Source organism: Dermacentor silvarum, chromosome 8 (assembly GCF_013339745.2).
Source record: "Dermacentor silvarum isolate Dsil-2018 chromosome 8, BIME_Dsil_1.4, whole genome shotgun sequence".
In the NCBI taxonomy this organism is placed as follows: Eukaryota; Metazoa; Arthropoda; class Arachnida; order Ixodida; family Ixodidae; genus Dermacentor; species Dermacentor silvarum.
Genome location: NC_051161.1, coordinates 158,392,440 through 158,464,032, shown reverse-complemented (window position 1 = coordinate 158,464,032; position 71,593 = coordinate 158,392,440). Strand labels below are relative to the sequence as shown.

General features: G+C 48.3%; 3 protein-coding genes across 4 annotated transcripts; 2 read left to right on the top strand and 1 right to left on the bottom strand.

The window, feature by feature from the left end:
* Positions 1-52,798: 52,798 nt before the first annotated feature.
* On the top strand, positions 52,799-54,632 carry LOC125947453 (uncharacterized). Its single transcript, XM_049672201.1, has 2 exons — positions 52,799-53,389; positions 54,023-54,632. The coding sequence occupies exons 1-2, from the start codon at positions 53,121-53,123 to the stop codon at positions 54,240-54,242; spliced, it is 489 nt and encodes a 162-aa protein (XP_049528158.1). The 5' UTR covers positions 52,799-53,120; the 3' UTR covers positions 54,243-54,632.
* Positions 54,633-54,752: 120 nt separating this feature from the next.
* On the top strand, positions 54,753-57,014 carry LOC125947452 (uncharacterized). 2 transcript variants are annotated; one of them, XM_049672200.1, is made up of 3 exons: positions 54,753-54,860; positions 55,305-55,527; positions 56,151-57,014. In XM_049672200.1, the coding sequence occupies exons 2-3, from the start codon at positions 55,393-55,395 to the stop codon at positions 56,991-56,993; spliced, it is 978 nt and encodes a 325-aa protein (XP_049528157.1). In that variant the 5' UTR covers positions 54,753-54,860; positions 55,305-55,392; the 3' UTR covers positions 56,994-57,014. The 2 variants fall into 2 exon arrangements, with proteins under 2 accessions (XP_049528157.1, XP_049528156.1); XM_049672199.1 differs by having other exon boundaries at positions 54,754-55,527.
* Positions 57,015-57,118: 104 nt separating this feature from the next.
* LOC125947451 (uncharacterized) lies at positions 57,119-64,880 on the bottom strand. The gene is made up of 10 exons (XM_049672197.1): positions 64,816-64,880; positions 64,349-64,484; positions 63,424-63,658; positions 62,709-63,075; positions 61,881-62,051; positions 60,663-60,849; positions 59,838-60,080; positions 58,377-58,548; positions 58,135-58,280; positions 57,119-57,474 (listed from the first exon to the last, which is right to left on the bottom strand). The coding sequence occupies exons 4-10, from the start codon at positions 63,060-63,062 to the stop codon at positions 57,296-57,298; spliced, it is 1,452 nt and encodes a 483-aa protein (XP_049528154.1). The 5' UTR covers positions 63,063-63,075; positions 63,424-63,658; positions 64,349-64,484; positions 64,816-64,880; the 3' UTR covers positions 57,119-57,295.
* Between the last annotated feature and the right edge of the window lie 6,713 nt (positions 64,881-71,593).

Below are 71,593 nucleotides of genomic sequence, written 5' to 3'. Positions count from 1 at the left end.
TTCGCATAACATCGATTCCCAGAGTGGGTGGTATCTGCCCGCTTTTTCTTTTTAAGTTTTTTTTTTTGTTTTAAACCAAAAACGCTGAACCCATCATGCTTCTTGCCATAAACCCATAATGCTTCTTTCCGAGCTCCGGCGAGCGTGATCCCTGAGTACGGCGCCACGTTCTCCACAAGAAGCGCATTTAGAAACTCCGAGAGAAATGCATTCTGCATTGAGAAACCCACAATTGCCCTGTTCTCCACAAATTGCACTGAGCCAGCTTTTTTGTCACTTCCAATAAATTTCGTCTCTAATCATGCTGTTTCTAATGCTCACGTCAAGTTACATCACCAAACCATCATACCGATATTAGGCACCTTAGCAGTCCTTTTTGCCCCTGTCACATCTGCAACGTACGACAGAGCGGACGGTGAAGGAGCAAGCTGTGCAAACTTATGCGAAGAAATCACGTTTAAGAAGAATGCAACTTTTAATGGTTTAAGTTTTTTCACCAGATTGTTATCTCCTCTACAGGCTATGTATGAGTTCTTCAAGACAAGAGACAAGTTCTTCTCGGTTATTTTACCGGCTGAGGAGGACCGTCGGAGCACCTACTTCTCGCCATACGCCTACGCACAGTGAGTATTTGAACTGCAGCTGTGTTTTTGCGGCATTAATACATTCTTATATTCACCGTTCAAGGCAAAGCCTTGTTGCCGCACAGCAACAAAAAAGCAATCGTTCGGTGGCTAATGTATATCTCCAGCTTGTAAATTATAGTGGTAAAATTAAACATAGCTTCGTTTCCAAAATGCTTAAGACACAGGTTCCTAAAGCGGGTTTCACGAGAGACGAAAACGAATGCAACCCTATTCCCTATTTGGATTATTTTTAAACGGTTTATATTATTCCATGATTCGGACACTTATTTTGTTCACATTTTAAGCCGTTTAATTTATTCATCGCAGCAATCATCGCGAGGTCGTGCACAGGCACTACGGTGAGGCAAAGAAGGACGGCGGGAGGGAGGGAGTTGCACCGCACTCTGAGAAACCAGATGCAGTTCTCCGAGATCAGAAAGTTTGGGAACTTTTGGCGTAAGATATCAGCCGCAACATACCTCGCACTCTTTCATCATCGTCATCATCAGCCGCAGCCGCACTCTATTTTTAACAGCGGAGCTGTTTAAGCTCTTGGTAAGGCCACGAAGTGCGGACAAAAAACTGCGCCTGGCGATGAGGTCACCGCACGTTGCCTAGAAACCACCTCGCGGAGCGGCGTGTGCTTCGCCTCCTCTCCGTGCCATGCACATGTTGCCTTGACATGGGACGTTAAGGAGAGGGAGGGAAAGCATGTGGGCGCAGCGCGCTATGCTTGGGAGAAAGAAAGATAAAATGAGAGAGAATGAAATTGTAGCAGCACCAACGAGGCAATGCACAGAGCTGCTGCCGACGCCGTCCGCGCTTCCTCGTGTTCACGTCGAACGCACGCGGTGCCCGCTACTGCTGCCGGCGCCCCTGGCGGCGGCTCGGCAGGTTTAGACCAGCCACGTCCCGGCAAGTGTGGAGGTGCAGCTTGGTCATGATGTCACCGGGGTCATAAAGCTAGGAGCCGCTGCGACGGCCACAGAACTCTCGTTGACTCTGTGGCGAGTACATGAGGCCTTGACATGGGACGACCAAAGAAGATCTGGCCACCCGAAGAAGAAGCCGCTCATCTTGAAGCACATCGCGCTGCCAAGCGAGAATCTGCGCTTCGGCGGCGCACAGATTCGGAATACCGTGCCTAGCAGCACTTAGCTTTTCCTAGCAAAACTTATCCAAGTCTAGTAAAACCTGGAAGAAGCTAGGTCCATCACCAGCTCCGCTGTTTACTCCAGCCTTGCACCACTAGTGCAAGCTGCCCACAGTTTTTTTTATGTCCACTGCAGGACGAAGGCCTCTCCCAGCAATCTTCAATTACCTCTGTATTGCGCTAGCTGATTCCCCAACTTGCGCCTGCAAATTTCCTAATTTCATCACCCCGCCTAATTTTCTGCCGTCCTCGACTGATCTTCTTTTCCCTTTGCACCCATCCTGTAACTCTACTGGTGTATCGGTTATTTGTGCTACGCATTACATGGCCGGCCCAGCTCCATTTTTTTCTTAACCTATTTCATTAAGTACTAAGAAAAATCTACCTATTATATTTTGCAGATTTTTTGTGTGAGATTATATTTTCACACTGTAAGCACATTGTGAAAGTTTCATGAGTACCGCTTTATTCCCTGAAACGCTACGATAGCGTACTTTATAAAGTACGCTGGGCCTTTGTGGCAGCAAAACCTGATGTAGGTCACCATATGTACGTGCTATATTTCGGAGCTTCAAAAAACAAAAGGCTTGCAGCGAAGAGTGAAACAAACTTTGCGTAAGCCCTCATAACCTTCTGGTAGCAAAATGAGCATTCAGTGGAAAATATTCTTTGCTGGGAGGTGCTTTTACTATTCAAATGTGCAGCATGATTCATGGGGAAGGACTTTGGTGTTACTTTCAGAGGCGCGCGCGATGAAAATATATTATTGATGCAGATCTACACGTGATATCCTACGCTGAATGCAGGTTGTCAAAACTAAAGCACCTAGCATTTGGTTAAGTGGTAGTTGAAACATTCAACAGACTGGCGGCATCTCCTCCAATAACAGTCTGCTCTTGCATGTCAGTCCTGTTGTGTGACTTGGTCGGTAACATTTTCGATAGAATTTACTGACCTTTCAACAGATGGGATCTACGTCTGGTTCATTTATGCGGGTTGCTCTACTTTCATTGCATAACTTAACTCAATTGGCAGATAAATATAAATCGTCTTTGTTGGTTTATATTTCCTCCCACCTATTTTCCGATTTGTACTAAAATCCTGCATAAATAATCTGTCGTTTTAAATAACCTTCATATTGTTACGGGGAGAAAATATATGTATTTACAATATATACAGAGGGTTGTAGCTCTGTGGCAGAGACACCGAGACACTTCAGAAGAGGCCGAGACACTTCAGCCTCTTCTTCCCCAACCAACGTCATTTTGTCCACAGCGGTACAAACTCGTACGTGACATGAGCCCCCGGCGGCAGAAGCATCGTCTCGATGCTTCTTAGGGTGTCGAATCAGCGTGCGAGTTATAGGGCTTTAGTCGCGAAACGTGCACGATATCAGTTCCTGGGGTGGTAGAAGACGTTGAATTCACAGGTGAGATCTCATATGTGAGGCTGGTGACTTGGCGAAGAACTCGGTATGGCCCGACGTATCGTGGCAGCAGTTTTTCGCAAAGGCCGACGCGACGGGAGGGTACCCAAAGCAGAACAAGGGACCCAGGGCTGAAATAAGCGTCCCGACGATGACTGTCGTAACGGTGCTTCTGGATAGTCTGAGATGCCAGAAGACGGTCACGGGCAATACGACGTGCTGCGGCCGCGCGAACAATGGCGTCGTGAGCATAGAACGTGGTAGTGGTGGCGTCAGAAGGGAGCAGTGAGTCAAGAGGCAGGAGAGGGTGACGGCCATATAGTAGATAGAACGGGGAATAACCAGTAATATCGTGACGAGACGAATTGTATGCAAACGTCACGAAAGGTAAGGTGCAGTCCCAATCCCGGTGATCATCACTCACGTACATACAGAGCATGTCCGTAAGTGTACGGTTGAGACGCTCGGTAAGTCCGTTGGTCTGTGGGTGGTAAGCCGTCGTGAACTTGTGGGGCGTTGAGCAAGAACGAACAAGGTCGTCGACATCCTTAGAAAGAAAACAGGGGCCTCTATCGGTGAGTAGCTGACGTGGGGCACCATGATGTAGGATGACTTCATGGAGGAGAAAATCAGCCACATCAGTTGCGCAGCTTGTACGGAGGGCCGCGTTATGGCATAACGCGTGGTATAGTCCGTCGCAACAGCCACCCACTTGTTGCTCGAGGATGAGGTAGGAAATGGGCCAAGGAGGTCCAGGCCGACGCGGAAAAATGGCTCACTGGGGATATCTATAGGCTGAAGGTGGCCAGCGGGAGACAATGGAGTTCGCAGCTAGCGACGTAGCTTCGAACAGAGCGATATAGCCCAGGCCAGAAAAATCGTCTGCGCACACGGTCGTATGTACGGGAGACACCCAAATGACCAGCGGTAGGCGCATCGTGTAACTGCGAGAGAATTGTTGAGCGCAGATGCTGGGAACGACGAGGAGCAGTTCAGCACCATGAGGATTCATATTGCGTCGATATAAGGTCCCGTCCTGGAGAACAAACATACGGAGAGAAGCGTCCTGTTGCTCCGAGGTAATGCGTTCGATGATGGATCGCGAATATGGGTCACGACGCTGCTCGTCGGCGATGCGTGAGAAGTCGGAGATCGACAAAACGCAGGTATCTGTATCGGTTTCGGTGCCATCCGGTGGGTCGACAGGGTAGCGGTAGAGGCAGTCGGCGTCCTTATGTAACCGCCCAGATTTGTAGGACACGGAAAACGTGTACTCTTGCAGGCGTAAAGCCCAGCGGCCAAGACGGCCTGTCGGGTCTCTGAGTGAGGATAGCCAACATAAGGCACGATGATCTGTCACGACGGTGAAATGTCGACTGAACAGGTAAGGTCGGAACTTAGCAATGGACCAAACAAGGGCCAAGCATTCACGTTCTGTTATCGAGTAGTTTCGCTCTGGTGCAGAAAGAAGACGGCTAGCATACGCGATCACGCGATTGGTGTCCCGCTGTCGTTGGGACAAGATAGCGCCAATGCCATGGCCGCTTGCATCAGTGCGAACTTCGGTCTAGGCATGCGGATCAAAATGACCCAACACGGGTGGATTGGTAAGGCGACTGATAAGCGTTGAAAATGCTTCAGCCTGGTCGGGTCCCCAACGAAAAGTGGTGTCCTTTTTCAGAAGGTCTGTGAGAGGGCGAGCGATTCCGGCAAAGTTCTGGATAAATCGCCGAAAATAGGAACACAGCCCTAGAAAACTGCGGACATCGGTAGGAGAACGCGGAAGGGGAAACTCCTTAACGGCACGAACTTTGTCAGGATCAGGCTGGACGCCAGAAGCGTCAACCAAGTGACCAAGTACTCGTATTTGGCGGCGGCCGAAATGGCATTTTGCAGAATTGAGTTGTAGGCCGGCACGTCTAAAAACATCAAGGATAGCTGAGAGTCGGTGAAGGTGGCTCTCAAACGTCGGTGAAAAAACTATGACGTCATCAAGGTAGCAGAGGCATGTGGTCCATTTGAATCCGCGCAGAAGAGAGTCCATCATGCGCTCGAAGGTAGCAGGGGCATTACACAGTCCAAAAGGCATCACTTTAGATTGGTAGAGACCATCTGGGGTGACGAAGGCGGTCTTTTCGCGATCTCGTTCATCCACTGCGATTTGCCAGTAGCCGGAGCGCAAATCAATCGATGAAAAATAACTGGCACCGTGTAAGCAGTCCAGCGCGTCATCAATACGCGGAAGCGGATACACGTCCTTTTTCGTAATCTTATTCAGGTGACGGTAATCGATACAAAATCTCCAGGTATTGTCCTTCTTTTTAACCAAAACGACAGGTGACGCCCACGGACTGCAGGAAGGCTCGATAATATCTTTGGAGAGCATTTTGTCCACCTCCGTTTGGATCACCTGGCGTTCAGCTGCTGACACACGGTAGGGCCTCCGGTGTATAGGAGGAGCGTCACCAGTGAGGATGGGATGGGTGACGACACGGGTGCGACCTAGCGGGCGATTTCCAAAATCAAAGATGTCTTCATAGGACATCAGAATACGGCGAAGGGCGTCGGCGTAAGCAGGCCGTAGGTCAGTAGCTATCATGGGCGTAAACTTGTCGTTGCTTGAAGTAGGACGGTCGGAAGCTGCAGCAGTGTCGAATCGTGGTTCGGGCGTAAGAACAGCTACTCCACACTCTTCCAAAGGGGACAGCAAAGCGATAGATACACCCTCAGGAAGCACTTGCAGACACGAACCAAAGTTCAGAAGGGGAAGCCACGCTCGATTGTTAACAAGAGTGACAATGGAGCTGGGTAGTGCGATTTGGCGTGCCAGGAGAACGTCGCAAAGTGGGGACACCACGTAAGGACCATCTCGAAGTGGAGGAGAAGGCGACATGAGGACGTAGGTCGCAGCATCAGGTTGCAGGCGAACAAATTCAGCAGAACGAAGTCGGGACTTGTGGTGTTCGGTCGGGTCGGCAAAGTAATGGGGCAGTTCAAGGCGAAGGGTGCCGGTTGCACAGTCAATAAGTGCTGAATGAGCAGTCAGGAAGTCTATTGCAAGAATCACTTCGTGGGGACACTCGGCCAGTACAGTGAACAGGACTAACACAGGACGACCGGCAATGGTAACACGGGCGGCGCACATTCCCATCACGGCTGTTGTACTGCCATTAGCCACTCGGACGGCAGGCGACTCGGCAGGTGTCAGGACTTTACGGAGACGGCTACGAAGATCTGATCGCATAGCCGACACCTGAGCGCCAGTATCGATGAGGGCTTGAACGGGCACATCATCAACAAAAATTTCAACAAGGTTCGGTCGAGCAGCAGGGGTCAGCAGAGGTTTTGCAGTCCGAGTCGTCAACGCAGCCTCACCTCCGGGGGCTGCATTGCTTAGTTTCCCGAGAAGCGGCCCGCGTAGGACGGGGACGAGGGGCGTCGAGGTGTAGGCGAGCGGGACTGACGGCGTTGCGGCGAGGGCGAGCGGCTAGTGGTGTTTCCCCGAGAGGGAAGGCCGGCATGGTATGGTTCAGAAAGGGGCGACAGAGACCGAGGGTCTCGGTTGAAGCGGCGATCAGCGTATGGTCGAGGCGAGGAGTACCAGCGGCTACTACGGCAGTGGCGGGAGATGTGACCGACCCGGGAGCAAGCAAAGCAAATCGGCCTGTCATCTGGTGTTCGCCACTCAGATGGGTTCCGATATCGACTCGGGAACGACTGGCGAGGTGCAGCAGAGGCAATGACAGGAGTGGTAGGGGTGGGACGTGGGCGGACGGCAGACTGGATGTCCATGTTGGCAATTTCTTGGCGGACAACAGCTTGAATGAGCGAGATGGTCATGTTGTCGTGCGTATGGGGACAGTGAGAACTTGGAGCCATAGCCTCAAGTTCGCGGCGGATGACCTGTGTCAAGCTTGGCGTGGCAGGCGGATGTGATGCCGGAGGGTCGTTGCAGGAGGAAGTGGCAGCCGTATTGGGAAGTCGGTCGAAGCGTTGTACGATGCGTTTGCTCTTCGCTTGCTCAAAATTCCGGCATTCCTTTATGATGGATTCAACCGTTGAGCAGTTCCTGCAAAGCAGGAGGTTGAACGCATCGTCTGCGATGCCCTTCAAGATGTGTCCAACCCTATCGGCCTCTAGCATGTCCGCGTCCGCTTTACTGCCGAGAGCCAGAACGTCTTGAATATACGCGACGTATGATTCGGTTGGTGTCTGGACACGAGACGCTAGCTCTTGCTTGGCCTCCATTTGACGTCCCACAGGCCTTCCGAAAAGATCGCGTAGCTTTTCCTTGCAGGAGTCCCAGCTTGTAATTTCGGTTTCATGCGTCTCGAACCATACCTTCGCGGTTCCTCCCAAGTAAAAGATCAGGTTGGCCAGCAAATGTGTGGCATTCCACTTGTTGTGCTTACCGACGCGCTCATACGACGTCAGCCAGTCTTCGACGTCGACCTTGCCAGTGCCAATGAAGATTCCCGGGTGACGTAGCTGGGTTAGTACCACTTCCGCCGGTGTCTGAGCGGCGGAGGCAGCGTCAGCGTCGGAGGCAGCGTCAGTAGCCATAACAGCGGAACCGATGTGACGCCCGCTGCGAAGATCCAGGGCCGACTTGTGGCGAGATTACCCCGCACTTCCACCAAAATGTTACGGGGAGAAAATATATGTATTTACAATATATACAGAGGGTTGTAGCTCTGTGGCCAGGGTGACACCATCTACCGAGCTCCGAGACACTTCAGCCTCTTCTTCCCCAACCAACGTCATTTTGTCCACAGCGGTACAAACTCGTACGTGACAATATGGTATCTAAATGCATTTTTGTTTATTTAAATATAATGCAGCACTGCTCGCTATTTTACTGACTCTGAAGATAAGAACGTCACCTTTCTCGGCAGCAAGAAATGAACCAGGAGGAATAATAGCAATCTTGATGTAATACTTAATATATTTTTACCTGCAATTGCCTCTGAAGTGTTTGTAGTCAGCAAAAAGTACTCACAAAATAGTGAGCAAAAAATAATGGTATAAAAGCCGCCATGTGTGCTTCGAGAACAAGCACACCCGTCTAGCATACACATAGGCCCAGTGTACTTCAAAAAGTACACCATACATTCATTTTCTCGCGACGCTACAGATATGTATTGTATATGAAACGTCATGCATGCATCGTTTACGCCATTGTTTTCTAAAACTTCCACACAAACCTCAGCTTCGTGAAGCATATCATATTGCCACGGGGATGAGAGTAGCAAAAGGGATAGGAAAATTATATTTACGCGATATATACAGAGAGAGAGAAGGCTGGCAAGGTGGCAGAACAACAACACGAGCGCTGCCCAGAACGTCGTCTTCACCGTCTTTTTGGCGCATTCTTCCATGCTCGGCATAGCGCGTAACATAGAAGCCCCGCCGTCGAGAGCGCCGTCTCGGCGCTTAAGGAGCAGTAGGATCTTGTCCGGCAACATAAGGCTTAAGGCGGGAGACGTGCACGATATCAGTGGCGGAGGCGGCAGATGAGCGACTGTCCAATGGAGTGATCTCGTACGTGACGTCTGTGACTTGGCGTAGGACCTTGTAAGGCCCGGAGTATCGGGAAAGCAGCTTTGACGACAAGCCAACGTGGCGGCAAGGCGTCCAGAGAAGGACCAAAGAGCCCGGAGAGTAATTAACGACTCTGTGATGGCTATCGTAGTGGGCCTTCTGGGACAGCTGGGAGGCATGAAGACGATCCCTGGCAATCTGGCGAGCCGTTGCAGTCCGAGAAGCTGCATCGCGAGCGTAGTCGGTAACAGGGTGCACAGGTGATGGTAAAAGAGTCTCGAAGGGCAATGTGGGATGGCGGCCAAACAAGAGATAAAAGGGGGAAAAGCCAGCGGTGTCATGGCGTGACGAGTTGTAGGCGAATGTCACATAAGGCAAGGTGCTGTCCCAATCACGGTGGTCTGATGAAGCGTACATGGAGAGCATTGTGGTCAGCGTGCGGTTGAGGCGCTCGTAAGCCCATTGGTTTGCGGATGGTAGGCAGTGGTTAGCTTGTGACGGATGGAACACGAACGAAGAATGTAGTCGACGACTTTGGACAGAAAGGAGCGACTACCGTCGGTCAGCAGCTGTCGAGGAGCGCCGTGGTGAAGAATAACGTCGTAAAGTAGGAATTCCACAAAGTCAGTGGCACAGCTTGTCGGTAGTACCCGCGTGATAGCGTATCGTGTCGCGTAGTCCGTAGCGACGGCAATCTACTTGTTCCCAGTCAGAGATGTTGGGAATGGTCCGATGAGATCAAGGCCGACGTGGTAGAACGGGACACCGGGAATGTCGATGGGCTGAAGAAGACCGGCTGGCGACAAGGATGGATGCTTGTGGCGCTGGCAAGACTCGCAAGAAGCAACGTATCGGCGCACAGAGCGGTGGAGGCCTGGCCAGAAGAACCGACGCCGAACACGATCGTACGTGCGATTTGCTCCGAGATGTCCAGCGGTTGGGGCATCATGAAGCTGTTCGAGGACAGTGGAACGGAGTGTTTCGGGAACAACCAATAGAAGCTCTGGGCCATCGGAGCTGGTATTGCGTCTGTATAAGATGCCGTCACGAAGCACGAATAATTGTAGGGACGGGGCACGGTCATGAGAGCGTAGACGGCGGATAATTGACCGCAAATTGGCATCGCTGAGCTGTTCGCTGCGTATGTCGGATAAATCGGATATCGCGAAGACACAGACGTCCGAATTGTGCACTGACAAGTCGGGAGGGTCCACTGGATGACGGGATAGGCAGTCCGCATCCTGGTGCAGTCTGCCAGACTTGTAAGTGACGTCAAAGCTGTATTCTTGCAGTTTCAGTGCCCAGCGACCAAGTCGTCCAGTCGGATCTTTGAGGGAAGACAACCAGCAAAGCGCATGGTGGTCTGTGATGACCGAAAAGGTGCGGCCAAACAAGTATGGTCAAAACTTTCCGACAGCCCAAACCAGTGCGAGGCACTCGCGCTCAGTGATCGAAAATTTGCACTCTGAAGAGGAAAGAAGGCGACTGGCATAGGCGCTGGGCGAGAACAGCGCCGATGCCATGTCCACTGGCGTCGGTGCGAAGTTCAGTAGGGGCTGACGGGTCAAAATGGGCCAAGATGGGTGGTGACGTAAGTAACGTCGTGAGCGTGTGAAACGCAGTGGCCTGTTCAGGACCCCAAGAAAATGGCGTTTCCTTCTTCAAGAGTTCCGTGAGTGGATGGGCAACGTCGGCGAAGTTCCTGACAAAACGTCGAAAATAGGACCACAAGCCGACAAAGCTCCGGACGTCTTTAGTGGAACGTGGTATATAGGGAAATCTTTGACAACCCGAATTTTTTCTGGGTCAGGTTTCACGCCTTCAGCACTCACAAGGTGGCCAAGCACAGTGATTTCGCGGCGGCCAAAACGGCATTTGGAAGAGTTCAGCTGAAGGCCTGCTCACCTGAAAACTTCAAGAACTGCCGACAATCTGCTAAGGTGACTGTCAAATGTCGGTGAGAACACGATGACATCGTCAAGGTAACACAGGCAAGTTGACCATTTGTATCCACGGAGGAGGGAGTCCATCATCCTTTGAAATGTGGCTGGGGCATTACACAGTCCAAAGGGCATTACCTTAAACTGGTAAAGTCCATCGGGCGTAACAAATGCGGTCTTTTCACGGTCTTGATCATCGACGGAGATCTGCCAGTAGCCTGACCTCAGGTCGATAGAAGAGAAGTATGCAGATCCGTGTAGACAGTCGAGAGCATCGTCGATCCGCGGCAAAGGGTAGACGTCTTTGCGCGTTACCTTGTTTAAGTGGCGGTAGTCGACGCAGAAGCGCCAGCTGCCATCTTTCTTCTTCACCAGGACGACCGGTGATGCCCATGGACTGCATGAAGGTTCAATGACGTCCTTGGTGAGCATCTTGTCGACTTCACGCTGTATCACTTCTCGCTCGGCATGGGACACGCGATAGGGACGTTGTCTGATTGGACTGGCGTCCCCAGTATTGATCTTATGAGTGACCACAGATGTCTGTCCCAAAGGACGGTCATTGAAGTCAAAGATGTCGCGGTAGGACTTCAATATGCGCCGCATATCGGCTGTCTGTGCAGGAAGGAGGTCAGATGCAATCATCTTGTCAATATCACCGTCGACGAGAATGTGTGAGAAAGAGGAAGGGGCAGAGGATAAAGAAGCGTCGGTGACGAATGCAGAAACGGCACACTCATCGATAGAAGCAATGTGGCCTAGAGTCATGCCGCTTGGGATGAGTTGCGTGCACCAGCTAAAGTTCAGTATGGGTAGCGACGTGTGATTATCTGCAACTCTAATAAGCGTGTGAGGAAGAGCGACGTTTTTGGCCAATACGACGTCACAGATCGGGGTCAAGATGTGATCGCCATCGGGAATGGGCGAACAAGACCGCAAGTTCACATACATAACGGCTTGAGGAGGTAGCCTAACGTAATCCACTGTGCACAAGCGCGGTTGGCGTGTAGTAGGAGCGTCATGGTAGCACGGTAGGTCTAGCTGAAGCGAGCCGGTTCCACAGTCAATAAGGGCAGAATGGGCACAAAGAAAATCCATACCGAGAATGAGGTCATGGGAGCATTTCTCGAGCACGGCAAGCAGTACGCTTGTGGATCGGTCAGCAACACTTATTCGGGCGGAGCACATCCCTAGCACGGGATACGTTCCTCCATCGGCGACACGAATGAGCGGTACTGTGGGTGGTGTTAGAACATTCTTAAGGCGGCGACGAAGCTCCGAATTCATCACTGATATCTCAGCCCCAGTGTCCACTAGAGCGACAACATGTGCGTCATCCAGTTTAACGTCTATCAGGTTTCGTCTGGTCTGCAGTGTGGTCAGAGGACTTGGCAGGCGGGTCGTCGATGCAGCATCACCTCTGGGAGCTGCATCGTCTAGATTTCCCAAGGGAGTCGTTCAATCGGCGACGTAGGGCGGCGAAATTGGGGCGAGCGAGATGATTGGCGACGCGACAACGGCGAACGGGACTGGTGACCACGTGGGGATGGCGAACGACGATACGACATGGGGGGAGCGTCTTCAGCGGTGGTTTGGGGATGCTCGTGGTAGAGCTGAAATCGTCCGTGATCCATGTCGGGGCGACGGTTGTTTCCATAGGGAGCCTGATACCAATACCACCGGCTGTTACAATGGCGGGCCACGTGTCCAATACGACGGCAGTTAAAGCAAATGGGACGGTCATCAGCAGTCCTCCACCCGGCTGGGTTGCGATTACGGAAAGGCGGCCTTTGACCTTGGGTGTGCGAAAGTGAGGAACGGCGGTCGATCAGCTGCGAAGGAGCTGCGGCGCACACAGAGTCCAGGCCAGCATTGGAGAGCTCCTGATGAACGATAGCTTGGACTAGTGGCACCATCTGGGAGCTATGATCTCAAGTACGGCCACACGTAGAAGCAGGAGACGCAGCGTCAAGTTCACGTCGGATGATCTTTTTCACGTGTTCCACGGTGAGCGGCGCCGACGGCTCAGGTACGTCTTCGCAGGACCACGTTGCTGCCGTGTTCGGAAGTCGAGCGAAATTATTGGCAATGCGTCGACTTTTGGCGGCCTCAAAGCGCTTGCACTCTTGGATGATCGCATCGATGGTGTCGCAGTCTTTGCAGATTTGCAGGTTGAAGGCATCATCTGCTATGCCCTTTAACACGTGGCCTACTTTCTCAGACTCCGTCATGCCGTCGACGGCTTTGCGGCAAAGGGCAAGCACGTCCTGTATATAAGTCAGGTATGACTCTGTCGCTGTCTGTGCATGAGATGCCAGCTCCTTCTTTGCTGCTGCCTTTCTACCTGCGGACTTGCCGAACAGGGAACGCATCTTTTCCTTGCATGCATGCCAGCTCCCAATTTCCTCTTCATTATTCTGAAACCACACCTTTGCGGTTCCCTTGAGATAAAATAATATGTTTGCTAACATGATCATCTCATCCCAGTGGTTATTCTTACTTGCACGCTCGTACAGGGGTAGCCAGTCCTCGATGTCGACGTTGTCAGTACCGCAGAATGTGCCTGGGTCCTTTAGCTGAGCCAGGACGACCGTTGTCGTTGCAGCCGCCTCGGTGGGCGCAGACACTTCTTCCGTCATCGTGGATAAAGCCAAGCGTCGGCCGCTGGGGAGCTCAGTTGTACCGTGTGGGTACCCCGCACCTCCACCAGAATGCCACGGGGATGAGAGTAGCAAAAGCGATAGGAAAGTTATATTTACACGATATATACAGAGAGAGAGACGGCTGGCAAGATGGCAGAACAACAACACGAGCGCTGCCCAGATCCTCGTCTTCACCGTCTTTTTGGCGCATTCTTCCATGCTCGGCATAGCGCGTAACAATATGCTTGATAAAAAATAAAGAAGGTGCATGTACAGCAGCGTCTCATATGTTCAGAGCTTCTCCAAGTTTGGCGATGAATCAATCAAGTACATCATGGAGCTGACAAAAAGACTACAATGTGGTCGTCTTGGCAAGGACACTTTTTAGCAAAATGGCGTACTGAGGAAAACAGTATATTTCCTCTTTGATTATTTTCAAATGAAAATGGTACTGTACTTTAAGAAGTACGCCGGTCCCTAATGGGTTAAAGCCAACTAGACCATCAGCTATCCCCGTTTTCTCTCTGATCCACATCGCTGTCATCCTGTGGCTTAACGTTACGCTTAATGTTTTTCGTTCCATTGCTCTTTGCGCTGTCCTTAACTTGCTCTGGAACTTCTTATTAACCTTCTTTGTCAGCAACACTAGAGATGAGCTGTAACAAATGATTGAGGACCTTAACCAAGAAAGGTTAAGAGTGGGGTTGAAGATTAATAGGCAGCAGACAAACGTATTGTTCGACAGCCTGGCAAGAGATTAAGAATTCATGATTGCCAGTCAACCTCTAGAGTCTTATGCAGGGGTACGTTTACCTAGGTCAATCACCCACTGGGGGCCCGGATCATGAGAAGGAATCTTACAAAAAATCAAAGCCCGTTTCTTAAAGAAAGATGGTTGAACGCGAAGCTTTCTCCCATGCAAACTGAATCAAAGTCAAAGTGTAAAGCCAACGACCACGCAACGAACCCAAGAAATGCTGAACGACTAAATGTGATGCATGTGGGATTTGATGGCTTGTTTAGGATTCTATTTTTGGAACGTTGCAATTGAATCAAGACACATTTCGTTAAGTTGCATAGCTTTTAATTTCAGTCATTTTGCCGTTGATTACACGCACACACTTACACTTTCACGGACGACTCTACACTTGCACTTGCCTTGTGATCACTGTGGTGGACGGTCAGAGGCTCTGCCGTTCTCGATGCACGGGATCGGCCTTGCGGGCACGGTCGCGCTCGCGCTTACGTTCGCGTGCGGCGGCCTCTTCTGCCGTGCGCTGCACCCGCGACCTACTCATGGTGACGGCCGGGAATACATTGCATGACGCGCGTAAAGCAATGTAGATATATGCAGTTTGTCTGGGCATCATGGCGTTGCAGTTACCATTGTTCTTATTGATACGACTGCGAATGTAAACTGTAGTGTTCTACGATGCGTATGTCGTGCGCCGTTGTTATATTGTGTGCGCAGATGAGCAGTTGTTGTTTTATTCTGTGCGCAGATGCGCAGGTATTTCCGTTGTGTAAGTTGGCTTTCCTGCAGTGCGTTTTCGGCGCTCATGGGCGAATCAGTGAGACATAAAAAACTTCGCTTTAAAAGAATAAAAATGGGTTGAGGTGCATATGGCAGCCATTATGAAATACTACTGGGAGTTTCCCACTGTCGTTGAAGAAGCTCAAGGCACTCTTTCACGGACGTCTAAACATTTCCTCATAAACACATTTCGCACGTGCCGATGCGGAATGGTGCACTAATTGTAATAATGGTACGTTATCATTATGAAAGAAATCATTTTCTATAGCATTAGACCCCCCGTCCCGTTGACTGCGATGACATTCACTATCTCTTGTAGGAAATTGTCAACTGATAACATCTCCTAAATTACCTCATCCTAATGATCACTCTTTTCATCTCCTTCTGGATATTTTACTGCAGTGAACAGAGTAAAGATTCTAATCCCGAATACTTCCAAGTCTGTATTACAAGCCCATATCGTCTTAGTCTATACTACTTGCAGTATTATTTCTTCAGCAGTATTACTTCCCCATTTAGCACTTGCAGTATGAGTTATGGTATGCAGTGTACTTTTCCAAGGAAGGAGCACGTGGCTTTCATTGCAAGTTAGCATGGGTTCTCGAGCAAATGCCATGCAAATAAAGAAAGAGCAGCCCGTCATTCTGAAACGCGAACACCATTAGGGCAATTCAAATTCATATAATGCCACAAAATGTTTCATCCTGCCAAAACCAACGCAACTAATGCTGCACGCCCGTGTGCGCAGGAGGCTGGAGGCTTTTGTGGTCTGGAGCCACGACCTGGTGGTGCATCCTCGGGAGCCAACTTGCCCGTCGCCGCTACACAGCAAGCACAAACACCACGGCCCAAAGCCGCGGTCCTTGGTGCGTCTTCAGCATGTTTATCTGAAACAAACAACATAATTTGACGCGAAGCAACCATTGGTAGCGCTAGGGACAGCTGTCAGGTGATCTGGATTTAATATGTGAACTTCTGTCGACAAGTACCAGGAAGACGAAGAATCAATGAATCGCCAAGATCACCAGTGAAAGTGAATTTTTTACTTTAAACAAGATGTTATACATGTAAAACACATGCAAAATAACATCTGTGCGAGCACTTTGGCAATAAATGCTTATAACTAGCATAAAGGGCTTTCCTGGAGGTTTACGCTAGCATTTTTCTGGAAAAATCCGTGTGACGTAGTTGCTGGCACCTGAACATTTTAGCCACGCCACGAGAAGCTGTAAGATGTATTCTGCTTTTCTTTATCCTTCGCTTCATTGGTAATTATTACTACGCATACGTCGGCAGTGTGGGAGAGCACTCACTCACACTCACTCACTGTAATTTTTTCCAGGCCCCGCACTCACTCACGTTCACACTCATCTCCACTCACACTCACAGCACTCCCTCGCACTCGCACTGACCTCCACTCACACTCACAGACACTCACTCGCACTCGCACTCACCTGCACTCACACTCACTGGTACTCACTCGCACTCGCACTCACCTGCACTCACACTCACTGGTACTCACTCGCACTCGCACTCACCTGCACTCACACTCACTGGTACTCACTCGCACTCGCACTCACCTGCACTCACACTAACTGGCATTCACTCGCACTCGCACTCACCTGGACTCACACTCACTGGCACTCACTCGCACTCTCTCGCACTCGCACTCACCTGCACTCACAATCACTGGCACTCACTCGCACTCACCTGCACTCACAATCACTGGCACTCACACTCACTGGCACTCACTCACACTCGCCTGCACTCACAATCACTGGCACTCACTCGCACTCATCCGCACTCACACTCACTGGTACTCGCTCGCACTAGCACTCACTTACACTCACATTCACTGGCACTCACTCGCCGTCACCTGCACTCACACTCACTGGCACTCACTCGCACTCACCTGCACTCACACTAACTGGCACTCGCTCGCACTCACCTGCACTCACACTCACTAAGCACTCACTCGCACTCGCACTCACCTGCACTCACCGCACTCACCTCCACTCACACTCACTGGCACTCAGCCCTTTGAAATGAGTGCGAGTGTGAGTGAGTGCACTCATGAGTCACTTTGCCGATCTATACCGCTCACAATTCGTGTATATTCATAACGAAGCTTCCAATTTAGCACCTGCTGCATCGGGAGTGTGCCAAGGCAGTGTATTGGACCCTGGTTTATTTTTATTATACATAAAAGATTTGCCTTCCCGATTACATGGTAACATCCGTCTATTCGCTGACTACTGTATTTCGTACCGCGAAATTAATCACAGTGATAATCACCATATACAAAATTCTGCCTTTTCTTGGTGTCAGGAGTGGCAGATGACTCTAAATGCCAAAAAAATCTGTAACGCTAACATTAAGAAAGAAACAGATATCTAAGCTTACTTACGTTATTAATGACACACCTCTCACTTGTGCATTTCAGCGTAAATATTTAGGTGTCACTTTAACATACGCTCTCCGATGGGAAAGCCATGTTAACAAAATGTCCATAAGTGGAAATCAATGTACATGCTGAGCACTAAACCGACTCTTCTTTCTGAGAAGACACCTTCGTCTTGCGCCCCCAGATAAAATTTGCTGGCCTACAAAATGCTTGCTCGAACAGTGCTGGAGCACTCCAATATTGTTTGGTTTCCGTACACAAAATAACTCATTGCAAGAATGGAAGGGGTGCTGAGGAAGGCAATAAGGTTGTTTTAATAAATACAACTTATCGGATTCATTGACTACATTATTAAAGAGAGCTGGTTTATTAACACTGCAAAGTAGAGCAAAACTAGCACGACTAAAGTTTTCGTTTGAATTTATTCATGGTGACATAAACATTGACGTGAGCCCCGAACTCTCTCTGTCCATCTCTCTGTCATTGACATTAGACGTGTGCATGCTTGCCGCCCATGCTCGCTAAGCTCCCCTTCGGTCGGATTGAGCCAAGAGAGCGGGAAAAAGAGGGAGAGATTGAGTGTCCGTATACTTATTGAACCACTTAACGCCGAAACAAACACAAAAGGGAGAACAAAGCTGTATCTATTATTGCATCTTCGCTTTTTCTCTATGTATGCGAGCGTGCGTATCTTTTACTCTGTGCTAACTTTGCTAGTCCCTCTTCCGCTCTGCCTGTTTATATAAGGAGCCTGTACGTGTACGTTTAAGAAGGAAGCAAGAAGAAAATGAGGAGCCATTCTACCCTCTGAAGGCGGATGACCAGCGAAGCTGTAGCAAATCACACGGTATTAAACGTCTTCACTCAGTGGAAGTCATGGCAAAATTTGCCGCTCATGATTTGGATATGTCTGCCATCAGCGCTCCAGCCCATGCATATTCCCTGGTGTATTAAAGAAAATTAGTAGAGAGCGAGACGAAGCAAGGATAGTAGTTTAATGGGCCGTATAAACTTGTACACATTCTCCTACTAACAAAATAGACAAGCACGGTGTCACGCGCGAACAGGTAAGCGCATACGAATTTACCGGCTCTCTTTGAACATAGTCCACGTCGCAAATCGCTTTGAAGAGGAGGCACGCGCGCGCGCCCTTTTTCCACGTCGCAGATCGCTTTCGAGATACGACACCCACGCGGCCGCCGCCGGAGCAAGACGATCCCCCCCCCCCCCCCCAAAAATGCCTGACGCGTGACAGAAGCAGCGCGCTTTCGCCCCGCCTTTGCCCTCGCGCGCGCGAGATTGAGCAGCAAGTGTCGGCTGACCCTCGCAAGCTTGCACTCGCACACGCAGCCTACCGCTGCGTGTGCGACGATTTTACCGCTGCACGCTGCGACAATTTTACCGTGTTTGGACTTTATACGGAACCTCACAACGACGTCCACGACCACGGCAGAATTTCGCCTTCAGTGTCCATATAATTGCTATCGCAATATAATATATCCGCTCATCTAATTATACATTGTCTCACTCATGCCTGATCCTTGGATTATTGCGACCTAAGTGAGTGGTTTCTATCTTGGCGTGCACAATCTGCTAGTGCGATGAGTCATCACCGCGAGTGAGCTTGTGCACCCAACATGCCTCCATTTTTCCGCAAACAAGGTGAACCGATATCACCTCTGCTTATCGTTCAAGCACTCACCACGTTCACACTCACTTCCACTCACAACCACTCACTCATGTTCACACTCACCTGCACTCACACTCACGTTCACACTCACCTCTACATACCCAGAAGCACTGACCCCGTTCACACTCACAGCACTGAGTCACGTTCACACTCAGCTCCACTCACACAGCACTCAGTCACGTTCATACTCATCTCCACTCACACTCACAGGCACTCACCACGTTCACATTTACTTCCACTCACACTCATTGGCTCGCACCTCCACTCACACTCACTGGCACTCACCTCCACTCCCTCACAGTCAGTGGCACTCACTCACACTCACCTCCGCTCACACTCACCGGCACTCACTCGCACTCACACTCACTGGCACTCTCACTCGCACTCACTTCCACTCGCACTCACTGGCACTTACGCGCGCTCGCACTCACTTCCACCCACAGTCACTGGCACTCACTCGCACTCAATTGCACTCACCTCCACTCACACTCACTGACACTCACTTGCACTCGCACTCACCTGCACTCACATTCACTGGCACTCACTCGCACTCGCACTCACCTGCACTCACACTCACAGGCACTCACTCGCACTCGCACTCACCTGAACTCACACTCACTGGCACTCACTCGCACTCGCACTCACCTGCACTCACACTCACAGGCACTCACTCGCACTCACCTGCACTCACACTCACTGGCACTCACTGGCACTCGCACTCACCTGCACTCGCACTCACTGGCCCTCACTCGCGCTCGCACTCACCTGCACTCACACTCACTGGCGCTCACTCGCACTCGCACTCACTTGCACTCACACTCACAGACACTCACCTGCACTCACACTCACAGGCACTCACTCGCACTCACTTGCACTCACACTCACAGACACTCACCTGCACTCACACTCACTGGCACTCACTCGCACTCGCACTCACTTGCACTCACACTCACAGACACTCACCTGCACTCACACTCACAGGCACTCACTCGCACTCACCTGCACTCACACTCACTGGCACTCACTCGCACTCGCACTCGCCTGCACTCACACTCACTGGCGCTCGCTCGCACTCGCACTCACCTGCACTCACACTCAGTGGCACTCACTCGCACTCGCACTCACGCCTTTGAAATGAGTGCGAGTGAGTGTGAGTGAGTGCACTCATGAGTGAGTGCGCCGACCTATGTTACTACAACAGTATAGCAAAATGTTTTTCTGATTTATGTTTACCATATTTACAACGGTCAGCCGTGCTGTTCATACATCCGCAGCTCAATGTATTGGCCTATTCACTATGCTGCTGAGCATACCTCATGCTGCTGCTCGGCTTGCTGCTAACCAGCGAATTGGTATTCTAACCGCGTATTTGCATTTTTTTACAGCTAAGTTGTTTACCCCTAGCCCCCGTATGCATCGCCCGCATGTGTTCTAACGGGTGGTACCCTGGGAGGCTTCCGTCCGTATTGTCGACATAAATGGAGACGATACGATTGGACATGATTGTGCACGTGGCCTGCGCGTTTGTAATCATAACGTCACGTGCGTTTGTGGGGAGAGGGGGGAAACAGTGTGGCGACATCACTGTAGCAATGGAGACGGGTAGGGGAAGAAGGGGAAATGGTGTGGCGACGGCGCCTGTGCACGTGGCGTGCGCTTCTGTGATTATAACGTCACGCGCGTCGGAGGTACCGCGCAGCTGCAGGAGCGGTTGAGGCAGATGCATGGGAGGTGCGGTGAACGCGGCGGCGCTTGTTTCGGTGTAGTGTGGTGGCGTATGAAATAAAATGTATGGTTTTATAATGTACGCCACCCATGTACGCAGCCTAAACAGCTTTGCTGGTAATCCTTCCATATATAAATGTTGCGGCCCCACGAATTCATTTACACATAATGTTGGGAATATTCCTGTTGTGCGCATATAACACAACCAAGTGTGTAACTATTGCGGCAGAAATAATCAAAAACGTTTAACTATGGATAGTGACCGTGCGCTGCCCAAACCACGTCGTGCGTAAAGCGAACGAAGTGTAATTGCTGGTTACTTCAGAGGCTCTTTCTAATTTTCCCAAAAGGAAGATTTTAAGCCTCTACTGCCTCACAGAACCTTCAAATGCCTGTTCTTCAGGTACGGCATAATGTCAGAGCAATAATTTTTAGGCGAAGCTCACAAGTGTCGGCGGCGCTGGTGGTGGTGGTGGCGGCGTTGTCACGCTGAAAAGTGGGCCGATCCTGGTGACAGTGCAGAAAGGGTCTAAGCTCAATGGCACATAGCCCTGTGGGCTCGGGGACCTGTAACGCGCCGTTGAACTACCTTTGTCACATGTGGGACACAAAGAGACAAAATCACCAGCCCTTCCCCTGTTGAGAAAATTGTAGTAAGCGAAGTTTGTAGTCCGATTCTAGTGTGAGGGCTTCCGAAGCCCAGGCGAAATGTAAGCAAAAAGCCACGGACCTCGAGTTGCGGGAACGCGATGTTGAGGCCAAATGTCAGCGAATAGCCGCAGACACTGCGTTCAGAGCAAACGAAGCGGAACGCCTGCAACAGTGTCGCCTTGCCTCAAGCTTCGTTTACCCCATTTTCTCGACACGGGAAGGGCTGGTGATTTTTTCTTAGTTGTTAACTTACACGTCTAAAATTGAGAAAGAAGACGCTTGCATGCGCTTCCAGTCTCTCTACTCGTCCCTCTACAGAAGGAAACAATAACAAAAAATAAAATCACTAACAATTTCGCGGTAAATGCAACAAAAATGTATTACCATAACGTCGTACCTCTTTCAGGCCCCGAATCTATTATTTAAAGCGCATTCATCACATTGCAAACTATAGTTCAGGAGGTCATTCACCCGTCCTGGCTATTCGATGAGCGAAGTACCACTTCCCACTTTCATTTATTTATTATTTCTTTAATTCAATTACGAACTACAAATAATTTTCGCTATTCTGCCCTTGGTGTCATGGCTTGTTGGCTTCTTATGATACGACTGTACATGTATATATATATATATATATATATATATATATATTTATACACGCCTGTTTCCCACGTTGTCTATATTGACGTTGAAGTCCTTCGTTACGATGAGGCGATGAGGGGACTGATCTTTTCCTTTTCATATTTTGTGCTCCCGGGAATGACCGAATCTGTTGCAAACTGGACCAGACAAATGTTAAAGTGCCTCTTCACGTTGTTCCTCGTTTAGAACAAATGCTTTGGTTCACTCGGCTTCTATCTTCCATTGGAGCATTTGCTAACGCTGAGCGCCAGCGGTAAATCGAAGTTTTCCTGCTTCGGCACGACGCTTGTTTTGCGCCTCTTTCTTTTGCTCAGTCAGGTTCTGTTTAGGTTCTATTTACGCGAAGAGTTCAATTCACGCTTTCACGCACCCAATATTTATGGGTAGATTATACATAAGCCAAGCTACCAATCCCATTGTACTGAACTGGAACGCCAGCGTGATCTCTTCTCATTGGCGCTTCATTTGGTTTTTCTGTTGAAGCGAAAATCTTGTGCACGTTCTCGGGGCCCTCGTTAACTCGCCAATTTCATTCTTGAGTCTTTGACGTAAACGAACTGACGCGCGCGCATGCGCTCTCGTGCGTCCATGCTACGCAATGTGACACACGTGGTGATCAAGGTAGTGGGCGTTACTTCAAAAACAACGAAGCTGTATAAGTGAATTTCGACACAGTCTAAGTTCAACATCTACATCTCACACATTTTGGAAGCATCATGTTTCTGTTTGCTGGCTCACGGTCTCGCTCGCACGCACGTCACTAGGAATAGTCGCAGCGAGCGCACTCGAAAGAGGCAGCCTACGCTGTCAGCTTTCACTGCCGCGGCCGCACAAAATCCTGAAACGTGAAGCTGGTAAAATGCGACATTAGAGATAAAATTGATGTATTACCGTAAAAAAAAAAGAACCAGACCTAAGTTTCTCTCTATTCGAATGACATTCGCCGCATGAAAGCTGTTGGGGAACTCCTGATAACAGATTCACAGTGAAACGGGCGAAAAAAAAATAGGAATCCGAAATGCCAAAGACTTGTGAATGAAATAACAGAGGAGTATAGTAATGCGACTCTGTAATGTTAGCCCTACGAAAATTTTATTAAAAGATGATGTATTCTCCCTTGCTGGTCTGTGAAACCCTATTGCAAAGAGCATAGAAGATTGGGAATGAGAAGTGCGTGCACACGCAACTACGGCACAAATACAGCTCCAATGAAGAATATTCTGCGTCTTCTATCACAGTGGCACATGCCCATTCTGGATTATTGTCAACACAGTAAACTCAAGGAGAACTTTGAATATCAAGAGCTATTCGAGTTAACGTATAATGTTATATGTTATACTCCATTGCCTTGAAGTGGGACGACCCACTTCAGAGTTCCAACGCTTCGCTACACACACACACACACACACACACACACACACACACACACACATATATATATATATATATATATATATATATATATATATATATATATAATGTTTTACATGCGACGCATGCATGGACGAGCAAACAGGCTCTAATAACTATTGTATGCTGACAAAGCAGAGCAAAGAAATATATATATAGATCTCTTATCATATTGATACATGCATATTGCGTGTTACTTCTAGACGATGCGCCCGGGCGCGCAGACGACCAAGAGGAACTGCTCTTTGCTCTCGACGTGTCGGCTGAACTGGCCAGCGCTGCAGCTATCCTTTGTAAATATACTCTGTAAATAGTCTCCAGTACTTAATCCTTCCTTCGCGTAACATTTTGGTGGAGCATGCCGTTCCCCGTCCTCGCCACGGAGCTCCGCAGCGGCCGCACCGTCCAGCTTTCCACCATGGCTCGCGGTGACAACACCTCGTCTGCTGCTACTACTGCGACTCCAACCACAACGTACGTCACGGTTGCCCCTCCCCGCGATCCTGGCATATTCTCCTGCCAAGATAATGTCGACGTTGATGACTGCCTCGGCATGTATGAGCCTGTTAGCCGCAACAACCACTGGGACGCTACCATAATGCTAGCGAATGTCCTCTTCTACTTGGGAGGAACACCTCGTGTCTGGTTCCGGGCACACGAGGAGGAGATCTCTAGCTGGGACGTTTCAAGGAAAAGCTCTGCGACTTCTTTGGAAATCCGACTGGTCGGCAGCTGGCTGCAAGAAAGGACCTTGCTACCCGAGTACAGTCTTCCACTGAATCGTATGTCTCGTACATACAAGACGTGCTCGCTCATTGCCGGAAAGTCGACGAGAACATGGTCGAAGTTGACAAGGTAGGCCACGTTCTCAAAGGGATCGCGCACGACGCCTTCAACTTGTTGATCTTCAACAATGTATGCACCATCGACGTCATTGTCAAGGAATGCCGCCGCTTTGAGCTCGCCAAAAGCCGCCGCGTCATTCCACAGTTCTCGCGGCTCCCTAACACGGCTGTGACGTCGTCCTGCGTCGCCCTTACCGCTTCACCCCCCTCCAATGAGACCGTCACGCGTATTGTTCGCCGCGAGCTCGAGGCTGCAAGTCCTGCCCCGTTCCATCCACGCCCACTTGATCCCACCATTCAAATTCAAATTCTTTATTTTCCAAAACAAATTTGGTGGTTGACAGGCTAAAAGCTGCGGTCTGCAGCTTGACAGAGGCCCGGACACCATATTCAAGGCAGGGCTTGACTTCGACGTGCATGTCAAACCAAAGACATACGAAACAGAAAATAACAGTTCATAAGAATAAGAATACACAATACTAGATATATTGTTATAAATAAAAAGGCTTTATATAGAAAAGAAAGGTATATATATATATATATATATATATATACACACACACACATATATATATATATATATAAATGTTGAATATAATAAAAAACGGGGAAAACAGCATATGTATATATATATATATATATATATATATATATATATATATATATATAAGTAACTGGATTTTTCAATGGGTCAAGCGTATTTAGGAAAATCAGAAGCACAACTTCGCGGTTAACTTAGGTTTATTATTTTCCCAACAGTTTCGGTCGGTGGATCGACCTTTTTCAAGGGATACAGGAAAATCTTGCAACAGTCTTTTTATATCTTCAGGTAGAGAAAGAAGGCGCCAAAAAGAGGTGAGAAAGGAGAGATAGAGAGATATATAACAAAATTGAACATGCCAAAAAAAAGGAGGGAGAGTTAAAGGAAAGACACCAAGACCTGGTCGTGCCAGACAAAGCAAAGGGCAAGGTCGCTGTTAAGCGTGTTTCACATGCACAATTGACGGACACGCCTGTCATGTTAAGTTGAACATGCAAAAAAGAGAGAGAGAGAGAGTTAAAGGAGAGACACCAAGACCTGGTCGTGCCAGACGAAGCAAAGGGCAAGGTCGCTGTTAAGCTGTTAAGCGTCTTACACATGCACAATTGACGGACACGCCTGTCATGTTAAGTTGAGCATGCAAAAAAAAAAAAAAGAGGGAGAGTTAAAGGAAAGAGAGTTAAAGGAAAGACACCAAGACCTGGTCGTGCCAGACAAAGTAAAGGGCACAAGACGAGAAACACGAAAGAAGAAGAAATAACCTGCAAATATAGTAACAGCGTGGCAAAATCAGCATGAAATTGAAAAGCAAGGGCAAAACACGAGAAACACGAAAGAAGAAGAAATAACCTGCAAATATAATAGTATTTCTTCTTCTTTCGTGTTTCTCGTGTTTTGCCCTTGCTTTTCAATTTCATGCTGATTTCGCCACGCTGTTACTGTCATATTTGCAGGCTACTTCTTCTTTCGTGTTTCTCGTGTTTTGCCCTTGCTTTTCAATTTCATGCTGATTTTGCCACGCTGTTACTATAGTTGCAGGTTATTTCTTCTTCTTTCGTGTTTCTCGTCTTGTGCCCTTTACTTTGTCTGGCACGACCAGGTCTTGCTGTCTTTCCTTTAACTCTCGTTCTTTTAACTCTCCCTCTTTTTTTTTGCATGCTCAACTTAACATGACAGGCGTGTCCGTCAATTGTGCATGTGTAAGACGCTTAACAGCTTAACAGCGACCTTGCCCTTTGCTTCGTCTGGCACGACCAGGTCTTGGTGTCTTTCCTTTAACTCTCTCTCTCTCTATTTTTTTTTGCATGTTCAACTTAACATGACAGGCGTGTCCGTCAATTGTGCATGTGAAACACGCTTAACAGCGACCTTGCCCTTTGCTTTGTCTGGCACACCAGGTCTTGGTGTCTTTCCTTTAACTCTCCCTCCTTTTTTTTTGGCATGTTCAATTTTGTTATATATCTCTCTATCTCTCCTTTCTCACCTTTTTTTGGCGCCTTCTTTCTCTACCTGAAGATATAAAGAGACTGTTGCAAGATTTTCCTGTATCCCTTGAAAAAGGTCGGTCCACCGACCGAAACTGTTGGGAAAATAATAAACCTAAGTTAAACGCGAAGTTGTGCTTCTGATTTACCTATATATATATATATATATATATATATATATATATATATATATACATGCAGACATGAATTCACATATGCATACACACATACACATATAATACATCAGGAAAAGCTATTGCATTCTGAAAAACTACAACGTGAACTACAAGCAGACACATTCACCATCCAGCCCCAGCGATCTCCCTCATTCAGGAAGTTGTGAGGCAAGAATTTGCCAACCTCGGTTTTCCTGCTGCCTGCTCCGTCTCCCGACCTGACGCCCGACTGTTGCCAACAGGTGCGCCTCGCAGCGATCTGTATTCCCCTCCCAGATACCGCAACCCTACAGATCGAGTGGAGAACTCCGGACGACAAGCCCACTTGCTTCCGTTGCCACCGCATTGGCCGCCACGTCGCTCGCCACTGCCGCACCTGCTGGACATCGCCGTATTCGAGCTACTTCTCCCCGTCTCCTCGCCCACATGCCGACCCTCGCCGCTACTCTCCTCGCCGTATGCCTTCTAGCTCTTACGTATCCGTCGATGACAGTCGTCCCACTCGCTCAGCGCCATCGGTCCCCGTCGCCCCAGCCAGGCCGCTATTCTTCGCTGACCATTTATGGACCCTCCCGGATGGAAAACCAGACCATACAGCTCCTGCGGATAGCGCTGCATTGTCTTGGTCGTGTCAAAATCCTCCATTGACGCTCCCAACGAACCAGAACTTACTTGATATCCACGTCGACGGTGTCCCTTTGACGGCGTTAATAGATACTGGAGCTCAGGTGTCCATAATGAGTAAAAAAAAATGTCGCAGTTTCGCCCGAAAGGCGAAGCATCGATTGCAATAGCAAATTAGTAGAGAGCTATTCGGAATAGGGATAGTAGTTTTATCGGCTGCATAAACTTGGACACATTGGCTTACTAACTGAATTAACAATCGTGGTGTCAGCGCGCACAAGCAAGCATGAATAGATCACACTCAAGGACCGCAGCCAACGACTGTCAAAACGCTGGCAGCAAGCGCAGGTTCGCGCGGCCTATCGCTTCAACGGAAACTAAGCGACGAATGCACAGCGCGTAGAAAGGTCAGAGCCGGGTGGAGTAGAGATGGGCAAAACGGCTCACTTCAGTGAGCGGCTCGGAACGGCTCAGCTCACTGAAATGAACCGGTTCATTTCCACGGCTCACCGGTTCACTTAAACGTGTAACCTATGTTATGCATATTCACTTGTGCGGCTTTGAAAAAAAACGATATATGCACAATTTAATAACCGTGTTATTCGTATTTTCGCTATGTTTAGAGAATAATTTTAATTATAGGGTTTTACGTGCCAAAACCACGATCTATGTTTAGAGAATATTTTTACATATATTAAAAGCGTGAATTTTTAGTTGTAATGAAGCTTTCTTTTGTGATATTGGGTATAAAATCCTTAAATACTGTGACAGGCAAAATGCGACGTACTTTTTTCAGAAAAAAATATGTAACTTCATCGTCATTACAGAAGTTTGTGCGTTTTTGTGGTACTTTAAAATCAACTTTCGTCAAACTAAGAACAAAAATGATTGTACATTATGTTTCAACTTTATTCATTTATTCATACGTACATACGTACATACGTACGTTCACTATATTACGAGTAAGGTGTAACGCCATGCAAAATGAATGTAGAAATCATTTCTTGAAGTACAATTCATAAATTAAACGAAAGATCCACAAAACTGCCGCACGTACCTCTCGTTTTTTTTTCTCTTGAGTGCACGCGCGATACTGGCGATCATGCCATCATACACCAGGACAAAAAAAAAGAAAAAAATAGAAATGAAGTTATATTACAACACAACAGATCGTTGGCCTGGTTTTATTGACGTGCTAATGATACACGCTCAAAAATGCACTAAAGTGGATGTCATGGGCGATATTTTCATGACTACACTAATTAGCAGAAATGAAGACCAGGACGTAAACTGTACGTTGACCTCTTGTCGTTAAAGGGCCCTTAAACCACCCAGAGGTCAAAATTTAGTTGTAGTGTTGCAGTTGTGCACGAGTCTACAACGAACACGTAGCCGCGAGAATTTTTCGAAATGGTGCCGTAATAGCGGAGTTACACGCGTTTGATGATCGAAAAACGGCCGTCGCTCGTTTCCCTCTTTCCTTTGCTACTCTCCTCATCGGCTGGTCTCCCCTCCTCGCCGAGTGCTTCTCGAAAGGTCACGTGACACACGTCATCGCCAACGCGCTTCTCAAAACACTGCATACTTCCGGTCTCGTCCACGCTAGCGGCACATATACCGACGGCGAACCGTCCGCCAGTGCCGTAGAACGCGTGCCACGCGAGAGGTGTCCAAAGTAGACGGCAGTTCGGTCGGCGCCTCGCCCGCTGCACCATCAAAGGCCCAATCGACGACCGCGAACCTGCGCGCCTCCGCCACCGGCAACGAAAACATCAGCTGCAGCCGGGTGACGACGGGCTCGGCTGTGCTCGCATCGCAGCCGACGGCGCCGCTAATATCAGCGTATTTTTCTTCTTTGTGTACAAGTATTGCGAAAGCGATAACAACGATAAGAAAATATTGCGGCTTGTGAGCGTCGGTATTTCATTTCAAAGCGCCGTCCGTTTTAGCTTTGAAGGGAACCAGAAAAGGCCTAGCGACGATATCGGCGCCGTCGAGCGATCAGCGACGGTGAATCTGCCGCACAAATGAGTCCCGGTCTCATCCTCTCTACGTACGGCAAGGAAATCTCGCCGTTCGCGAGCAAGAACCGCTGTCGAACGGCGGCCCGCGAATGGTAAACGGCGTGCGATGAGTTACCGTGCCGGTAACGTGGACTCAGCGCTTCTCGGCTACCCGCTGTTGCTGCGGTGCCGGCCCGTGTTATGCGAAGCGTACCGTTATAGACCCCGTGTTGCGCGCACGTCTGGAAAGGCCAACACTGTCGCACTCTGTTCGCGCAGCTAATCAGACCGCTAAGCACGACTGTGTTGGAACGCGAGTGATTTGGCATTTGCGTTGCGGGCTGTAATTACCGATTCGCAAGGGCGCACAAACGAGCAACACGACGAGGAAGAGCAGAAAGCGCGCGTACCTGCTAGCAGACTAACCGGAAGTCGTAGGTTCTTGTTCAGCCAATGCACATCGTTTCCGCAGTTGACATCACCAGATTCCCCCTGCTGACATCGTGACGACTGCTGGGGATACCGGAAAGGCGAGGGGAGGAGAACGGCATTGTTTTTTGTTGTTTATTTTTGAGGCGCTCCCGCAGCGCGTAGCGCTGCAGCGTTTGGCATTGTTGATCTTGACGGCATTCTGAACTCGATACGCGTTTACTTGAAATGTTCAAAAATATCTGAGGTGGTTTAGGGGCCCGTTAAGGACACGAAAGACCATCTTCGAAGTGTCATTAGACCAGCGCACGATGTGCGATTGGTGAGAGTCGTGCGACATTGTTCGAACAGCAGCAGGCAACGAACGGTACCATCCTTTGCCAATTAAGACTTCTTTACTTCCCCCCTCGGCGGCATCGGGTGCCACACCATAAGACGCACAAAAAACCAAGGGGACTGCTGCGCACACCACACGCTGCGAGCGAGTACCAGTAGCGCGAGTCGGCCCACACTGGCCACCATTCGTCGGTCAGAAATCGAAAAACATCGAAACCCAGCAGAAGACCCAGGTCTGAACGGTTCGGCACGGCTCATTCAAGGAGAGAGAACCGGCTTCCTCACTCCGAAAGAACCGCCGCTCCTGAACCACGGCTCCCTCGATCTTCATAAGAGCGGCCCGCTCCTGAGCGCTGAGGAGCGAGCCGGGTCTTATGAAGAGCGAGGGAACGGAGGCGAAAAGAGCGGGTCGCTCCTGAGCGCTCAGGAGCGAGCCGGATCTTTTGAGCCGCTCTTTTGAAGAGCGAGGGAGCGGTGGTTCAGTAAGGGCCTGTACACGCTCGAGCCGCACATCGCCGCAAGCGGCACCGCCCTCGCGCGGTCCGCTTAAAATGGCCGCTCTGACGTCACAGGAGGCGGTCGTGAACTTTTTTTCCACCATGCAGCATGTATGCGGCGACCGCACAAACATGGCGCTGGTTCGAAGCGAAGCGCGAGGCCTAGGCGCCTAGGCTGCTGTGACAGTTTGTTTGTCGTGGTTTTTTGGGGATCATTGCAAGAGTTATCGAGCACTCGCAGAGATAGTCGTCGAACGCAGCAATCCGCTGTACCCTGCCCGACCTCTTCAGTGCGTGCGATCGTCAACGGCAACAGACGGAAATGTGTTGTGTTTACGCAAAGTTCGGAAGCAATGAAACCGGCGATTTCGTGTGTGTTGGGCCGTATTTCGCTTGTGCAGTACCAGCAGTACAAACGCGAAGGCCATCACATGCACGCGCATTCTAAGCATGACACATGCATTCAGTGTACCCTGCCTGACCTCTTCAGTGCGTGCGATCGTCAACGGCAACAGACGGAAATGTGTTGTGTTTACGCGAAGTTCGGAAGCAATGAAACCGGCGATTTCGTGTGTGTTGGGCCGTATTTCGCTTGTGCAGTACCAGCAGTACAAACGCGAAGGCCATCACATGCACGCGCATTCTAAGCATGACACATGCATTCAGTACGCTCCAGAACGAAAATAGTGCGGTCGCCCATCTCAGCGTATGGTGTGCCTAGGTGTTTGTGTGTGCGCGCTTCATCGCTGCGAAGCTCATACGTGTATGTGCATTGTGCAGTGCTGGTTTGTGTTTAAGAAGTGACCATATAACCTGTAGCGATTAGCTTTATTGTCGCGTCATCGCAGCCATTCGTAATGTGCTGTTTGTGCTTTGGTTCATGTGAGCTGTTTGGGGGGCTGCGATGCGCCTTGGTGACCGCGAACACGTACAGAGCGTTTGAGTGCTGGGGTTCTTACTGTACGAGGTGAAGGGTACTGTTATGTATACGTGCAATGTGTCGCAGTGGTGCTAGGCGTATAAGTATTCGTTTTATGCGATATGCATATGCTCTGAAGTGAACCGTGCATACAGAACGGTTTGTACAGAACATTAGACCCAAAATTCAAGGATGCCAAAACCAAAATTCAAGGAGGCGGAAACAAACCGTACTTGTACACATACATTGAAAAATAATGAAACCTCCTTCTCCTTGGCCGAACTTTCTTGTAGCTAAGCAGCTGCTGAGTTGGGCACACACTACAAGCTCTTTAGGGTGCTTTTTATGCATGTGCTCTGAATTAAGCAGTGCAGAAGCACTGCTGGTCGTTTGTGCTCTTTGCATCTCAGTATGGGTTTTGTATCAAACCAGCTTTCCTTGCTTTGTACACGTGTTGTTTGTTTCCAGTGTTGTTACTGCACATTTTACTCTTCACGAAGAGGGGAGGCTAGGGAACAGCTTAAAAGTTATATCACTGCTCCACATATTGCAATTATTAATTTTGTGCTAGGTGTCATGTGCTGTAATGTAAACAATGCAAATGTGCCGCATGCTATTTTTTGCGGATGTGACGACACTGCAACGCAGCTTCTCTGCCACTGCCCAACCTTTCATGCTGAACGATGTGCTTTGCCAGTTATACTCCATCTCAGTAGTTCCTTGCAGCACTGGGGCAGCGGCAGGGCTCTTAGCCAATAGGAAGGCTGAATTCCCCTCAAGATGCGTTCATCCATGCTGCGTCAGCTGCTCAGCGTCTGCTTGCCATCCTTTTGATACATCAGCCACTGTTGGAGCAGTGATGCAACAAATATTCCTACGTTGTAACTAAAGGCTGCGTACGCATTCCATGAATGCTACTGTTGGGCTTCGCTTCATCGACACGCTGTCTGAGCAGTTCAATACAGCCTCCTGAGCCAGTTTTAGTAAAAGTGAACACCCTGATAAATGTTCACATGCACCGCGCCATCTGCTCAGCGTGTATTTGACGTTTGCTCACCGCTGTCATCACGTACCGTACTAGAGCAGAGTAGGAATTAATGATGCAGTGAACAATGACGCCTTCGTAGCGTTCTGCATCGTCAATGCATCACCATTGCTACTGCTGTGGTGTCACCTGCTAAATAGAAACCGAACCACTTTTACTGCCTGTGTAGTCCTAGCAGTGTCAAAACAAACAGCTGATCTCAATAAGAACAACAAGAAATACCTAATGCTTTGTCCTCAGCATGAGATGAGACTACGCAGTGATGGATTTTACCATTTATTTATTGCTGTCAGGGCGTACAGCTAGTAAAAGGGCAAATGGAGATTGAAGCGGGTGGTCTGGGCTGCATAGGTGGTGCCATGTTGCTGCGTAATCATGGTTAGGGTGGCTACTGATGTTACCAGTGCTAACCGCCACAGTAATTCATCGTACAAGACGGGCATGCGAGAAGGGCTTAACATCTGTAAATCTTTTGTGAACGTCACCATGTAGCCTGCACCAAAGGACAACAAAGCTAGGCAACATGAGAGACGTAAGGCGTGGAATTGACGAGGGAACAATGTTTAGCTTCATGCACCTTCGCAACGATCCATCTCCTTACATTAATTATCTGCCATCATGTCAACAAACTCATTGAAGTTTGACTTGTAAATGTAACATGGATGTATTATGCTGTTGTCGTGATCTAAATAAAAAAAATGAAGAAAGGTGCATTAGGTGTTTTGCAAAAAAAAGAGAGAGAAGGAGGTGAACCCTCATTTCCTATATGAGAGTAGGCAAGAGAGAAAGGTCCTTTGCGTTGCTGGTTGGGCAAAGAAAGAATGCCTCTGTGCACGAAGAGCAGGTCACGTTCTTGTACTACAGATTCTTCGCTTCTATTTCGGCTGCTACTAGGCCGTTTTAAAGAATTCTTGTGGTAGAATATTCCTTGGAAGACACTTTACAGCTTTTATAGTATAACTAAAATTTTCCACTGGGCCCTGGCGAATGGTCCTCTTAAATTTCTGAGGGGCCCATCAAGGGGTTGTACAAATTAGATGAGTTGTTTCTATGTAAACCTCACATTGACAAGCTTTGCAAAAATCTCGGCAAGGCTTGTTATATTCTGCTCAAGAGCCGAAATTGTTTTGATACAGAAACCCTTCCAGAAATTTATTTCAGCTTGTTTCACAGCCATCTGTGGTACTGTGTTGCATCTCTGGGCCATTCATACATTGAGCCATTTATAAAACTTCAATAGAGGGCTGTCCATTTTATGACTTCCTCACAATACAATGCTAACACGACACCGCTCTTTCAACACGTACACATTTTACCATTTACTTCATTACTAAATTTTTAAACTCTTGTAATGGTTAATAGTAGCATCGTTGCTGACTACCCACTCTCTGCTACCAACTTTACCGAATCAGGACGCTGTACACGCAGTGCACTAAAACAAAATTTTCTGGTTCCAAAGGCTTGTAATGTGTGTGGTAAACGGAGAATTTGAAGTGTTGGAGTAGTCGAGAGGAACGTTCAGCCCACGTAAGCTAGAAATGCAACTAATTTTCAGAGATAATTAAAACTGCATTTTTGTTATCTTCTTTCGTATGTTTATTAATACATTCACCGCTTCCTTTCTCTTTTTTCTGGTGCATTTTCCTTTACTTGTAGATGTTCAATGATACCGTTTGCATTTTGAAGATTCTTTGTATTGTATTCTTTACTTCTTCTAATGTAAAGTGCATATTGTTGCTGAGTTTTAAGTACATGTGTCTGTGCTAAATTAATTGCTTTGCTTCCTCTACATTTTTATGGATTGCAACTGGCCTTGAGCTAGGGATCCCAATGTATTTGTTCACATTATGTTTTACTCTGTACTGTACGTAAGAAATAAAGTTTAATTCAAGGAAACATTTTTCTCACAGGGCCCCCTAGCCTGGAGCTGCAGCCCCCTTAGCCCATAGGTTAATCTGGCCCCAGTAGTAACTAGTATCACGAATGCAAGTTTTGGCTTGCCATCCCTTTTATCAGGTTAACATTGATTTGCACAGCAGAAATCCTAACATTCATTGCATGCAGAAAACAGCCTTAGATCAAAGGATGCAAGTTGCTTGTGTCCTGAAGAATCTAAACCTTGTTTGGGGTTTTCTGGAATGAAAGCAGTTTAGGTACCTTAGTCTGAAACTCTATTTTGCTTGACTGCAGCATTTATCATGGATGCGAAGTGGGTGTTGTGACAGAAAGCCAGTGTGCACATACAAGAAAAAGTACTGCAATGCCGCTCAAAAGTTTTCTAGGTGTTTTGTGCAAAGCCACAATTAATGTACGGGAATAACATGACAGTGGTCATAACTTAAAGCAACGGTTCATTACAGATGGGATACACATGTATGCAGTGGTGCACCGACAGGGGGGGATTCGGGGGTTGTAACCCCCCCCCCCTGAGGCCGACTTAACCCCCACTTTTGTTTAACCCCTTTTCTTTCCTTACGCATTTGAGTACTGCAACTAAGATGTAAGACGCGCAATCGTCTGCACACTCGCAAAAAGCGCATTTTTTTGACAATTTCCCGTGAAGAAATCGAAATTAGTGCTGTTTAGGTGGTATTGGCAAACTGTCAACCCCCCCTGACAGAGATCCTGGGTGTTTATGTATTGTCACATAAACATAATGGTGCAAGCTTGACATATAAGTGATAGTCCTTTTTAAGATACAAGTGGCATGGTGACATACCGGGAATCAATGCTTGTTATTTCTTTATTCCCAAAATTATCAGTTGTACAATACTTGTGCCCCGATACAATGACGTATTTCTGAATCACAGATGTCACATCCTATCTGCCCTGTGAAATACTTTGCCACATGAAATGGAAATCTCATTGACATAATCAGTTATAGATTTTGCATTAGTTTTATGCTGTTTCTTGCAGTCTTGTCTTTCATGAGTACTTGCATAGTATGGAAAAGGGTACCTTGACATTCTAAATGTTATCTATATATGACCACACAACTATTATTTTTTCCTAATCAGAGGAGGCTCTCGTGTCATTATATTAATTGAACTTCTTTAACAATGAATATGCGACAAGTACTTGCATGTGAACAAGTGTATGCAGCCTCCCAAAAGCAAGCACGTTTACGAAAGTATCTTTCAGTCATATTGGCAAGAAAACTTTCCCATAGGCTTTTTTTTACGCGAAAGGTGACCACACATTTCTTGATCTAGCAGACTGATCTTTTATGCTACAAGTCTGTGCTGCTTTCCTTGCAACGAGTAGTTTTACATATGTCTACAACACGTAGGTCCTTCATCGGCTATTCTTTTTTTTTTCTACAACTTTGATGTTTTCTTAGGAACAATATATTGCACGTTTTTGAAAGCTAGCCATTCAGAGGCCATTCTTTCTTGAAAAGCTTCTTTGCAGCCAGGCTCTAAAGTTGTTGATAGACTGTTTATGTCGATTTTTTTACGTAACAATTAGTAGCCTTGCATTTAAAACTTATCCTTTGTGCCCAATATTTAGCTCTCTTTTTGCACTAGTTAAGGTGTGGTACCTTATTTTTTTATATGCAAATAAATATTGTTACTACAGGTACGTGTGTCGTCGTATGACTATTGAATATTTGATAAATAATATTTTATTCAATTCGTATTTGAAAATGTTTACATTCGCCCACCTTTACTTCTTGTACAATGCACAAAGAGGCACGCAAGCCACAGTGGTGCTTAATGAAGTCTCTTTTTGCTGCATGTAATAGTCGCAAAAAGCAGCTTCTCACAGGGAACTTGATTGTGTTGTCTTGTGTATTGTTCTTCTGCCATATGTATTCTGAATTGATAATTATATCACAGACAGATATATAACCTCTAAATGGAACAGACATTTATTTGATACACATGAACTCGCACCCTGTTCAGCTGGCTTTCAGTTACGCTGATTGTGGCCAGCCTCTATAGAGTATGTCTGCAATGTGGTATGAGGGTATGTGTGCAGTGCTACTGTTAAGCCAACTATTGTTCTCACAGCAATGTATTGAGTAAGGTTATTGCATAATTATTATTTAAAAAAAGACAGCATTAGCCCAGGTTTTAAGGGTGAGAAAATGCTTGGTGCACTTCACCAAGCATACAGACAGCATATAATGTGACTACATACCATGTGCTAGTTTGTATTTACAAAGTGTTTACAAAATGGGGAAGGTGGCAGTGAGACTCCTTGGGGAAGCAACACTTCAGTCGTACTGATGGTAGGGCGTGACCATATAATTTACTTATTGCTTGGTTAAAAATATGGTGGGTTGCAACCTATGAAATGCCACACCAGCAAGGCTGAACACCCAATCTTACTTTTCAGTGGCTTAAATAAGCCACTGTGTTGTTGAGCCTGTGTTGTTGAGATTCCGAAGTATTGCCTCGTGTGCCACGTTGTCAAATGCCCCCTTCAGGTCCAGCGCGAGAATGGCCCGTGGTGTGTGGCAGGGATGACGATCTCCTTCTTCAATTGCATTAGCACGTCCTGGGTCTCAAGATGTCGTATAAAGCCAAACATGGGGTCTGACATTTGCTGGGTTTCGTCCAGGTGTTGTTGGAGGCATTTGAGTACTATCCTTTTCATGATAATGCTTATGCATGATGTGAGGGATATCAGCCACAGGTTGTCAATGTGCGGGGACTTGCCCGGTTTGGGGATAAAGCGTACTTCAGCTGTTTTTCATTCTTGTGATAGCTTGCGTGATGTCCAAAAGTCATTGAAGGGGTCTAGAAGCGTCTCTAGGGCCTGATCTTCGAGGTTAGCCTCGAAGATTCTGGTCAGGCCCGGGGGCACTGCTTCGCTGGCTTTTTTCATCAATGGAACAACGACATAACACAGAATGAACAAACACGAGTGCTGTGTGACACGGTCATATTCCATCATGTAATCAATTGTACGCTCACTTTTAACTTGGCAGCTACTAAAAAAAACTAAGTAAATCAACAAGCCGTAGTTGAATATTCACTCGTGTGCTCGGTGATGACGAGAAGTGACTTGTCGATCTACACAGCTGTATTCCGCGATAATAGAACCATCTGTATAAGAGTATGTTAATATATAGGGCGTTCATTTTAAAGTGTTACGGAATTTTTAAAAATCGCCTGTGGCAGGTAGCATAATTCTTATCGTTGAGCTGGGGGGGTTATTCGATGAGGTGGACATTAGTAGCACAAAAAATCGAAACACATATTCAAGTAACAAAAATTGACTAATGAACTTCTTAGTTAATTACTTTACGACACATATTGCAATTTCCGAATTATAGCCGGTGAGCTTGCAAGACGCATCCACTTGAAATGAATTTCCAGGATGACGCCAGCTTTGAGATATTATTTTCCAAAGTGTGGGACGAAATACATGGGCGTTCCAGTTACTTTAGTGCTTCAATGTATAAAACAGCATTTTGGTAAAAAAGTAAGTGGAACAACAGTGCATTTTTAGGGCGAGTTTGATGGCACATATCTCCAAACTGGCATCATTCTGGAAATTCATCCCAAGTGGATACGCCTGCCAAGCTCACCGGCTCCAATTCGTAAATCACAATATGTGCTGTACAATAATTAACAATAACAATAATTAATAATTAGTTGATTAGTCATTTTTTAATTAGTTCAATATGGGATTTCTCGTGTTACGAATGTCCGCCTCATCGAATAACCCAGCTCAACGATAAGAATTATGCTACCTGCCACAGAGGATTTCAAAAAAATTTTAAAACTTATAAATGAACACCCCGTATAACGCTGCGGCGCTTCAGCGTGCTACGCTGTTGCTGCGACAAATCCCTTGTTCATTGGCCTTAAAAACGCACGCGCGATCTTGCAAGCTTTCGCTAGCACATCTACAAAAAATGCGCCGTCACGCCGCACACAACCGAGTACATAGCGATGTATGTTGTTACAACAGTATGCGGTAGCAATGATTAAAAAAAAAAGAAAAAAAAGAAAGGAGAACGAAAAAAAAAGAAAAGGCGCAGGTAAGATCACTGCATAGTGTTCGAGAGGTGGCTCAGCGCGCCAACACGACACATGCAGTCAACAGAGTATGACAGTGCAAGAGTTTTGCGTTTTCGCCGTGACGCGGAAGCTTGAACCCACGCCGACAAAAATATGCCAGTGTCGTCTGCTGTTGACGATAGTTGCCGACTTAGAACATCTTTACCCCGCCTCTCGGTTGCCGGCTCTTAACATACGTCGCGTCCCCAAATCGGAGTGCGGATGCCGGCACATGCGAACCGCTCGAGCTCACTAATCAGAAAATTACCTAATAAGAAAACAAACGTAATACGAAAATCCTGGCTCGGGCCAAAATTTTGCTGGTCGCCAGCACACAAACGCTGCTACCGCGCTGTTGCATGTTGCCAGTCGCTGGTTATCTGTTTTGCCAGCCAGAGGGCGCATGCGTACGGCACCGCTCGCGCCGGTCCCAGCGTGAATCGAATTTTGTGCCCGGTTGCTCCAACCGCCCGCTACCACTGAACCGCCAGCATGCGGTGCGGCTTGCGGCGATGTGCGGCTTGAGCGTGTACAGGCCTTAAGTGAGCGGCGGTTCTTTCGTTCTTCAGCCGAAGGCGAGGGGGTGAAGGCAACTCTTGCGAGGAAGGGCGGGAGGGCAGTTGCTTTCTCGTACCGCTAATAGATGGCGCGGAAGTCGCACCTAGCAGGAGACCCGGCTCTGACGGAACGCATCGGCACGGCTGTCTTAACGCGAGAGAACCGGCTCCCTTTCTCCAAAAGAACCGCAGCTCATTTTTACTGAACGACCACTCACTCGCTCTTTAAAAAATAAAAAAGCTCCGTCGCATGCCCCCGCGCGAGGGACACGTGTAAATGCAGAGCATAGTGGGGTTCCGTGGTGTTGGTGTTGTTGGTGTGGTGGCGGTGGTGATGGTGGGGTGGTGGTGGTCTGGGTTGAGAGAGAAGAGAGAATCGTAAGTAGGTAACGTAAAGTTGTTATTATTTTATTGGCATCACCGTGCCCGAAGCTCCGGTCCAGGAACTCGCGTTTGAAGCGCGCGTCGGCACCCCCCAAAGTCTCGTTGACGTTGCCCGACGGCTTCCGCGCCAGCGCCCCCCGGGGCGACGGGCTCCGCGGCGGCGGCGGCGGCCTCCAGACGACGACGCTTGCTCGCCACCGCCTCTCGTTCCCGTATGCCACGTACACACTAGCGGAAAAACGCGCGCGGCGCGCCGCCAGCGGCAAGATGCGCGCCGCGAAAGCAGCCGCGAAACGGGTTTTTGTTGCCGCGGCAGGGATCGCTCCTGGACCAAATTTTTGCGGTTTGCCGCGTGCCGCGGATGAAGGCGACCAATGAGAGCGGCCCGCTTCCGTGATGTGCGCGCGGGAAACTGGTGCCATGCGGACCCGCCCGACCGCTTGTTTCTCGTTTCGCACTATCATCTGCACGCGTGAGCTCCCGGATAGTTCGAGAAGGGGAGAGGAGTCTAGTCTGTCACGTGATTGCCGCAGCGGCGCGCCGCCGGTTGGTGTGGCCGCCCTGCCGCTGCTGCGTTTTGCCGCCGGCGGCGCGCCGCGCGCGTTTTTCCGCTAGTGTGTACGTGCCATTACGCCGGGGTCCGCGGCCCGACGCTGACGTGTCGCAGCCGCGTGTCGTTCTCGACTCGAAGGGTCCGCGGCCCGATGCTGACGCCTGCCCGCGGCTTCTCGTGCACGCTGCTTGGGATCCGCTTGTCGACGTTGACGCCTGGCCGCGGTTTCTCGTTCACGAAGTTCGGCGTCGGCAGCACGCTTACGACGCTTGCGTTCGGCGTCGGCAGCGCGCCGCCTCGCCGCCGTGGACGAAGACGATGGTACGATGTCTTGAACTGGTGCTTCGGCGCTGATGTTGGATTGCGTCGAGGTACAAGTTGAAGGTCTTGCTTCCATCGCTTATCAACTGCGACCGCCGACGAACGCAAGAGAAGTGAGCGCAGGAGTTGACGAGTGGAGCAGTGTTGCCAGGTCGGACGAGGCGGTGTAGCCAAAATCTAGAGAAGTTGTAGCCCAAATGTCGCCAAACAGAAAAAAGTGCAAAATATTTCGTAGCCAAATGTAGCCATTTCTATTTGCAATTTTATTTGTGTATACATTTTCACATTCGACTACGGCAATCTTTTTTTGCACAACCCGTCGTAACAAAATGTCCGTGCCGACATGATGGTCGGCCCTTTACATCAACAACAGCGACATCAAGCTTGCACAGAACACTTTTTGGTTGTCCCCGGAAGCTCTTAAGTTCCAGTTAATTGCTGCAGAGGGCGAAATCAGTGCTTTTATTTTATGACAGACAATACTAAGTTATTATTTTTATTTATTTACAGTAATATTAACTACAAACTCTGCTTTTTAGCTGTCGTGAACACAAAATATTGTTCAGCGTCATCGATCTCTCACGTTATTTGTGCCTACGACGTAGAAGTTCAGCTGTCCAGCGATCTGCGATGGCGACGTGCTCACGGCTTCTTTTTTTGATGAGCTAAAACAAGTCTTTCGCATTATGATATCTCGCGTTATTTGTCGCATCGTTCTATATTGTTTTTTTTTTCGGTTTTGTTTTTCAATTCGCTTGGGCCGGATTAGCTGGGACACACACTACCTATAGAGTGTCAATTTACATCTGCCGGGCCGCCATCTTAGGTCTCTAGCACGCCAAGAACATGCGTTAAGAAAAGGGACAGGCAACAGATACCACTCACTGTCTGAATCGGTGTAAGTGGAGTTTTAAAATATTACAGCGCAAACCGGCAAACTAGTGTAAGAAGTGCGCAGTCGTTTTCGGCGACGAGCACGTCCGGAACTAACTCGCTCGGAATTGTAAAAGCTGCGATGGCGCACAAAGAGCAATGGTAAGCAACAAATTGATAACACTGGTAATGCTGTGAAAAGCGGTTACTGTCAAAAAGCAAACCATGTTGATGGCTACTAAAGTTTTAGAATAGGGGCCCCTAAAGTTTGGTGCCCCAAAGAGCTTTGCGGGTGTTCGCGTTGGGGCATGCAGGAATGAAGAGTTTTGGAATAGGATTTTTGCGTTTGTGGATAGCGTGTTGCGTTTGCAGCGTCACTACGGCGTCATAGAAAAGCTGTTATAAATATGAAAATAAAATTAGAATTATATGAAAAGAAAGTTAATTTAGACTTTCGTGTTCTCGCCTTTAATTACAATTTAGAACTTATTCTATTAGCAGCATGCAACTTGTTGCCCTTAGTTTTGAGTAACCAACTTGACGCACGTTCACCCAGCCAAGTCAGTCCGTGATAGGCCTACGAGCCATGAAATCTACAATTGAATTCGGAATCAGACAATCTTCATTACACATGTTAGTTGAGAGAAAGCGATAACCGCAATCACTTCTAGCGTAGGAATTTCACGCATTACCACGAATCGACCCCAGTTTTCCGCTAGGTTAGAGCCGTCGCTTTGATGGGCGCCGCCATGTTTCTTGAAGAAAGCTTTTGGGGCAGCTTTTTGGGATCCCACTAAATCGAGGAAATGGCGTGCCCGACGCTAAACCCAAACACAGTTTCCGTCTTGCACATGCGCAGTGGCTTCGACGCTATTTCTTTGGGGCCCCAATACGTTTGAGGCCCTTATTCTAAAACTAATAATTGCTGGAGTTTAAAGTCACAAAACCACTATATGATTGGGAGGCATGACGCAGAGGGGACTCCGGATTAATTTTGGCCACCTCGGTTTCTTTAACATACACCTAAGTACACGGGTGTTCCTGCATTTCGCCTTGATCGAAATGCGGCCGCCGTGGCCGGGAATCAAACCCGCATCCTCGAGCCAGCAGCACGACACCTCAGAAGCTAAGCTAACACGGTGGGTGAAGTTCATGTGACGTGGTGCGCTGATGTCTTCGCGGCCAACCATCTAGAAGTAAAAGCACCAGAACACACCTTCGGCTCGGGGTCTTGCTCCCATTCTTTTTTATAGATTCTCGCATACTTGGCCCACTTCCCCATGTTTGGATTCTGCTCTCTGAGACGGATCCGATCTTACGTCCAACCTATCGAAACGAATCTCGAATCTAAGCACGAAGAAAAATTCATCTAGCAGGAAAAGGAAAATAGCAGTAAATCTTCGCGCCAGAAACGTGGAGTAGGTCGAAAGCTGTGCTTGGTGCGATACTTCATCCGTAAGACATGGCCATGAACACACCGGAGCCTGTCGTCCGCCAGTGCTTCCCTTCTTCCATGTCGGCGCCACTATCGCCCGACGGCCCCGACCCTATGTTATTGCTCTCCCTTCCTGAGCATAGCCATGTTAGTAGAGTGTACTGTGAAAAACCCACTACTCCCAGGTTCATCCCGATGCCCTGGGATCGGGTCCTTAACAGTCAAGCGGGGTGTAAGTTTAAGTGCATCAAAGATGAAAGCCACCGGCTCAGACAACGGCGCAGAGAGGGAAGGAAAGGCGGGGGGGGGGGGGGGGGGAAGGGAGTCATTTCGCGCACTCACACACGCATAGCCACGTGGCCGGCTAAGCTGGCTAAAACACAGCCTTCAAGATTTGCTTCTACCTGATCAGAGCCGCCTCTGGAGCGTGGATTAGGGCGCCACTTATAGCCCAAACACAGCCAAGTTGCAGATTTTCAGTAGCCCAAATATAGCCACATAGCCAACTTGGACGTCGACGCCAAAAAATTTTCCCGTAGCCCAATTTGGCTATATATAGCCAAACCTGGCAACACTGGAGTGGAGCCCGCGCCAAACCCGCTTTATATAGACGTTTTCACGAGGGCGCTTCCGACGGTCTGGCGTGGAGAGTATGTGTCAGTGTTGCCTGTTCTGTCTGGACTGTGAGCTTGCCTTGCGCTTGCATTGCGGAGTGGTAGCTTTCCTTCGATGTTCCCGTTTATTTTTGTCACGAATGACTTACGCTCGTGAATAATAACATATATACTCATCAAAAGGCTACAGGCCAGCACTGTGCAGTTTATGGGTGCACAAACAACCAGCGGAAAATAACGATTTTAGGGACTAAGTGTGTCCACAACACAGCACTCCGCGAGACCACTACCGATGTGATATGTTCACGTTTCACCGGTTTCCTGCATCACCTGAGGACTTGGCATTCCAGTCTAATGTGAACCAATGCACACATCAGTAAAATAACGCATTTTGGTAAACCTTTTTCGGCACATTTCCCAATAGGTTGCGAGAATTGTCAGCTCTTCCGATGCAATATTTTCTCGTATGTAGTGGCAGAGGCTACATTTGTTAGTCTTTCAAACACGACTTCATTCCAGTGCCTAATACGGGGGCCACGCGGCGCACTTTTGATCGTGATCGAGGCCGATCTGGGTCAAATTTCTTGGTCGCGATTGGCTTCTTTGCTCAATCTGCGGAAGGGAGCCAATCGCGGTCAAACATTCCGATCCAGATCGTTCTCGATCGCTATCAAAAGTGGCCGTGTAACACCGGTATAAGACAAATTGAAGCACTCTGCGAGAGAACTAGTCGGTAAATACACTTCGCAACTATCTGAAAAAATCGTGTCCTATGGAAGATGTATGCAGACCCTGTGTCTACCAAAACATTGTCTCTGCGTTCACACGCACCCTGCGCGGCCCTGCCCATAAAGTTAATAACTTCAACAGTGTGGTGCTGCATCGAGCTCATCCATCTTTGAGCGTTGTCTATGTGCTTGGGCAGCAAGAGAATGCAAAAACGAACGTGTCAACCTCATCAGCGCGGCCTAGCACCAGTGCTAGAGTTCGGGAACAGTAATGCGCTAACTGTGCATGGCGTAGAAATGCGCTAAATGAGGCCGCGCAAGTTAGTACGTAAAAAATGGTATTCGCATGGGTACGCGCGGACAATAGCATCATGCTTGCAAGAATAACAGTAACGAAAAAAATAAATTATTCGCACAGTCGATCAAGTGAAATACTTACGTGCGTGCAGTGACCGCTTCGCTGACCACTAAGCGCTTTTCACTCACGGTCAGTAGTGGTTTACACTGATATGCATATGTATTTATTCGACAATTGTTGAGACTCGACATTACTTTATTATGAACATTGCACAGAAACTAGAGAAAGAGCAGAGATGGCCCTAACGCTGCAATATTTCGGCTTATTTCGCTTCAGAGATAGCGCACATGAACAATTCCTTCCGTACGCCGTATCTTTAATACAAACTTCGCGCACGATCTACGTTAACGTTCACCGTGAGCGAAGCTTGTTCCAAATTTAGACATTCGAAAGAAAAGCCATTCCAGGTAAACAAACGTAAAAAATAGGTAAACAAATATCTCTTTATAACAAGTTCTGTTATAATCCCTATTGGGATTGACAGTATGTATAAATAAATAACTACTAAATACTAAAAATAAAATCTAGCACCTGGGCTGTATCAGTTGCGCTGGCACCTGTGATCACGGTCGCGCGTCGGTTCGCTGCAGGTACCGCGCTGCTCGATCGCCACGCTTATGTTTTGACATTTGGTTATAAGCACACTGCACCGCACCAGATCCAATAAATTTTGCATGATTGAGCTGTTCAGTTGCGTCGGAAGCGTATGGAGTAACCACCGCATATCTACCAACCACTGACACGCGTCGTCGGACCGCCGGCGCCTGGTTCTAAGCATTGCCCGACAGCTACGTACGCACCTGCTTTCGCTAAATGAGGCAACCCTCAACCGCGAAACCTAATGGTGATCAGATTCAATCGACGATGCGGTCACATGTGCCCAGCAATAACAATGAAATATACCGCTGATTATCATGCCAGGTCTCGACGAAACAGACGCGGCTGCCGCCGCTACCGACGACGAAACACCACATCCACTGGCACTGGCTGCGTTTGCTGTTGCCATGGCACACCACACTGAGCGCTCACGCGAGCACGTGAAACATGTAACAAGTCAAGCCGCACAAGACAAGCGAAACGGAAGAAAACAATCGAAATAATGCGCGGCGAAGATCACACAACCGAAGTGCGGCCGGCCTGCTCTCTCGTAAGGCGCACAGTCCAAAATCGTGGCATAACATGTTCTGACGCTAGACGTCGCCCGCGTCGGCAAATGGCGCTGCTCAAACGTCAGTTTGTGAAAAGGTCTATTCCTAGCGCGCGCGTTACAGGGAGAGGGGGTGGAAAGAGGGCGCGCTATCACGCCAGCACCTGCTGTTGCTACGGTGCTTGCAGCGCCGGAGCGCGACTCAACTACGACTCTTCGCGCGCTGCACATGTGCTGCAAGCGTGATGCGGGAGAGGAGGAGTGGGGGAGAGGGCGCCCTGTGCTCGAACTGTTGCGGACGGACGGCGCACGCTACATTTGAGTTAAAGAAATGCTCTGCATTTAAAATGTCACAGTTTCAGAGCCGCTCACAAGATCCGGCTTGCACCTGAGTGCCCCATCTCTAGTGTGGAGATATGAGACGGTGCGGACGACCGGCATCCCCGGGCAAAGCGCAAAGGAGAAGTTGTTGGCAGAGGAGAAGCTGCCTCCCCCCCCCCCCCCTCTTCCCGCTTTGTTGCTTTCGCGTGGGAGATTGAGCGGCAAGATACGCCTTTGGTACCGGAGCACAACGCCGCCGCGCCTCCCTCCCTCCCATACCCCCATGGTCTTTTGCGCGACGGTCACGTTTGCTTTCCGCTGAGCGTGCACTCTCCGTGATAGCGCGCGGGGGGGGGGGGAGGGGTTCGCCCTCCGTGATAGCGCGCGTCCCCCGCGCGCTTTCGCTCGCGCATACGGCGCGCGGCGACGATTTTATCGCCCTTGGAATCTGTACGGAACCTCACGGCGACGGCGACGGCAGAAATCTGGTTGAAGTGTCCATATAATTGCTATCGCAATAATAACCCCCGTCGTCGACAGAAGAATGTTCCCACGCCTGCTACTACACGAGCCGTACGCGTCGCCGATGGCAGCACTGTTGCCGTCACTGGAATATGTGTACTTCCCGGATAAGTATCGCCGACCGCCACGTTCCAGTTCTTTTTACAGTGATGACCAATTATCCCCATGACCTAATCCTCGGACTAGACTTTCTTACGGCGCATTCAGCGTCGATCGACTGTTCTACCGATACCCTTTGCCTCGAACTTCCTCTACTCGCGCATATTCGTGCTGAACAGACAACTTTACTACGACCGCCTTTGTCCGCCTGCCGCCTAAAACCTTGACTTTCGTGAATTTGTTATCTTTCCCTGTGCCCGATGGCGATTACGTCGCTACACCTGTTCCTGATGTCCTTTTGATGCGCGATATCACTGTGCCCCACTCCGTCGTAACCGTCGCCGATAACCGGACATGCCTCCCCGTCGTCAATTTTGGCATAACGAAGCAAGTTCTACCCCAAGGCATATCGGTTGTAACGCTGCGTGCTATAGGAGATGACCACGTCACGGCATTTTCAGTAGACGGCTGCTCCGATTCTTCACCATGTCCACAGGATGATATTTGCCTTGACGCACCCTTTAATCCCATGATTGCTGCGGACCTATTGCCTGAATATGCAGCAGCTCTTTGTCGCCTTTTGGTTTCCTACCAAGACATCTTCGACCTCAACAATCTACAATTGGACCAGACTTCACTTGTTAAGCATCACATAAATACTGGTGATGCCAGTCCTATTCATCGCCGGCCATATCGAGTTTCTGTTTCAGAGCATAAGGTTATTCAAGATGAAGTGCACAAGATGCGAGGGCCCGACCACTTACTGACCTTCTGAAGAAGGACGTGCCGTTTACGTGGGGTCCCGCTCAAACTGCCGCGTTCGCCCACCTGACCAACATTCTCACCACGCCGCCTATTCTGGCCCACTTCGACCCGTCCTCCCCTACAGAGGTCCGTAGCGATGCCAGTGCTCACGGTATCGGAGCCGTCTTAGCCCAACGCCAGCAGGGACGCGATCGTGTTATCGCCTACGCTAGCTGCTTCCACACAGCAGCCGAGCGCAACTATTCGATTTCAGACCGTAAATGCCTGACTCTCGTCTGGGCGGTTTCTAAATTCCGCCCGTACTTGTATGGCACGCATTTCTCTGTAAACACGGACCACCACGCTCTCAGCGGGCTTTCCTCACTCAAGGATCCTACCGGCCGGCTTGGTTTCTGGGCTCTGTGGCTACAAGAATATTCCCATGCGGTAGTCTACAAGTCGGGCCACCTACATCAAGACGCAGATCACGCTATCCAGTGGACGAACCATCCGCCGACCCTGACACCGATGCCGACGCTTGCGTTTTCTCGGTTTCTCAGCTGCTACAAGTCGCCGACGAGCAACTCCGTGATGCCACCTTGCGCGCCATCATTGATCGTTTGGAATCTTCGCTGTCTGATTCGTCCCTTCATTTGTTTGTTCTCCGGGATGGTGTATTATACCGCCACAACGTCCCCCACGACGGTCCTGCCCTGCTCCTCGTCATTCCTCGGCACCTCCGGTCAGCTGTCCTCCAAGAACTTCACGACTTACCAACGGCAGATCACCTCGGCGTCTCCCGCACCCACGACCGGATTCACCGATGCTTCTGCTGGCCAGGCTTTGCCCGCTCCACCCGGAAATACGTTGCGGCGTTTGATAAATGCCAGTGACGAAAAACACCATCGACGCTCCCTGCCGGGTGCCTTCAACCGCTCGAAATTCCTTCGCAGCCGTTCTTTCGTGTTGCTTGGACTTACTTGGCCGTTTCCCTCTATCAACGTCTGGTAACAAGTGGGTCGCTGTGGCGACAGATTACGCCACGCGCTACGCAATCACCATAGCGCTTCCAACAAGCTGCGCCACAGATGTCGCCGATTTTCTTTTACGCGACGTGATTCTGCAGCGTGGAGCTCCACACTAACTGCTCACTGACCGTGGTCGGGCATTCCTTTCTAAAATCATCGCCGACATCCTGCACTCCTGCTCAACCAGGCATAAGCTTACTACGTCTTACCATCCACAGTCTAATGGACTCACGGAGCGTCTTAATCGAACCCTGAAAGACATGCTTGCAAAGTATGTCTCGTCGGACCATACTGATTGGGACCTTGTCCTACCGTATGTCACATTTGCATATAACTCTTCGCGTCACGACACTGCCGGCTATTCCCTGTTCTTTCTGTAGTTTGGCCGAGAACCCACATTGCCACTGGATACATCCCTTCCATCCGCCGCTACAGCGACCAGCGAATATGCCCTTGACGCCATCACCAGGGCCGCCCAAGATCGCGAAATTCTCCGCGCTCGCCTCCTGACCGCATAAGAGAACCAACGGCGTTTGTACGATCGACATCACAGAGACGTTCACTTTTCGCCTGGATCTCTGGTACTCCTGTGGTCACCGACCCGTCACATTGGCCTGTCTGAAAAACTCCTGTCTCAGTACACAGGCCCATATCGAGTGCTGCGTGCCGTGACTCTTTAGAGCACTGCACGGGCCGGATTTTTCGGCCCGAACTCGGCCCGGGCCGGGGCGTACATGACCGAGACCAGCCCGGGCCCGGCCCGGGCCCGTGGTTCAAAGCCCGGGCCCGACCCGGGCCCGACCCGGGCCCGTGCTACTGAGCCCAGGCCCGGCCCGGGCCCAGGCGTTCATTACTAAGCTTAGCTAGGGCCCGCGTGTGCATGACCAGGCCCGGCCTGTAAGGGAAAAAAATCTTCTTTTACTTACAGATTGTACCGTATCTTTCAGCCTCACGTTTTCGAGGTTTAATCAGCTGCAGTATATAAGCAATAAAAGTACGAAATCTTAGTTTCTCTCACGGGAACATCAGTAATCCGGCCCATTGCCTCTGCTGCTATTTTTCCGCTGGTGCGCATGCACTTACCTTGATTTGTACGATATGGTTCTATGATGTCATTTAGTATGCAAATACACAGGGTGTTTCATTTTAGCTGAACAAAATTTTTAAAAATCGCCTGTTGCAGATTGCACAATTATATAATAATCCTTGATCTAAACTGCTCGATGAGGCAGTGAATACTTCCACGAGAAAACAAAACGTCTAATTGAAGAATGAACATAATTACGCTAATTACCTTTTTCATTAATTATTTTACGGCACATCTTTCAATCTACGAATTATAGCCGCTGAGTTCGCAGGCGTGCCCACTTGGAACGAATTCTCAGGACTGATCCAGTTTCGAGGTAATAAGTTTCAAAGTGCCCGACGACATCAATCAAATCAATTTATTCTCCAATTTACATGATGGACGGTCATTTTGGACTAAAAACTACATACGTAGCTTGACGTGACCCAAAACACAAGTCAAGGCAATAGTACGTCTGCAAACAGTGTGTGCACATGTACAATAATTCACATATATTTCCAGCTGTCGCTAAAATTCATCACGGACGAAATAGCTATGAACGGAAAAACAGAGGATATTTCCGTCACGGCGAGTTGAGAGAATTGGGAAAAGTTTTAACAGAATACATTTTAAACAACACTACAATAGCAATAATCATTATCAGTCTATATACAATATACAATAGCAATACTAGCTATACAAAACCACGCAACACCAGCTATACAATATAGCATGAGACTGAATTTTACAAGATTAATATTTGCCAAGAAAACGAAACAGATTGTACATTATCCACTCAGTGCCATGCACAAAGGCAGAATAATAATTACTTCAGATACATTACAAGCTACCAACGTATGAGCTCAGTTCTTTCTTGCTGAAATTACCGATATTTTTGTATTTGTTCAAAGTGAATGGTAGGTTATGTATTAACCAGTGATGCTTATAGAGTGTTCTGAAGTATGGAATTGACCATATCTCAGGATTTATTGTGTTCGCATTATTAATGCGACGACGCTCCAAGGAGGATAATTGTTTTATTTAATTCCAGGCTAATTCTGACATGGATGGCCTAATGGATGGTCAAAACGCGTAATTGAATATTTAACATAATTACGCTAATTCACTTTTTAAATAATTATTTTACGGCACATCTTTCAATCTACGAATTATAGCCGCTGAGTTCGCAAGGTGCCTATCGATGACTGACTAAGTTTAAGTAGTCCCCACCATTCTTAGCTAGACTTAACCAGGCTCAGCTTCGCTAGTTCACAGGTGTATGTGCCATTGCACTTGGACCCTTTCTACACTGCTACCAGGATCGGCACACTTTTTTGGATTCAGCAGACAGATTACGCCCGGCTGAAACAGCTCCGCTGTTAAAATGAGAACATCATCTGTTTTACTATTTTCTTCGATAAGATATACAGTCATGCGATAAGATATACAGTCGAGAGAGCGGTGTGGATCAGAGAGCGGGAAAAACCGATATTCTAGTTGACATTAAGCGGAAAAAATGAAGCTGGGCAGGTCATGTAATGCGTACGATGGATAACCGATGTACCAATAGAGCTACAGAATGGATACGAAGAGAAGGGAAGCGCAGTCGCGGATGGCAGAAAACTAGGTGGGGTGATGAAGTTAGAAAATTCGCAGGCGCAAATTGGAATCACCTATTGCAAGACAGGGTTAATGGGAGATCGCAGGGAGAGGCCTTCGTCCTGCAGTGGACATAAATATAGGCTCATGAAGATGATGACAGTCATTTTGCACGTGTCACTTCAGCTTGGCACAGAATGCATTGAACCATGTAATGCATAACGGTTGCGCGTGCTCGAAGGCCTACTTAGGTCCTTTAATGAGCGGGCTCGAGTCTGGCCCGGGCCCGTGGCTTCAATCCCGAGTCCGGCCCGGGCCCGCGGCCTCAAGCCCGAGCCCAGCCCGGGCCCATGGCTTTAAGCCCAGGCCCAGCCCGAGCCCGCCAAAAAACGCTTCGGACGGCCCGGCCCGGCCCGCGGGCCGGGCCGGGCCCGTGCAGAGCTCTACTCGAGTTACGTATGAAATCGCCCCAGTCAATACCAGTGCCTCATCTGCCCCGACTTCCACTGACGTTGTGCATGTCGCACACCTAAAACCGTATTACGCTCCTGTTCCCACTGATATTTAGATGCACCGGGCCGGTGCTTCTGCCGCCGGGGATAATGATACATGCATATTGCGTGTTTCTTCTGGACGATGCACGCGGGCGCCCAGACGAAGAAGACGAACTGATCTTTGCTCTCGACCTATTGGCTGAACTGGCCAGCGCTGCAGCTACCCTTTGTAAATATACTTTGTAAATAGTCTCCAGTACTTTTTCCTTCGTTCGCGTAACAATATCATAAGAAGCCAACAAACAGTGACACGTGTCACTTTTTGTGCCGACAAACAGTGGTGCCAAGGACAACCTAGGGGAAATTGCTGAAATCGTGAGAGCATCGCACGCGTAATGCGAAGACGTGGGTTCGTTCCCTACCTGCGGCCTGTTGTTTTTCCATCCATTTTCATTTTTCATTAATTTATCATTTCTTTAATTCAATTAGTAAGTACAAGTTATTTCCCCTATGTTGTCCTTGGTGCCACTGTTCGTCGGCTTCTGATTATATGATGAATAAAAATCGGGCCCCTCGGTTCCCTTTCTTCGCGCTCATTACATAACGAGGGCTCGAATCCGGCAACATTGATGCCTTCAGGTAGCATATGCGGGTTATGCACCCTAAAAGATCACATACTCGTGACGCCTGCGGCAGAAAGGATGTTCCACATCCGCCGCCTAGGTTTGGGAGTGGTGGCGCTCGCTAACACTCCCAGGGTTAATTCTAGTTGTACGACATATATACCCCAGAAAGTAGCTCAATGGTGAAAGCATCGCACGCGTAATGCGAAGACGTGGGTTCGTTCCCCACGTACGGCCAGTTGTTTTTTCATGCACTTTCATTTTTAATTTTTTATCACTTTAATTCAATTAGTAAGTGCAAGTAATTTCCCCTATGTTGTCCTTGGTGTCACTGTTTGTTGGCTTCCTATCTTATAATTAAGAAAAATTGGGCCCCTTGATTCCCCTTCTTCTCGTCCATATATATATATATATATATATATATATATATAGTGTGTGTGTGTGTATGTATGTATGAACGAGAAAAAAGGGAACCAAGGGGCCCGATTTTTCTTGTAAATAGTCTCTTGTAAACATTATATATATATATATATATATATATATATATATATATATATATATATATATATATATATATATATCCACAAAGATAGAGGTTGACGCTTGATTTCTAAGCCCGTTAATCTGACGGTTCATCCCGCAACAGAGTCTGTAGTTGTAAGAATTGTTGTTGTGCACTCTGTGAGCATCGCGCGGGAGGTGGTATTTATATTAGGACCAACCAAATTGTAGTTTGGCAAAAATTGGTTTAATTAAGTACTGTATACCACTGAACCAATCACAGCAATGCCGCAGAGCTGGTAATTCTATAGTTGTTTTTATTGCGATAGCAATTATATGGACACTCAAAAGCAGATTTCTGCCGTCGGCGTCGCCGTCGCCGTGAGGTTCCGTATGACGTCAATGGAGATGAAATCGTCGCCGTGCGCCGAACGCTGTATGTGCGAGTGAAAGGGCGCGAGGGACGCGCGCTTTCACGGGGAGTGAACGCACGGCGGAGAACAAACGCGCGTTCTGCGCCGTGCTCGCTTAAAGGGACACTAAAGAGAAAGAGAAAGTTCAGCTGGGATAAAAGAGGGACCTTCAGGAACGCAAGCAGTTTTTGTTGGGTGCAAAAATATCAGTTATTAGTGGAGAAATTCGTAAACAAAGATCAAATATCTCTTTCTCAATTTCTCTCACCCCAGATTCGGCACTGAAGCAGTGTCGTCACAGATTACATTGCTCTCAGCGAATCAGAGGGCGCCATGATACGTCACCGCTTGCGTAAACGGCCGGGGCGCTGGCTGCATCGTAGGTAGCATGGCCGCTGCGTTTGCGTTCGCTGCGAGTTCGGCTTAGGTGTTCGGTGGCCGCGATGGATACCGTTGCTGACGCTGAACCTTCCAACGAAGATCTCGCCAGGGAAGCAGGACTCCATTTCAGCGACTTCAGTGAAACGGAGCGCGAAATGATCATCCGTGCTCGCGCGGCAGGTGTTTCTGCGTACGATGGTGAGCCGCCGGCCGCGCCGACGGGAAGCGAAGCCTCGTTTTCGTCGACGGATTGCGAGCCGTCCGGTTCGCCAGGCGACGATGTTCCCGACGATGGCGAAGAACTTCACTCGCGACTCACCAGTACTGACTGGTAAGTGCTGGACTGTCGATGTGGCCACGCGTTTCTTCCGTAAAAGAAGGGCGCTATCACTAAGTGCCGCGGATGTGGGGATGGTGTCGACACGACGAAGCAAGGGTTTGCTTGTCGTGCCGAAATTGCCGTCCCGCGTACCCTGTGCAGTCTTTCCTGCGGCGTTTCATTTGTGCAGTACTCTGAGCTCAGTTTGCAATGGCCGGAAATGTGCCACTTGTATACGTGCAGAATGTTTCATCGCACAGTGCACTTTCGATCGCGTTCAAACCCCGATCGGGATCAAATTTATCGACTGTGATCGACCGCTTTCCGTATTTTGTGCAGATAAGCCGATCGGGATCTAGGAACTCTATTCCGATTGGGCTTGATCGCGATAGAAGGTGCGCATTACGACCCCCCTATTGCATGCCAGCCAAACGGGTCACCGCAAGGAAGCCAAGTCTCATGCAGTCCAATTTCAGTCGAGAAATTGATTCTTGAACACCTTACATAAGAAGGTGCTTCCAGCAGCAGTATATAGGACATTTCATTGCCTCTTCTAATTTTCGTTCCTTATAAATGTTTGCATGCAGCATCTAATGAATGCAGCCCAACGTCAAATATTTCAGCGCTCGTTTGGTGCTGTTTCAGGTGTGACTGCGGACACTGCGTGGTCCTGAGCAACTTTACCGAGAGTGAATGCCTCTGCTGTCGCGAGATGGGGGACCCTGTCACTGCTGCGCAGCCTGAAGGTTGCATCACAGCGCACCCCGAGTTCCACACCGTCTGTCTGAATATCGCCGTGCTCCGTATTGCGTACTTCGAGCTGCGGGCGCGCAATGACTGCATGGACGAAGACATCCACAAGTAAATGATTTTTACTTGAGGAGATCGCATTACCGGCTTCTTTTACATAGTTTAAAAAGAATTTCATTGCTGTACGAGGCCGCTATTATTTCGTCACCAAGGTAATCTGCTGCTTTACATCTGGTGCAATATTCTATTTGGCCTGGCTAGCGAGGTGCATGCATCACCTTGGGTAAAATTTTTCCAAAGCCAGGACTCGGGTTGTGTGGGTCAGCGCAGCTCTAAACTGCTGCATACACCAGCATAAATCGAACTGTAGCACTGTGGCTAGTGTGTCTTCAAAAGATTTCACTTATCAATTTGTGTTTTCACATTTTATTACTACAGGAGGTACCGCTACACTGCCTACAGGCAGTTCGTCCGCTGGCTTTGGGGTCGTCTTGGCAAAGGTCATCGCTTCGTTCTTCCTTCATGTGTGGTGGCGAAAATTCGAGGCACATTTCCTACAGAAACACCAACAGGGTTCAAGTATCCGGAATATAGAGGGCAACAAACCCACTGCGCAGTGCAATGAGATGGGCTAACAAATTTGAACTCGGTGTTTCTACGTGCATACCCCCCTCGGCAAGGGTATCAGCTGTGTGCAATTGCACTTCCATTCCCCCTTTGCAGTGGAGCACAGGTTGTTCACAGCACTGAATCTGCCCCTGCAAACACCACGTGTGTCAGCGTTCCTGTGCGTCCCTCTTCAGCCAGTGGAAGAAGCTTCCATGCAGTATCAATCTCCGCACGACTGTGTTGGTCGAAAACAGAACTCGCAGTGTTTGTACGTGCGTACCCCCCTCGGCAAGGGTATCAGCTGTGTGCAATTGCACTTCCATTCCGCCTTTGCAGTGGAGCACAGCTTGTTCGCAGCACTGAATCTGCCCCTGCAAACACCACGTGCGTCAGCATTCCTGTGCGTCCCTCTTCAGCCAGTGGAAGAAGCTTCCATGCAGTATCCATCTCAGCACGACTGTGTTGGCCGAAAACAGAACTCGCAGTGTTTGTACGTGCGTACCCCCCTCGGCAAGGGTATCAGCTGTGTGCAATTGCACTTCCATTCCGCCTTTGCAGTGGAGCACAGCTTGTTCGCAGCACTGAATCTGCCCCTGCAAACACCACGTGTGTCAGCATTCCTGTGCGTCCCTCTTCAGCCAGTGGAAGAAGTTTCCATGCAGGTATCCATCTCCGCACGACTGTGTTGGTCGAAAACAGAACTCGCAGTGTTTGTACGTGCGTGCCCCCCTCGGCAAGGGTATCAGCTGTGTGCATTTGCTCGTCCATGCTGCCTTTGCAGTGGAGCACAGGTTGTTCACAGCACTGAATCTACCCCTGCAAACACCACGTGCGTCAGCATTCCTGTGCGTCCCTCTTCAGCCAGTGGAAGAAGCTTCCATGCAATATGCATCTCCGCACGACTGTGTTGGTCGAAAACAGAACTCGCAGTGTTTGTACGTGCGTACCCCCCTCGGCAAGGGTAACAGCTGTGTGCATTTGCTCTGAATCTGCCCCTGCAAACACCACGTGTGTCAGCATTCCTGTGCGTGCCTCTTCAGCCAGTGGAAGAACCTTCCATGCAGTATCCATCTGAGCACGACTGTGTTGGTCGAAAACAGAACTCGCAGTGTTTGTACGTGCGTACCCCCCTCGGCAATGGTATCAGCTGTGTGCATTTGCTCGTCCATGCTGCCTTTGCAGTGGAGCACAGGTTGTTCACAGCACTGAATCTGCCCCTGCAAACACCACGTGTGTCAGCGTTCCTGTGCGTCCCTCTTCAGCCAGTGGAAGAAGCTTCCATGCAGTATCAATCTCCGCACGACTGTGTTGGTCGAAAACAGAACTCGCAGTGTTTGTACGTGCGTACCCCCCTCGGCAAGGGTATCAGCTGTGTGCAATTGCACTTCCATTCCCCCTTTGCAGTGGAGCACAGGTTGTTCACAGCACTGAATCTGCCCCTGCAAACACCACGTGTGTCAGCGTTCCTGTGCGTCCCTCTTCAGCCAGTGGAAGAAGCTTCCATGCAGTATCAATCTCCGCACGACTGTGTTGGTCGAAAACAGAACTCGCAGTGTTTGTACGTGCGTACCCCCCTCGGCAAGGGTATCAGCTGTGTGCAATTGCACTTCCATTCCGCCTTTGCAGTGGAGCACAGCTTGTTCGCAGCACTGAATCTGCCCCTGCAAACACCACGTGTGTCAGCATTCCTGTGCGTCCCTCTTCAGCCAGTGGAAGAAGCTTCCATGCAGTATCCATCTCAGCACGACTGTGTTGGTCGAAAACAGAACTCGCAGTGTTTGTACGTGCGTGCCCCCCTCGGCAAGGGTATCAGCTGTGTGCATTTGCTCGTCCATGCTGCCTTTGCAGTGGAGCACAGGTTGTTCACAGCACTGAATCTGCCCCTGCAAACACCACGTGTGTCAGCATTTCTGTGCGTGCCTCTTCAGCCAGTGGAAGAAGCTTCCATGCAGTATCAATCTCCGCACGACTGTGTTGGTCGAAAACAGAACTCGCAGTGTTTGTACGTGCGTACCCCCCTCGGCAAGGGTATCAGCTGTGTGCAATTGCACTTCCATTCCGCCTTTGCAGTGGAGCACAGCTTGTTCGCAGCACTGAATCTGCCCCTGCAAACACCACGTGTGTCAGCATTCCTGTGCGTCCCTCTTCAGCCAGTGGAAGAAGCTTCCATGCAATATGCATCTCCGCACGACTGTGTTGGTCGAAAACAGAACTCGCAGTGTTTCTACGTGCGTACCCCCCTCGGCAAGGGTATTAGCTTTGTGCATTTGCTCTTCAATTCCGCCTTTGCAGTGGAGCACAACTTGTTCACAGCACTAAATCTGCCGCTGCAAACATCACGTGTGTCAGCATTCTTGTGTGCGCCTCTTGACCCAATGGAAGGTTCCTTGCAGTATCCATCCTCGGAATGGCTATGTCGGTCGAAAACAGCACTTGCAGGATCGTAATGTGAAGGTTTGACTCCATTTGTGCCACAGGTCCCTGCAGCCAAAACAGTCCCACAGCATGTCCTTTGTGTTTGCGATACTGCTTGGCTCAAACACATGTAGACTATGCTCTTCAGTGCTTTGCAAAGCGTGCCTTATGTGCCGCTACAAGTTCGGATTTCGAAGGTCTTTCCTCGGCCGGTGGTGCATATGCTGGTGGGGCCTTGACGGGAGCTTGTGCCAGGGCCTCCCGGAAACTTGGGTACAATGTGCAGAGATTCAAAACTTGGTTTGTGAGTCCCTGCACGTAGCCTGAAATTAGACAATATGAACAATTGTTATATATAATAATATTAGTGTGCATGTAATTTTTCTCATATTTCAACTCTTAGTGCTCCTAAGCGCATGCCTTGCTCTATCTGAAATGACGAGTGCCTAATACAAGTGTTGGAATTTTTGCAATAAACAGTGGTTCTTGAATACCTCTGAGTATTGTTGTCTTTATCCTAGCATGGGGGGGGGGATGCAAAATGTTTGACTGGTTATTTGACAAAAATATAGATATGGCTGTCAGGGGTATAGCAAGGAAGTAGCACGCCGTGCAACCCCCCTGGACTTCATTCCACCACAGGGTACCGCTCATCGAGCGAAGTGAGAGAAGACTTGCGTGTCAGTTCCTACTACTACTAAGTGGTTCTTTTGGAAAGGAAGAGGTTGGCGCTATCTTCTGCAGCCCTTGAGGGAGCACGGCTCAGCGCCTCCCAGCCTCCTCAGCGCCTCCCAAATCGGTCAAGAGCCTGACCCCCTTCCCCTTTCCCGTTTGAAAAAAAGTGCCTGGCTGCGGCACTGATGGCTGTCAAAAGATGGCTTTTGAGGTTGCAACATTTCTTGCACATGTGAAGAAGTCATTGGCCACTCTACAGTACCGTAATAACCAAAAAAATTCTAATAATGAGTTTGAACTGCACTTACAGAAGGTTGCAGCAGTTTTTAGTTCATAGGCTGAGATGCCAGGCTTTGCCTTGGAGGTCTTAGTGTGCCACTGGCTTTCACCTTGAGCTGTGTGCGACTGCTCTCTCTCACTATTCTCATTAAAGTGAAGAGCAGCTATCAATGTCCTAGAAGAAAAGAAGTGTGTTAACCTTCAGAAAGCAACTGCATCAAATTGGATACTAGAAAATAGTGATGATTCAAAAATAAACTAATTTCCCTACCGAGCTTTGATGCCTTCGTATGTGAATGCAGTTGATTTGGGTGCAAAGCCGTTGAGCACACTATGAAAAGATTCAAGGCTGTACGTCTGCGCCGATGGTGACAGCTGACGTATGTCTCTGAGCAGTAGAGGTGCTGTCACAATTGCCTTGAGTGCCTTGTATGCTGGAGAACCTGGTGACAAGGGAGAGAGTATTTGCTGTATAAATAATGGGCTTTTCTCAGACCTAGTACATTAAAGTCAAACTACTTGCATTATAAAACCATTTACGTTTGAGCAACAGTTTAACAGCACTTTGCAGAGGCATGGTAATTATATTGAAAGAAAGCACAAATAAAAAAGTCAATAGCTACCCAGTTTTATTATCCTCAGGTTACACGTTCCTGAATTACTGGTATTTTGGGCCGTCTACGTCGTGTGTGATTTCTTTCTCGAAATTGCTTCCATCGCTAAGTGTAATAAAATGCGCATAAGGTTCCACTTGACTTATTCTTTGTGGGGGAAATTGTGATGAAAAAAAGTATGCGCTTAAGGTTAAGAAATTGCAATATTGCTGGAAAAGGTTTTGAACAGCCAAAATTTGCATGTTTTCTTTCGGACAAAGGATTGGCTTTTTTTTTTCAAAACTATGTTTACAATCATCGTTCTGGGTCAGGAAAACCTGGGCCTAAGTAAATTCCATCAAAATTAAAAATGTGACCAAGGCTACCTGTTTGTTCTTATTTGGACTGAACCAATTGTTTTCCGATTGCTTGTAGCACAGATGGAAATGTATCCACACATGGGTTGATGAACATGTTGCGTATGGTTGAATGATCGCTTGCCTGCTGTTTGATTGCTTGCACAGAAAGAAAACTGGCTGTGCCCAGTTATTATTCTCCATTGAGTTCGCTGCTATGAAAATTAAAGTTTATCACGTAAATCCATCGCGATGCAAAGCTGACTTGCATGCTTATGAATTTAAATGTTTTTTTTATAGTTTGTGCCTGTGGTGGTGTTAATGTCTTGTTGCTGGAGGTGGTGTTAGCCTAAAGGTTGGTGTCAGGAACTGGCTGTCCAGCATTGGTTGTTAAGATTGTTTTACCTAAGTCGATAGGTTTGCATCATGTGCGGTCATAACTATGGGCACTCTGTGTAGTTGAGAAGGATAAAGCTCACACACGGTCTCATCACACAGTTTCAGATTTCTGACACAGTTGTTGTAGTTCATGACAGAATACATCTTCCTTCTCCTCTTCTTCATATTTAAATAAATAGTACTAATTGATCCCCAGTCTCTCAGCTTAATGTTGCTGCAATGGCTGGTAGTCGATGCCAGCTTGTTCCAAATTCAGAAAGCGTTCAATGCTAGCGTGCCTGTGGCATCTCCCGGTGTGTGGTGTACAGATTGTTTACTGTAAAAGGTGTATATTAGCATGACATGCAAGAAACTGTTTGCCATTTGTCACTTGCTTTTGCTTACCTGCACTCAGCCATGAGATACGACGAGGAGGTCCGTGGAGGCACCTGGGGAAAAGGTCATTGTGACCTTCGTGGATGTTGACTGTGTGGTTCAGAATACTACCCCATGCAGCCACCACCAGGTCTCCATCGCCACCACATGCACAGGCACACCAGTAGAGGTGGTTGACAATTGCCTGGATCCATTCTTTGAGGGAACTGCAACCACCTTTCCTGGATGCCGCATTAATCTTTTTGCGGATACCTGTATGTGAATGACAACAATCATTGCACTTTGTAGAGGCAGAAAATCCTCAAGTAACGCAATGAACGGGGCTAGTCTGTGAACGTTCATGATTCTGTTGCACTGAGAGAATGCAAGGCACAAATGCATTTGGATGAAATGCAGTAATTTCGTGAGTACTGACAGACACTGATGGTGTTTTTTTTCTGTTACAATGGTTTTCTAATTATGTTGTACTGAGCTTTTACACTGAAATAATCCAAGGCACAAGAAAAACATGGTGTTTCATCCTTCATGTTACTTATGTTCTGTCAATGTTAAAACGGTGCAACACAATTATAAACAAAGCCTCTGGTAGGAACACCAGGTGAGTCTGTCAGTATTAATGGGCAGTCTGCACTTTTTAAGGTGTCATATAGTTCTACCATGTAGAAATTTCAATGATTTGTTCTGCAGTATCAGTACAGTTTTCCATGTCATGCATATTTGTTTATAAAACCCAGTGAAGCTCAAAATCAGCCTCATGCATTAAAAATCACTGCAGCCCTCTGACATAAATGGAGACATTATTTCAGAAGGATGCCATACAAACACGTTTCATACCTTTTGCCACATGCCACACATCAAAGTAGTGCATGATGCCTCCTTGGTGCAGCCTCATATATGTTTTAATGCCCGGGTGGCGGTCTGTTGTCAAGCTTGCGATGCTGACATTTTGTTCAGTTAAAAATGAAAGCCCTCTGATTAGCCCTTCTTTTTCCATTTGAGTGCTTGAAGTAATTTCGTCGTTCTGAAAAAAATATGGAAATTCATTTGCATGGGAAGCTCCTGCTTTGATTAAAGGAGCTGTACTTATGCTGTGCATAGATACAGCAAATCTTTTACAGTAAAAAGCAAGCAATATGAGGCGGTGCCATAGCCAGTGGCCCTGTGCTATTTTCTAACTTGAATGCCTCATGTAAATGTACGTTCATGATGCAGGTATTACGGTGTTAATAACTCTTCAGGGTGCCAAGGGGACAGTTAAAATACTAGAAAAAATTTAATTGATGCTGAATAGTTCCAGAGCTCAGTTCGCTTCTGAAGGGACACAGGGCATTGTAGTGTCATGCTTACTGCAGATTAGAGGGACATGTAAAGCTGCATCAGCGCAAGCTCTTGGGCCAGTTGGTGCATGATGAACTTGAAAACGGGGGTACCAGCAAATACACAAGGACGCGTACACAAGGAAAAAGCGTTAGACACGGACGGACGGTGGACATGTATAATGTACATGTCTTGAGAGGAGATGACGATGCGCATGCGTCAAAAGTGTTGTGCGGCAATGTAATTTAATAAAGCACAGTTGAAAGCCCAGCGTCCGTCCGTGTCCGACGCCTTTTCCTTGTGTACGTGTCCTTGTGTATTCGCTGGTACCCCCGTTCTCAAGTTCAACATGTAGAGCTACCTACATAAATAGCTAGTACAACCAAAAGGTGGTCATTGTGTCATGGACGCTACATGATGCTGAGAACAGGATGGGAGAAATGGACATATAAATGTGCACTGCAAACTAATTATATTGTGTTGTATTGAAGTGGTTTTCTGTGCATGGCCCTAGTTCTTTCCCACAGATGTGGAGCCTTCGAGAGCTGTGTGTAGCTTCCAATAATTTTTCAGCGTACATGACAGTTCTCCTATTTCGTACACATTTCCTACACATTTACTCTCACGTTTTTCTTCAGTGCTTAAACAATAATTCAAGCACAGTTTAGTCTCATGCTGAAACTCCTTTAGACGAGGCCAATTCATAAAGTGAGTTCTAACACTCTTCTTACTTACCTCCCTTACTTGCACCTGCTCTGTGTGCACAATTTTCTTCGCGTCCGGGCAGAGGAATGTGTACGTCATAAATTTGGCACTGTGGCCAGGTGAATCACATCTGCCATCGCCACAAAGCTGTATGCTGCCTTCAAGTGATGCCATGACCTCTCGTTGATGTTCATCCCAGACCTGTGAGACAGCGAAACTTCAAAATCAGAATAGACTCGGCAGATGTCTGTTTTTCACAGTAGTGAATAAGCATATTCAGTGCTGTATTTAATTTACAAGCAATCGCAACACTTGTTTGTGCATAGATTGGTATCCAGAAACTGAACATGTGCTGCTGAATGCTCCAGGAAGCAGACTTTTTTGCCAATTTTATTGTTGCATGGCTACTTGTTAAAATATCGAATGACATGCATTATATGTGACTGCGGTCTATTTTCAAATCAGCTGTGTTGTCTCCTATTCAGCATTCTTCATTGCTCTTAATTTAAACTGCACAACGTTTGCACACTAACAAAAACACCACATTGTTTCTTGGTTGCTGCCTTTCACAGCGAGATTTCCTCGACTTTATTATGAAAAAATGTCAGTGGAATGTCTTATGGGATACATTTTGCATGGGGCTATGAAAAGGTTAAATTAAAGGAGGATTTGCTGATGCGTGTGCTTATGCATTATTGGAAATAGCAAGGGAAAATAGAGAATAAGGGAAAAAATCCATTTAGGGAAGTACAGGAACTATGTTTGTGTGAGAATCGCATTGCAAAAGTTCATTTCCTTTGAACATATTATATGGTGAGCTCTATTTTAATGCTACTAAAAGCAGCTCTACACACTCACCATGTTGACAGCAGGGAGCAAGTACGCCTTCTGGTAGTTGAAGAAGCACTGTTCACTTATAACCTTGACGCCCATGAGACGCATCATTCGAAGGCTGGAGGCAACACTTGATCCAGAAAACAGCAACGCAGTGGCCAAGTCAATGTTCCCTTTTGGCTTGTCACCAACAAGAGGTTGACTTGACCATGTATACGTGTGCATGTTGGGGCATTCGACCTTTGCTATTATGCGTGTCCCAGAGCGTCGTAGTTTTACGGTGCAGGCAGTGGACAGGCATGTGCGGCACAGCTTCAAAAGCACCATCAGACATGTGTGGAAGATGAGGTAATAGCCAGGCAGCTCAACGTCTCCCATGTCTCCATCATCTCTGTAAAAGAAAATGCAGAATGTGGGTTCTGGCTAGTGCTCAATATTGCATATACAGGCTGCGCAGTAATTCAATCTGGTAGCACGATTACTCTGCTTCTGTTGACAAAAGTGCAAATGCAAGTCAACAGCTTACCATTTCAGCATGCACCAATGCCATATAACCAATTGCTTCTGTTGACTTTTTGAGTACCTTCTGAGCCTTCCAATGCAAGCGTAAGGGCTCTGTTAAAGTTTATGTATGTGTGAAGTGGGGCTAGACTGCACGCAAACTTATTCTGAAAATTTCCATAATCCATTGCATCTGTAAGGGTACCAAAATCAGGTAATTTAACCAAAGTTGCCTTACTCATCATCCTCATCCAGTGTGGAGTCTAAGGTGTGAGTCAATTCATCTGGTTGATATAAGGAGCCAGTAGTGTCGACATTGCTTGGAACAGGTGACAAGATAGGTGAGGCGGCAAAGCTGGGTTCATCAAGGATACGTCGTCGCTTCACTGGTGTTGATGTCAGCGGCACATCCTGAATGTCAACCTGCAGGCCCTCATCTTTCGTTTCTTTTATGGTCAAGTTCACTTGAACACCTGCGTATAGCAAAAGTCTGACATCAATATAATGTGAATCATAAAAGAATGAAACGTAAAAAGAAAAACTGATGAACACAATAAGTTTCATTGTGCAAGCACTATGAACTATAAGCAAAAACTATGGACATCCATGCATAGGGGGAATTATTGTTATGCAAATAATTTTTAGGCAACTAGTAATCCGATGTCATTTGGGGTTCTTCAAAGTGTTACAAAACAACACTTGTGTGCAATCTTTGGAGCGTTTAGAATGAGGGACAGGGCAAAGAAAGGGGAGACAAAACACACTCTCTCTTCTTTATCTTGCCCCATGTCCCAACAGCTTTCTCAAAGGTGAACTAGTACCACCTTTCCCTCTCTGCTACTATAATCTTGCCTGTTTGATCGGTGGACAGAGCTTCATTGAAGACACTTGAAATGTGAGACAGGAGCCTACCTATGTACCTCGAATGTGCCTGGAATAAGCCAATGTGTGCTTTGCACTGGATCTGCTATAATCTGCAGTCACTGTTGTTCACTGCATATATATGTAAGTGGGTTTGACAACATAATGCTTCTTTTTTGTCATGCTGAAAGAAAAAGAATGTGTCAAGTTTTATGAACGCAAATGCTTTGATACATTAGGGGACACAATTTTTCATGTCGTATAGTTTAAACATATAGTCATGACGAGTGCACTTTACTCACCAACACTTATACCCCGCACATGAACTTGCACACTTTTGTCATGTCCAACGCTGCGGCCAGTCGTACCACATGCAGGGCATTGGAAAGAATCCTTTTGCGTCTGTAAGCCGGCGGCACCAGTAGCAGCAGCCAGCACCTAGAACAGTCCCAAACCTTGTAGGATACCATATATAGCACTTTAAACTTCGCAGCCGTCATAAAAGTTCCATTTCAATGCAAACACTAAACATCTTTCGCTTACAAGAACCTCTGATTGCATTTGCATGAGGGAGCCCGCTCCATCATCCTCAGCAATCTCTATGTGAGAAAGGTCGACTTGAAAACCAAATAATCTTTGGTGTCATGACTGTGGCCAGCTGCGCCAAATTTGAGCGAGAGTGCCACATGCCCAGATAAACCGGTCGAGCTCCGGCCAGATTGCTTTGTACAGTGCAGTGCTGCTATTATGCCGTATATATTGCTAGTACCTCTCCATGTCTTCCTACGGGCCCAGTGGCTGCATCGTGCTGCAACCTCTCGGTCTCGGCAACGTCACTCTGGAAAACAGAACAAATACCTTCTGTTGTAAACACGGAATGTTGTAATACCTTCGCATTCTTAGACATCAAGGACTCGTCCGGACTTTCGGGCACTTGTATAATGCACACACTGAATTTCTGAACGTACTTCATTCCTGCAGTAAGTATAAAGTGCAGCTTTTCAGGATGAGCGCAAGGTACCTCAGCTGGAATTTCCACAGGTGCACCGGCGGCATCGCTTTCGATCGCGGACTCGGCAATAGCAACCTGAAAAATAACAAGCACAGAAAGTTGCGCGCGTACTCGGTATAGTTTTTTCGTGGCTTTTTTTTTTAATGACATTCAACACTCACCGAGCCTCCAGCTTGCTGTTGCAGGGGCACCAGTAGGGGATTTGATGAAGGCGACACTGAGGGAACAGCTGCCCGAGAAAGGACTGGTCTCTGGGGCACGCCAAGAGACTTTCCGAGGGCAGGATTATAAACATAATCCGAGGCCGAGAAATGCAGAGAGCATACCATTTGTTTCTCTGGCTCATCCTTTTGCCGTTTTATCATCGGCAGAGCACTGAGCCATTGCGAACGCCGGGGCTCATCGCGCGGCACCACATGAAAGGACACAGTCGGGTCAACACTGCCGCTGCCCCTGACCAAGCGCCTCGGGCCGTTTATACAGCCCTCAACACTACACACACGAGGCATTTTCTGGCTGTTTCCCGCGAAGTCAACGTTTCTCGAGCCACGCAACACGCAACCAAGCACTGCAACACTAGCGGAACAGGCGCACGCGACAATGCACGGATCAAAAGAAAAACTGGATGGCGCTACCGGCGGTCGACCGCCGGTAGCGCCATTCAGTTTTTCTTTTGATTTATTTAATTTTGCCTTAAACTTATACTTCCTCGCTTGAAACGGTGTAAAAAGTTGGCAAATGCTGTTTATGTAGGTTTAAGGTGTATTTCATTTTGTGTTTTATTAACAGCGATAAATCGCTCTCGACCAATCGCGACCGGGCTGCGTTTGTGATCTGTGACGACACTACGTGTAGTGCGGGAAATACGAAGGGGCGTCAGCACCTATCCTTCAGTTTTTCGCTTTTTTCTCGCTTATTAAACCTCTGTTGGCAGTAAGAATGGTATGACTGTGATCGTGAAAGGATAATCTACCATTTAAGCTCAACTTCCGGTTTCTCTTTAGTGTCCCTTTAAGGGCTGCAGAAGTAAGCGTCTCTTTCCTCCTTTACAATCACCATATACGTAGAGCAAACGCGCCTTCTTCCGACGCGCGAGAGGCCGAGGGGGAGGGGCAGGGGGGGAGGGGGAGGGAAGGGAGGCGACGTTTAGCTGCGGCACCAAGTGCCTATTTATATCAGAGGCTCCGCTCCGGCAACAGTCACCAACGCCGCACGCATTTTGAGCGAACGCGGGCAAAACGCCGAAGGCGTCGACAATAGTTCTGCGTGTTGCCGGTGCTGCTGCATGTCCAAGTTTATACAGCTGATAAAGCTAATATCATTACTCCGTATAGCTCTCTACAAATTTGCTATCGCAATTGATGCTTCGCCTTTCAGGTGAAACTGCGACAACTTTTAATAGTCCTTAAACAGAACGCAAGCAGATGATGCGTGCCCGTGGTGGTGTCGCTCTGGCGTAAGTCTCACGACTCCGCGTCCGAGATTTTTCAACGCGCCGCGGAAGCCGCGCCTTAGGCTGGCTCGCGTGGCCACGCCCGGAGAGCCACAGAGAGCATTCGGAGCACGCGGTAGCGCGAACGTCTCGACGGCGAGAGCGCTCGACGGCGAAAGCGTGGCCTGCGACATTTCACGGTAATTGCGCCGTTGCAATCTCAGATGTCATGCAGAGGGGCCAGGCGTTAGGTCATGCGTGAGCTCCGGCGAAAGGTAGTGACTGTTTTTTTTTATTGTATGGACACTCCAAGCGCATTTCTGCCGTCGTCGTCGCCGTGATGATCAGTACAAAGTCCAAGGGCGCTAAGACCGTCGCCGAGCGCAGTATGCTGTGTGGACGAGTGAAAGCGCGCAAGGGGAGCCGACATTTGCGGCTCAACCGTGGTGACGTCTTTCGTCGCCCGAAAGGCCGTGGGCGCAAGAGAGGGAGGTGGGGGGGGGGGGGGGGCGGCGTTCTTCTCCGACAGAAACTGCGTATGTCGCGACCATGTGCATGGGGAACTGGCGATCGCGCCTCAATCTCACGCGCGCAAGGGGGGGGGGGGGGGGATCGGTGCACTGACACCACGCGCGCTGACGCCTTGCTTTTTAATGTGGTTAGTGAGCGAATGTTTCCATGTTTACACGACAGATAATACTACTATCCGTACTTCGTACAGCTGTCTACTAATTTGCTATAGCAATCGATGCTTCGCCTTTCGGGCGATACTGCAGCTTTTTTTTTTTCAGCAGCAAAAGTGACTATGTTTGTTAGTTCTTCAGACGCTTAGACTCGTATTTCAAGCAGAACAGTTTGCTCGTAGGCTCCTTTATGGTTGCATTATCTTCACCACGGCATTTTATGTAGTTCAGAGTTTTGTTGAAGTTGTCCTCTGTTTGGACACGTCCGCGCGTCTCAACTGCACTAGGTATGTTAAGGCTTTCCTCTACGGCTACGGGCTTCTCCTCTTTGGGGTAATAATTTCCTTGTGTAAACGATTAAGCCACTGCCCACTGCTAGATCAACTAACTTAAGCCAGACTCTTGACATCAGGGTTGCTCAGATGATAATGAAGACCTCGCACCCACTTTTTCTCCGTCTCGTGTGAGCAGAACTTTTGCTTAGTTCGTTTAGGTTTAGAGGCTCTATGCACACATTGCACCAAGAAGGGACATATAAACGGAAACAGCAAAACTTTCATTTTGACGCAGAAACTGCCTTGCCAGACGCCCGCACTTTGGCCGTCTCCAACTCAGCTCCACATCCTGTGTGCAGGCGAAATTGGTGGATTCGGTGGGAGCCTCGTATGCCACGGAGGAACAGGCTCACCTGGTTATGTCTCGCATGCTGCTGACTTTCTCACTGGCGGGATTCTACTTCGACTTAGAACAGCCGAATCCGCGTCACCGTGGACACCCACATCCACCGCTGCCCCGGGAGGTGATGCTTGAAAGCGCAAGCTACGTCGCATACCACCAGGTGCGCAACTTCAATCTTCTATGCAGCACATATCTGTTGAGAGTGCAGGTACTCGTAAGTTTCGCTACTTCAAGTAAGTTCATTTTCTTATGCTTTGATGACTTGTATTCAGGTAAACGGGTCACGTCTGGTGGTTGGCTACAGGTTTCTATAATGATTCCGAGAAACGTTTTTCTGTGTCTTTCTGTAAAACTACCAAAAAGTAAAAGGAGCCTTCTCCACGCAAGCCAAGCGGTACGCTTTGCACGTCGCATAAACTGCGCGCAACACTATTTGAAATCGAGTTACTTGAAAGCGCGACGCAGCTGTGCCAAGAGGTTGCTAGGCAAAGCGTGGTGACGTCATCGCTAGGCACAGTTTCTGGTCTACGCTATAGGGGCCAACTTCCGGCTTAAACAGCCGCGCTGTTAAAAGTACGTAGCCGACATCTTTTAACAAGAAGCAGCGACGACCGTTGTGAATTACTAGCTCGCAAGTGAAAGGTCAAGCTGGCCGTCACCCTTGTTTCCACTGAAGTAGTATTGGTTGCTGATTTTATAGCGTGATGTCAAGTTTTTTTTTTTGGAAAGGGGTTGTTCTTGCGGTGTCTGTGACGTTTTACTGTAGCATATTTTTCCCAGCCTTTGAGTAATCATATAATGTGGCACCTGGTGCTTCAAAGACAGTAGGCGAAAAATTTAGTGGGACGAACGTCAGTGTGTTCGAAAGGTCCACAAAGCACTATGCTTAACATTTTCTTTACCAACGGCATCAAGTCATGCGTCAGCGTACGCGTGCTGTTGCTTTATATTGGACGCTTTTGTCGCTTCTGAAAAATTTCATTTGGGATAGCAATGTCATTGACACTTGCACGTTTTCCTGTCGCCGCCTTTATGCAGTGTTCACTGGTAGTTGGATGGAAAACAAATTTTACCAATGTTTCAATATCAACTTTGAAATCTTGAATGTTGTTAGCAGATAACAAGCATGTGTTAGGTTTTGGCAAAATTCACGCGACTGGATGACTAGAGCACACCACAGCGACCAAACTCTGGGAAGTAGAATTCACGCTGCCTTAAATTTGTGGCAGAACCCTTCGCACGATGAATGTCGAAGTTAATGCGATTAGCATTGAATGAAAGTAGTGACACACCGCACTGCCACCACAGAGACGCGCCATGTATGAGGCTTGTATGCCAGCGGGCGCCTCTGTCGCGCTTCCCTTCAAGCACGCGAGGTCATTCAGTGGCGCCACCGCGAAGTTCGCGCGTGGCACACCTGTCAATTTATACATTCAGATACGTATGTGTGAATATGTATGACGGTGGTTAAATTCCACTCAAGCACCGGAAAAACTTGAACTTTTTTTTTCCTATGAAGAGGCGGTACATAAGAAGCGGCACACAGTTACACAAGTTGGCGTGAAGGAGGTTCACTGAAGTCGAGCACACAGTCAGTGATACATACCTAGTAAATGAAGTAGGCGTGAAATGTGTTAACTGAAGAACCCAGTGACCAGGGGCGTAGCCAGGGGGGGGGGGTTGAGGGGGTTCAACCCCCCCCCCCCCGAATTTTTTTCCGCACCCCCCCCCCCCCACACACACACACTTACCCACCTTTTGTTCTCGTCGTTTCGCGCTGACATAATTCATGAAACCGGTGCTACTATCACAATTTCATTCCTGGGTCCGTCCGTTTGGGTTGGTAATTTACAGCGAATCATGTCTGCATATGGAAAAAACTGTCACGGTGTTCGTCAAGGCTTTGAAACTCTGTGAAGTTTTGGGCGAGAATGTGGCGGCCGCATTCTGAAGCAACGAATGCGGCAGCCGCATTTTAGATGATGGCGAAATTAAGCGCTCGAGGCCCGTTTACTTATATTTAGGTACACGTTAAAGACCCCAGGTGGTCGAAATCTTCGGTATACATTTCCGCCGCTTCCCTTCAGGTGCCAGTTAGGCCGCGCTCGCGCAGGATCTTAGGCTACGTTCACACTTGGTCTCGAAGCTGTCGAAAGCGGCAAAATCTTGCAAAAATCCGCCCGCCTAGGCGGCAAAACAGGCAGAAAAACAGGCTGCGAGCCAAGTCGGTCTCGGGCCGATTTTTTCGCCATGGCGAAGCGGAAACGCGGCGGAAAGTCGTTCTGCTTCACTGGAAGCTACACTAGCATGTAAACAACCGGTCGTAAAATTGAACATGGCACCAAAAGTGTAGGCGTTAATGCTGATCGACGCGATCAAGAACCAGCCCTTGCTCTACGACAAGAGTGGCACTAAAACGTACTGTCAGCAATACTCGCGATAGTATTCAACGTCGCGCGACCGGAGGTGCGGTAACGAAGCCTTGGCGTGACCCAACTTCTCGCGCTTTTGCAAAGCCAGGCGAACCCACCACCGCCGTTTCCGAGGTGTCCGCGTCTTCCGTTTATTGATTGTCCATTTCTAGAAAACAAGTAGGTAGAAGTATAAAAGCCATTTCTTCTTTCACTTCCATGGCAGACACTAGTTAGGCAGATTCCTCGTTGGCGCTCCACCATTCTCCTCGCACGTGTACGGTATGTTGCAGAAGTCGCGGGGTGCTTTTCTCGTCGCGACGATAGATTGGGAGCGTAGGTCTCACGTAGGACGCGCAGGCTTCGGCAAGCCCCAACACAAGGGCCAGCCCGGGTTTTAGCTGTAGTGTTCCCGTTGCCCCTTTGGTGTCCTGGAGGCGCCGACAATACGAAATAGAAATGTTATTACAACTTGTAAATAAAAGCTATTAAAGAAATATTATCACGCCTAGGCACCAACCTGTGACTCAGCGCTACCGCGCCCGTGTGAAGAGAATTACGGAACGCCAACGAGGAATTTACCGAAGGTCGCAGATGACACGCGAAGTTGCGTAAAATGATCACTTTTGATGACGGTACGTGGGTCAAAGATTGAACGTACCGCTCAAAATAATGCGATAATGAGTGCCACCACGCCGAAAAACGTACGCAGACTAGATGGATCTGGACGAAAACGGCAGCGGCGGCGGTAGCAAAACAAATGTGAACAACTTGGACAGGCGCGGAAAAAAATTTTCCGGCCGCTTTGGCCTTTCCGCCCGCTTGCCGCTTCCCAAGTGCGAACGCAGGATTAGTCTGCGCGAGAAACGTCTCTTGTTTGCGATTGCGCCCCTACGGAAGGCTGGTAATTACTGTTGTGTTGTTGAATCCCAAACCAGCAATTACGGAAGGCTGGTAGTTGCTGTTGTGTTGTGGAATCCCAAACCAGCAATGTACACACGAAGGGGTTGATGACAGCAGTGAAATTCCACCGACTCGTAACAGAATGCACGAAACAGACAGCCGACAAGCATGAATTACTGCTGTGCGCAGTAGAGCGTAAGTAAACTCTTGTTGCAGGCGCTGACAGTTCTCGTCGGAGTTCACGCGTCCTGAGAAATTGATTATGTGCACTATATGCACTGAACAAGACCAAAGTTCATTCCTGCATCACTAGTACACCAATCAGTCGAGATTCTGTGAGGTACAAGGCCGCTTCCTGTTTGCACCGGCGTAAGTGAAGTAGAAATGAGTTGCACGCACTACTTAAAATGCGTACACATGCCATATCT

Bases quoted from the DNA above. Each gene is read 5' to 3' on its own strand.
- LOC125947453 (XM_049672201.1), top strand. From the start codon at position 53,121: ATGGATACCGTTGCTGACGCTGAACCTTCCAACGAAGATCTCGCCAGG. The intron at 53,390-54,022 runs GTAAGTGCTGGA...GTGCTGTTTCAG, and splicing joins CGACTCACCAGTACTGACTG to GTGTGACTGCGGACACTGCG.
- LOC125947452 (XM_049672199.1), top strand. From the start codon at position 54,949: ATGCAGTATCAATCTCCGCACGACTGTGTTGGTCGAAAACAGAACTCG. The intron at 55,528-56,150 runs GTTGTTCACAGC...AGTGGAGCACAG, and splicing joins GCCTTTGCAGTGGAGCACAG to GTTGTTCACAGCACTGAATC.
- LOC125947451 (XM_049672197.1), bottom strand. From the start codon at position 63,062: ATGGGAGACGTTGAGCTGCCTGGCTATTACCTCATCTTCCACACATGT. The intron at 62,052-62,708 runs GTGAGTGTGTAG...GCTGTCTCACAG, and splicing joins TGCTCCCTGCTGTCAACATG to GTCTGGGATGAACATCAACG. The intron at 58,281-58,376 runs GTAGGGAAATTA...CTTTTCTTCTAG, and splicing joins TACGAAGGCATCAAAGCTCG to GACATTGATAGCTGCTCTTC.